A 60,948-nucleotide genomic window follows, 5' to 3' on the forward strand; every position below is an offset into this window, starting at 1 on the left:
GTGTAAAACTTAATCAAAATAAGTCGAAAAAATATCAACATAACCAGAACATTGAGATAATAGAGTTGGTTTTAGCGAGTTTCGACTGTATACGTGTTTTGTGTTATTCTTACGATCTGTGTGTCTTCTATGCAGTTCAACAACTGTCGAACATTTTTCTTTTTAAATTAAACCATAATATCCGATTCAATGCATGCATATAATTGGAGAAACGAAACGAAATTAAAGACAGCATCAGGTGTATCATCCGGAACAACTCGGCCATTTTCCATCGAAAACAACCTCAAATGTATGCCGGTACATCAGTAGAAGTAGCTCGTAAAAATAGTATTAATTAATTGTAGTGTTTTAGCGTTTATTTTGTATAACTAAGTTCAAAATGAATGCCAGTGACGTGTATTGTTGCATTAATATGTATGATTTTTAAGAGTAAAGTCCTTTGGATTAACTGTTATATTAAAATCACTACGCGATCTATTTTCAGCGTAGTTAAATGTTAAGAATTTTGACTTTGTAAACGGTGCATACACATCCGAGGTTGTTTACGATGGAAATTGGCCGAGGAATTCCGATTGCACGTTAATGAATGTCAAGTTTATGATTCAGTGTTAAATTCATCTCGCAAATGAACTCCTGAACACCAAACAGTTATACAGAAAAAATGTTTTGACATCAAATTGTATTTATGTGCCGTGTCTTTTCTTCCTTCTAGAAGTTATTTCACTATGATGAATCCTGGCGTTCTGAAAGTGTGGAATAATTTCTTCTTTTGTAAAATGTTTCTTCATAACATCTCTTTCATATCTGTCAGTGTAATCCAGATTGGGAAAGAAAGAAAAGTAAAGTATTTAAATTATCATCGATATAGAAAATTTTAGTATTCTTCACTCAATTAACCAAGTTTTGTCTTTTAATATCGATTTTATTTGGCACATTTTGCAGACATTCAAACTCAAAACGTCGTTGCTACAGTTCCTCGTGAATACATAATAACAATCATAACCATGCAATTAAAAGATGAATAAATTACCAATTTGGACAGAATGTTGGTTATTATTCATTTGCCCATAAAACATAATTAAAATATTGAGTGGAAATATTACAAACTAGTATATTGAAATTAAAAATGTGAAATTGGACAGGTGCTTGAGTGTAAACTGGTTTGATAAGCTCAGGCAAAGTGGGCGTTCGTGTACTAAGCAAGGCTGTGATTGGAAGCCTAATTTATGTCAGTAAAAGCACATACGTACACTTCTATGAGTGGCTACACCCAGGGACGGTATTCAGGAAGTTAGAGGAGCGTTACTTAGGGGCGTTACCTTATGACTTGCGCCCATCCCTCAGAACCGAAATTCATATGGTTTAAAGTATTGGCAGGGGTGCAGGGGTGTTGGAGGTGTTCCCCAAGAAAATTTAAAAAGATTTTTTATCCGAAATGATGCATTTTAAGCGTATATTTTAACTTTCACTAATGTACACCTACAGGTACGTGTAATTTCGCAACCTTTCACGACATGGGTTTCAGAGTTCGAAAAATCAAATGTACTAACTGTCCTGTAAATTACAGAGATTTTTGAGTAGACCAAATCATCGTTCAATAGTGTTATAAATATTTTCATTTCATGCAATAATAGTAATTCTCAATTAATTAATGCAAAACATAACAGTTGTAATAAACAAGATACACACTCTTGTCATGATATATAGCCACTCTAAGATGGGTAGTATTTACCTACATAGAAACGATTTGGGGTTGTAAATGGTCGATAAAAGAATAAAAAAAATAAGTCTAAGACTTTAGTGATGATCAAGATATTTTTTAACTCATTTTCTTTGTTGCTTTAAACAGGAAAGCACAAGGTGCTATTTATTTAGTTTATGACATTTGTCGAATGATTTGAACATATTTATTCGTTCCATATCTTGCCGTCTGTCTATGCCAGTAGGTTATTGCAAGTGGCGTGCTGCCACTATTGTTCCATGTCACCGAAATTCACTACCAAACTTGTCTTAATATTGCACTTCGAACAGTCCTTAGTCTAACAAAAAAGAAACAAAAAAGGGAAAAGAAAAACGAACAAGATGTTAATGTTTGTCGCTTGGACACGTATTTGGTCTTAAGCGAAAGTCCTATTTTGATCGGACTGCACGTTTCACTGGCGAAAGAATCAGTTAAAAATTGGCTTTGCATGTTCAATTTTGTCACGGTATTGACTTTTCAAAATTCTAAATTTTTAGACCGCTATATGGGTTGTTTACATCCGGATCTTAGAGGGATAGAAACTAACGTATGAGTGTAAAATGTATTCAAAAAGTTAGTATGCGTATACGACATTCATTTTCTTCAGCAATGTTCAAATTGGAACGTTTTGACGAACGACATATGACATTACCAAAATATCATGAGAGGTTGACGGTGAATGGACCGTCTCATGACCTCTCAAAAAGGACACACTACTTTCTGCCAAAGAAACGGGCTTGCTAGTGAACTTACAAGCTATCAGCTTTTGTCACAATCGAGCTAAAATAAATCAATATAAACCAATAAATCATGTCAAGCAGGATTAAATGACAAAAGGCATTAAATTATAACGAAGTAGATTATTGTGCAACAAGATTGTATATAATGATTCGCTCACGCTTAATATGCAGCAGGCATACAACGTTGAACTATGGATAGATAATGGTCGGGACGTCGAACAACGATATTTCAAAGTTGAAACAACTTCAAAGTTACAATTTTAAAACACAGTTCTTCCGACGTAGTTTTAATGTTAAAACTGCAAAGTTGTTTCAGCGTTGAAACGTTGACAGCGTCGTACCGAAATATTTTGAAACACGGTTCCAGCAGATCGTTTGACTGTAGCTCGGCATTGAAAAGATAGTACACGGAAAATGGTGTACACAAAAGATTCATTACATCTTTATACCCTTTAAAGTCGTATCCTTTGTAATAGAGCTTTACCCCTAGAATGTCAAAGTACCAAGAGGGCTATTCGCAAAAAGCTAGAGTATTACACCTTAATCGCATTTCACTTATGACATTTAAACACAATGTAAGAAGTGATGCAGCCTATGGGCGTTGGAAGACATATGTTTAAATAATTCACTTAATAAGAGCCCGGTAACAGTTGTCACGTTGTTAAAACTGCAACGTAGTTGAAATCGCAAGGTCTATTTAACTCTAAAATCCAACCATTATTCAACCCTTTTTAACGTTGTTGTACCGGCTTTCTATTTGTTTAAAAATATAAAAAAAAACACCACCGACCCTATTCGCTTATATACTCGTCCCAGTGTCTTATCTAGTAAATAATTACATGTCACCGCTAATCTGAAATTCAGAATGTTGCCATTTGAAAAAAAAAATCTGGTTCTGTTAAAGTGACACTCTTATCAAAACATACACATGTATAACAAACATAATTTTGAGTGATAAACCTTTAACTACTTACTAAATAATGCATTTATGAAAATATATATCTGATAACATGATTGTTACCGGCATATATTTAATAGCTGAAAACGCAAAAGTATTAAATGATTGGTGAGTGATAAAATATTTACTGTGATCTTCTATCGTCTCATAAGGTAGAAATACCGTGTTTTCTGCACCTTTCTTTTAACTCGGTATCCTTCATAAGAATCATTGCTTTCGAAATTTGTTCATCCTTTATGGTATATTTAAACAAGTGTATTAATTAAAATATGGTATATCTTCTTTGGGAATAAGAGTGCATCTTTAATATTCAACGAAATATCTTCCTCAATGTCAGTTTCAACAAGATCTTGCGGCACTCAGTACCCCAAGTGCTTTGATTAATGTTGCAAGCTCCCTTCATTAAATTTGTTTTATTTTCAAGTTATAAATAATACATTAAGTAAATTAAGTTTTTAGGATATATGTTTTGAAACGAGACAATAGTCGTATAATTTAAAATACGTTCAAAACAAACATAATTATCTAAATAATGATTCTCACATTTGCATGAAGATGGTGACCTTATTGGCGAATATACACTACCAGTAAGTGCATAGAAAACTAATAGTATATAATATCAACATGATTATAAATTCTCAATTTCATTAAATGTTAAAAGAATTTATACTTTAAAGATGTAAACACAAAAGGACACTCACGGATTTAGTAATCAACTATACAAATAATTTCCATCAATAGTACCATAAATAAAAGGTACATCTGAGTCCTATTTGATTAACCTCGTAAAGCTGCATTTTCACAGATTTAACGTTTTGACAACTTTTTTTTGGAACAAGCCATTTTTGCGAACAACCATGGAAACCAGTTATATAAGACTGCTGACAAAAAATGGATCACAGATTTTTATATTTAAGTTCAAAAATTGATGTTTTTAATTTTCGAACGGAAATATGAAAATCTACGATCTGATTTTTTGTCAGCAATCTTATATCATTGGTTTGCAGATATTTACGGAATAATTTGCTATTTCCAAGACCAAAAATAAAAAAAGTTGTAAAAATGGTATATCTGTGAGAGTGCAGCTTTAAATCTGTTACAGAAAAACTAATTGCGCTGAACAGTAAACACTAACACAATGATTGTTATAAGTAACTTATATATCTTCCAAAAATGTGATTTAATGGAACAATTGGTGCAATAAATGATGCTATAAGTGTGCACTCGAAAAGTATCTAAGAAACGCTTCTTCGTTCAGCTTTATAAATGCATCGCTCTCCAACATTGCATTACAGTCCGTAGTCATGTTGAATATGTTTGCAACACATTTTGCGAGTGTTTGTGGGACATTATTGATGTCGAGTAAGATATCTGTATAGTTTTCTTTTGTATGATAACTTTTCTAGGAGGCATATTATTGCCTTAAGCTAACATGATAACGTTCGCTAATTGTTTCGTGTAAACCACTTGATTTTCGCGATAATAATCTTGTTCATATTCGCGAAACCTTTTCGGTAAGATTAATGACTTAAGACTAAACACAGACTTGAATTAAAAAGCTAAGTTATGTCACCTGTTCATGCTGTACAACACAAACAAGTTATCTAGTTATGGATTGTGAATTCCACTTAATAAAGAACAAGATAAATGGTTAACTAGATAAAATTCGTGTTACCACTTAACTATAAATGCATTTCTGGCTTCTAGCAGTTACTGGTTATCTAGTTATGGTTTGGGAATTCCATTCAGTGAGTAACATAACAACTGGTTAACTAGAAACGGTTCGAATTACCAGTTATCTTTAAATAGATAAGTGGTTACACGAATCTTATCTAGTTAAACAAGTTACAATGTTACTGATTAAGTGGAATTTGCAGACCATACCTAGATGTATTCTGAAAAAAAAAAACAGTTGTGGTGGCACATATTTGTAACACTATTAACATGAATACCTCAAAGTAGATTCCGAACAATACAAGTTGTCTACAGCCAAGTTATAAGCAAACTGCCATTTGTTCAAAGTGCATTATTGTTGTTTCGCAATAGAAAGTACATAATTATCCTGATGATTTCTTTTCAGCATATGTTGGCTGCGCAATTACCGGTTGGAGTGGAACGGGCGTCACACTAGATACTGCAGTAAACGCACCTCATGCGACTGGTACAGTTTCTGTAGGGGAAGATCATGCTCCATCCACGCCATTGTTTACTGTCGTCGCAACATCGGACGTAGAGGGCAATCCAACTATCACATATGCATTTACTAGTACTGGGAATCCTGATTCAATAGCAGCCATTGCGGCGGGAGGTGTAGTCAGCCTTACAGATGTTAATCTTGACTTCGAGACGCAAGCATCGTACATTTTTTTAATTGAGTAAGTTAGAAATAAACAAACGTTTTCGTTTCATGTTCATCGGAATTATTTTGATTCTAGCTTATTTGAGAAGTGTTTTTTCTTTGCAATATCATCAAGTTTACTTTGTATTTTTGTTTTGCTGGAGGTGTTAGGATTTGACACAAGTGCAGTTACTTAACTTTATGCAGTATATTTTCTTTTTACATATCAAACATTAAATGTTTACTATTTCAGGGCTTCCGATGGCAGTGCAGCAGGTACTGCAACAGGTACTGCAACAGTCACGATGTCGGTCACAGATGTCAATGAGGCTCCCGTGTTTGCCGAAACTAATGTTGCCGTTACGGTTGCTGGCAACGCTGCACTTGGTACTTTTATTGATTATTTCCCAAATAAAATCTTCCCATTCGGAACTCCTCCTCAATTTTTATCGAAAACAACCTCAGATGTATTTGGACGGTTTACATTCCTAAAAGTGGTACGTTTAAGTACGCTGCAAGTAGATCGCGAAGTAATTTTATTTAGCCGGTAAACTTTATGACTTAACTCTTGGGAATATTAATTATGTTTGCAATCATACACTTCACGATAATCAATTTAAACTTAGATCAATAAATACAACTTTAAAACACGACATTTAATTATTGATATAATTAAACAAAAATACGAACTACTTCAACTGATGAACCGGCATACATTCGATGTAGTTTTCGATAAAAATGGCCGATTAAAAATGACCGAGGGGCTCCGAATGCTATCTTCCTAGAGTTATTTTTGTTGTTGTAAACCTCGGAATCGAACGTTAAGTTTCCATAGAAACAAACAAGATATTATTGTACCACATATGAGTACGTATGACTGCACATGTAAGTCATATTATAAGATAATGTTAATTTATTTCGATGATAGGATCGCACAACACTACAGAAGATCATTATTACAATCGTATACATTTATATAGGTACAACAGTCACGACACTAACCGCTACTGACGAGGATAAAGACGATGTTATTGTATACACAATCCACAGTATGTCTTTTTAAACTAATAAAAAATAAATGTAATCAATATTTTTCTTAAATACATATATGATTATAAAATAATAAATATTATATCAAAAACACCGTAAAAGACACATTTCAAGTTGTAAACTTCTCAATGAAATCCAAAATGATTCATTGTCCGTTCCTAGGCGGTATCCCACTAGTTACGAATATCCACGTGTTTGTTTTGATAGCCTTAGTTCGTTTGACCTTGATCTCTGTGCCGTTAAGCAGTATCATTGTTAAATTTTACATGGACAAGTGGGTTTGTCCCTGAAGTTTCAAATGTATGGTTGGTCTTACTGTAAAACTGTATTTTGAATTTCAATTTCATGCAAAAATATGCTTTAAATTAAAAGGATGTGCATATTGCAGGTGGAAACACGGGAAATGCATTTGAAATGGCTGCATCAACTGGAGTTATAAAAGTTGCGGCTGCAGGAGGTTTGGATAAGGAGACCACATCGCAATACGCGTTGGTAATTCATGCAACTGATGATGACACTCCACGATTTACAGGGACTGCAACATTGACAATTACAGTAGGTGAGTATGACTTTATTCTATATATGCTATCACAATCGCAGCTCCAAACAGCCCTAGAAGACCCTTTAGCTGATTGTCTTTTTAAACTCTTAAGTATTCACCAACCCCTGATCAGGGTCCCTCTGGGTTCAGAGAAAAAATCTTCACTTTTCCGCCGGAGGTTAAGTGGTCCGCGATTTGCACCTTCAGTTTAACATTGATAAATTGCGATACTATCAGTGAGTTAGGCGCGTCACCATACATGAACCACTCCCCAAACTCAATTTCAAAATGTGTAAATTGAATGTGTCCGGGAAATACTGCTCATATGACCGCTAATGTCGACAGACATTGCATGTTTACGTATTTATTTGTAGGGAAAGAAATTGGTCAATCATGCCAAAACTCCGAGGAATGTTTGATCAACGGAGAGTGCAGCGGCGAGCCGAAAACATGCGTTTGCCAACTTGGGTTCCTGGCTAGCGAGGACAACAAAGCGTGTTCGAGCGGGAATTCAGGTATTGTGTTGCTTAGAACATTTTCGTATACATGTAGTTTTACATCTACACATCATAAAAACAATCAACTTGCATCATGAAAACGAAGCTTTAAGAACATACTCCTGCGTTCAGTACAAGGCAATATGAAAAGGACGAGCTAAATGCACATATAGCGAACGTTGACATCACTGCAGATCTATACATAAATGCCATCATACTATTTGTAATACCGGCACACGTGTCCATGTTCGGCAAATAGCGGCGGAGGTACTTTGTGTATTTTAATTCATTTTATGTTCAAGGACAATCTCTTTATTTTCATCTAGGTGAAAGACTGACTGCAGCACTCTGCACCACGCTAACGATCTCCGTCGCCATGGTCCTCATCTAACTGTAAGGAGTTGCCCGTTGGTCGCCAATGGATACGATGTACAGTCAAAACTCGCTCTGTTGAAGTTGTTGGGACCTCGGGAAATACTTCGAGATAACGAACATTCGATACAACCAAAATACATAACGTTTAAATTTCACCAAAACCCCCCAGCAAAACCAACATAACCAGAACATCGAGATAACAGAGTTCGTCATAGCAAGTTTTCACTGTATACATGTTTTGTGTTTTTCTTATGATCTGTGTGTCTTCTATGCAGTACAACAACTGTCGAACATTTTTCTGTTAAAATTTAACAATAATATTCGATTCAATGGATGCATATAACTGGACAAACGAAACAAAATTAAAGGTCGTATCAGTTTTATCATTTGGAAAAACTCGGCCATTTTCCATCGAAAACAACTTCGGATGTAGTAGTAGTTCGTAAAAAATAAAATAATAGTTATAATTAAATGTAGTGTTTTAGCGTTTATCTTGAATTACTAAGTTCAAATTGATTGCCAGTGAAATGTATTATTGCATTAATAAATAAGATTCCTAAGTGTAAAGTCCTAATGTTTGAACTAATATATCAAAATCACTACGCGATCTACTTGCAGCGTAGTTAAATGTTCAGAATTCTGAAATTGTAAACCGTTCATATTTTATAAAAACCGAGGTTGTTTTCGATGAAAAATGGCCGAGGAGTTCCGATTGCAGGTTAATGTATGTAAAGTTTCTGATTCAGTGTTGAAATCACCTCGCAAATGAAATCCTAAACACCAAACAGTTATACAGAAAAACATGTTTTGACATCAAATTGTATCTATGTGCCGTGTCTTTTCTTTCTTCTAGAAGTAATTTCACTATGATGAATCCTGGCGTTCTGAAAGTGTGGAATTATTTCTTCTTTTGTAAATGTTTTCTTACTAACATCTCGTTCATATCTGTCAATTTAATCCAGATTGCAAAAAAAGAAAAGTGTTATTATCATTGATAAAGATACAGTATTCTTCACTCAATAAACCAAGCAATGTATTTTGATATCGATTTTTTTGGTTGAATTTGCAGACAGTAAAACTCAATAAAAACGTCGTTGCTTAAGTTCCTCTTGTATACATAATAACAATCATAACCATGCAATTAAAAGATGAATAAATAACCAAATGGGACAGTATGTTTGTTATTAATTTGCCGATTAAACATAATTAAAGTATTGAGTGGAAATATTACATATATTGAAATTAAAAATGCGAAAATGGACAGATGCTTGAATGTTTACTGGTCAAATTTGTCTCAAACTATAAACGTTACACAGTTTAATCCAACTACCTGACAAACAGAACTGAACAGATAATTTATGTAGATGATAATAAATTTACAAAGATTTCTTTAAGGTAAACCCCAACTCCGCTTCACTACATGTATCTTCTATTGAAGTGACTCCACTTCCTTAAAAGAGGTAGAGTTTCTGGTCCTGACCTAATTAATGGTGTTGTCTTAATGGAAGTCGAAAAATAATTTCGACCCCGCTTGCAAATCTATTGAATTACTCATTACGTATAGGGAAGGTCCCTCGCCAATGGAAACTCGCTCATGTCAGTGCAAATTTTAAAAAGAACGGTCCCCAAGACGTCAGCAACTACAGACCCATTTCCCTTATGAGCGTTCTTAGTAAGATCCTTGAACGCATTATTCACAAACATGTTTTCAACTCTTCACTCAAACCAATGTAATAACGACTTTCCAGTCTTGGTTTGTCCCAAAAGATTCGACTGTCAACTAGCTAGTATCCGTGTTTCATTCTTTCTGTCAAGCCCTCGATGAAGGAAAAGTAATCAGGGCAGTTTTATGTGATATATCCAAAGCTTTTGATAGAGCCCGTCTTAGTGATCTTTTATTTAAGTTACAAAGAAGTGGTATAACAGGGTGTCTTCTTTCATGGTTTATGAAGTACTTATCAAAACGAAAACATTGTGTTGTCCTTACAGGAACATTTTCAGATATAGTTTTCATCTCGGTTTAAGTTATCCAAGGTTCAGTTTTAGGCCCATTGGTATTCCTAATAATTATAAACGAAATTGTCGATGAATTACATCAAAGATAATACTTTTTGCTGACGATATGACACTTTGTATTGTCGTTGTTAAATCTATTATTGCTCCTAATTTTACATATTTGTAGAATGTATGTGCTTTATATAGTATTTACTTGGCTCAAAGGTATGGAATGACAGAAGAATAAGTCAGCTACTTTTGTACATGCAAACCATCAACTTGGATATTATGTTATCCATCAACAACTGGTAGCATTTACGTGTATTTTATAAGATATTAAGTATAATATCGTTCAATGATAATCGATTATGAATGGGCACACACTGATAATTATTTGATTATACATGACTTCTATTATTCGATTATCGCGCCTCACTACAATTAAGTGACATATGACCTACGGGTATGGAACTTTCTTCAGATTTACATAAAACTTCACGCATAACTGCTATCCACCATCACATAGCTACATTGTATGAATTATACCAGTTTAATAATGATTAAAAGGTCAGTCATATGAAACTAAAGAGAAATTGCAGTAGTGCCTTCCACTCATGCTTGCTTGATGTACTTGTATTAACTCGGCAAGATAGAAGACTATAGGTATAAAATATGTTTAATTTATTTGTATAATGAATCCTATCACAGACATGTTAATAAAGCGCATTAAAATACATATAATCAACAAATGAAAAGTTCAACATGTGTTTAGCACCCAGGTTCAGTAAAATGTTACTCCAAATCAAGTACATGTAACATACATTATAAGTAACAGGGTAACAAGGTGACCATAATGTGATATAGGTGTGCAAAAAACCAAATTCGGGTTCAAACTTTGCTATATCCCCTATCTGGTCATCTACAAATCGCATATTCCAGAATCTATATTTATGGATAAAATTCATAAATATGTCATAACAAAACAAGTCACAATGCTCAAAGATGCTAAAGATTCCATAACAATTTTTCATAGGCAACTCATTTTTATCAAAGCAATATCCCTGAGTATAGCCCTGCAGCACTCTGCCTAGTAAATGAACGGTAAAAAAGCCTTTCTTTGACTTGGATAGTCTTCAAACTGCCGCTTGTACCTGGAAAATTCCAAAAAAAAATTCAAATTAGATGCGGTTGTTCCAATTATACAGCATAAATAGTCAGTATAAATAATACTCAATATCCATACTTTTTATAAAAAAAAAATGAAAAAATGTCTGTGGTGGTTCATGAAAATCATAAATAAACTAGAAATGTGTCCATCGGACACGAATGCCCCCACATGCCACAAAGGCAAGGGCCATTATTTTGTCCATTTACCACAAATGTGCATCAAAATATGAGAAGCACAACTTAATAACATGAAAAATCTTCCTGAAAGTTCTCATGAGTGTATGACTAATAGTTTTTAAGTTATGAGCAACACATGTTCAACAAGTCCAAAAAATACAACTTTAACCAATTCAAGGGCCAAAATTGTTTTTGTCCAGTGGGGAAAAAAACAACTTCAACGCCTGGACAACATAATCCAAAGGTTATATGACTCTTGGTGAAATAATTTGTAGTTTTGAGCTGCACAACACCAAAAATGCCAAGTTTTGCTTATTCCAGGGCCATAACTTTGGATAAACTATGTGCAGTAGCAAACAAAAACTACTTTTAGGTTCACATCTTCCTCACCTGAACAACATGCCACCAAGTTTCGTGACTCAAGATGACATATTTTTGGAGTCTTGATTGACAAAAGTCTAGAAATGCCAAATTTAGCTAATTCAAGGGCCATCACTCTGGTTTTACTTAGTGCAGCAGAAAAAGAAACACCAGGAGCACAACCTAAGTTTTCATGACTCAAGGTGAACTAGTTTTGGAGTATTGAGCGACACAAGTATGCATAATACTTATGGACAGAATCACAGACCCACGAGGGCAAATATATATGCCCCCCATAATTTCTATTATTTATGTACAGTGTATATAATCCTATATATAGATAATAAGCACTGAGACTGTGACAATATCACTAATAAACAATGACAAAATGTAATCTATTCAAAGAAGTTTAAAAGCAAACTTTAATGTTTCACATACCAGTTATGATTATGCCATGATCGGGGTAAAAATGTCGCTGCACCAAAGAGAGCCCAAACCAGCCCTGCGAGAGACCACGTGGCCAGTGACCAGCCTAGCCACTCCACCAATTCCCCGAAATAGTTTGGACATGAGATCACTTCATACAGGCCTCCCCTTGGAATGAAATAGCCGCTGTCTCCTGGAAATAGTGATTACATGTTCCTTTTTATTCAGTTAGACCACCCAAATTTGATATAATTTTGAGAAAAGTTTCGATATTAGTCAGATATAAGTGGTGTCCATAAGTTTGAATGGTAATCTGTTGTTTTAAGGTACATTGTACATGCAAAACGGTCAAAAACAGTGACTGGGAGCAAAGGTATTGATGAATAGGCAAAGCTCAGGTGGTAGCCAAAGCAACTTAATTCTGAGTGAGTAAATGCCATTTTCAAATAATGGGCAAATTGAAACTTTCGAAGGACTGGAGAAATAACAACGCCAGCAATGCATAATACCCTGTCAGTTTCTAGGGGAAAAAAATTGTTTGCAATCACAATGCATCTTGTCAGAACAGATGCAAATGCCATAGCCTTGGTGTCTTTGTCAACATTGTTGTTGCTGTTGATTCTGTTCAAAAACTTGAGAATAACTTGGAAACCGTTAAGATATATGTCAACATAAAACTTGATTGTAAATAACTATGGTGAACATTTAAGTCCTATCACTCTGGAATATGCAATTTTGTCAGGACAACCGTGAATCAAGCGGTGCACAGGGCAATCATTATATTTCATGAACAGTTGTGAATACAAATGTCAATGTATTTGATGTCAAAATACTTTTTTAAGTTACAGAGGGTCGTTTCGAAGACTGGCATATTTACCGTCTATGTTAGTTTGAAGGGAGGTCATAACTTTACCGTCTTCAGACTTGGGTCGACGGAGAGATCTCAGCTTGTAGTCAGCCCATCTGTTTATCACATACCCCAGAACAAAAATCACAATGCCGCATATAAACCGAGGGTCACTGAAATATATACAACGTCTGTTTCTAGCATCTGACATTTTGCTCGAGCGAGGAATGGGGGAAGTCCTTCTTATAAAAAAAATCTATAACTAATTATTTTAAATTGCTTGTTTTCTTATAATATAAACGCTTTCATCTGTTTTGAATAAAAACTGTATTTGTCATGGGGGAGCATTTGCAATTGTACTGTTCGTCTATCCTTTCCTTTCATTTATAGAGTTGTAATGTTCCTGTGACAGCTCTTGTTGTTCCAGAATTAACTCCATTTTATTATTTAACACTAACTTCTTATAATTTCTTGGAATTTCATCATGTATCATCGATTAATGTTTACAAATCAGTTACATCAGTTTTGTTATAAAGATCAGAAGCTCTAAGAACTTACTAGTAATAATTTGATGCATAAACGGCACTGCCAATGAAATCTGCATTCAGAAAATGGAACAAACAGTTTGGAAAGAAGCCTCCCAATGTAATCCTGAAAGGCAACAAAGAGAATATGATAAATAATATTAAAATGTCATACATAAACAACATCAATTCACAATGTGAATTTAAATTTGAATCGATCTAGCAGGTCAAATTTATTGAATAATTCTGAATTATTTACAGTCGAAACTCATTGGCAAAAGTCATGAAAACGAGGAAATCAAGCAAAATGTATATTAGCCAAGAGAAAAAAATCATCTTTACTCAGAGCACTAGATAAATGTATGACAATGTTGTCAATGAACAAAGACAAGGTTATGTATCTGTCTATCCTGACATGATAGTCAGAATACAGGTAATGTTCGGAACACATCAACAATTTTGCCTAAATTATTCATAATGAATAACAAATATCTTATTTTTGGAAATAAGCGGTTTTAATGGGTAATTGTCAAGCAGCTTAGCATAAAAAGTAGTGGGATGTCTGTTTGAAAACGAGAAATTAATGCCCAAAGCAGGGTAGAGGATCTGAGACCCCTTTTAAAATTGTTTCATCTATATTCATTTTAAGGTACCATACTTTATACTGTTTTTGCAAATGTCTGAGCAAAAATCAATCTTTCTGTACAAAAGTCAGAAGTTAAAAGCTCTCCATCCTGATTTCAGATTTCTGATTGATCCTGAACGTTATAGCCCTTTAAAATAGTTGATTTTATTCAGAATTTTAAAGTGATATTAATATGTATTTCAGATAACACAAACTATTGTTAAACATGAGATATAAGTGGTCGCAGTCATAAATAGTATGAAAAAAGCACAAAATGGTCTAAAATAGTACATCAATTTGATATTGTTAATAAATGGTGCAGCCTACAGGGGATTTAACATATCCTTTTTCAAAATAAAAGAAAAAAAGTTGCTTTATGAATATGGGCAAACTAGTCTAAAATGATAAAACTTAAATATGGGATTTTTCTAATCACCAGCTATCTGTCAACATACAAATATTTATAGCCAGACCTACCCCAGTGCAACTTGTCCACTTCTGTACCGCATAGTTAACGGATGGATAAGGCCTCTGAAAGAAAGAAACAATTACAAAAGCACTTATGTGTTCAACTCAATGTTCGTCTTCTACTCACATTTGACTATACCTGGCTACAGGTTGTAGAACGATGTACAGTTGAATTAACTGTTTCGTCGAAACTAAAAGCAAATTCATACCTAGATATTTCTAACAATAGTGCACAATATTTAAAATATACTTTATATCCTAGGTACAAGGCCACTCCCAAGACTCTTAATGAAACAGCCTCCTACACTGTTTTTACAATACATTTATATTTCAATGGCATAAAAAAATCAGTTTATTCAAAAGCTTGTATTTCATGTGATGAAATGAGAAAGTAATACTTAGAAATACATGCTTGAGAAAAATATTTGTATAAAAAAGTGCTTCAATTGAATAAAGCATTTAAGTAACCTGTACCTATGTATGTAATGGCATAACCAGAGTGCTAAGAATACGTAGTTTACAGTTCCTCTACTGTCACCATAGAGATAAAACACCTGAAATGGAAGAAACAAAAAGACGAAATTAAAGGCTGATTGTAAAAAATAAAAGTGTTAACATCATCGTTAATTTTCAAACTGTATTGCTATGGAAGTTTGTCAGATACACTAATGATCTGCTGTATTCCGAACAAGATTTTAGACAAATCAGGATTCTCAGTAAGTTTCGGTTGAACCGTCTCAAATAGTAAAGTAACCGACCAGCTTCTTCTTATTCTAATGAAAATTCATTTAGTTTTCCAAATATGAACCGGCCCAATTGCCATTTGAACCGTCCATTTTAGCAGGCAGCCGGTTCTTATTGAGAATACTGAAAATGTTTTAGCTTTATTTAAATAAATAAGCATATCATGAACTATTTCACAATTAAAAATTAACAACGGTGTTGTAAATCACATTGTTCTTTAAGAAAGATCTGAACAATTGGCCTCAAATGTGTTTTTCTAGTATTAAGACTAACATAACATTTTTGGAAGTGTTTCTTTTGTTTTCGTTTATATACTACGGATGGTTTGTAATGGGTTCAAGTAATCAGAGCTAAAACATTCAATAACTAGCATGCAGATAAATTACAAAACTGTTCGCTTTAACCTTATGCTTTTATATATAAAACATTTACATCAACCGCAACCTTGACATTACTGAAATTGCACCCTTAGGCTAAAGCTCAGCACTCTTGTGAATTTTAATAACTGACGGGTTGTGGGAGCTGTTTTATAATTCATACCGGCAAGTACTCGTATATATAAATAACAAGTTTGTTGTTTGGATTTGTGATTTTCCAGTGAAAATTTGCTACAAAGCTTTCCGATTTTTTTCAAATATAATATTTTGAATTTAACTGTAGACTAGAACTGTAAGCCAAAGGCTAACGAATACCCCCCAACCCTTCCCTGTCTAGGTTGTTTGCCCTGGCCTTAGTTATGGTATCATTAGAAAGCACAAGGCAATACATTTATTTAGTTTAAGGGACAAGAAAAACAATGCAGTATTCAGATTATATCTAAGGGAGATAACAAACCTGTTTCTCTCATTTTCACCATAAAGGGGTCATGACTCCTGGCAGGATATTCCAAAATGAAGTTGGACGGGTGAATTTGGCAGTCTGCCAACCCAATTTCTGTTTACCCACCCCCACCCCCCCACACATGAGTACCAAGGAAATAATACAGGTGTAAAAAATCACATATACAAAGGTTCACATAATGGTCATGGATATCCATGGATATCTGAAAGTTTGTTGTTTCTCTCATTTTCACCATAAAGGGGTCATGACTCCTGGCAGGATATTCCAAAATGAAGGTGGACGGGTGAATTTGGCAGTCTGCCAACCCAATTTCTGTTTACCCACCCCCACCCCCCCACACATGAGTACCAAGGAAATAATACAGGTGTAAAAAATCACATATACAAAGGTTCACATAATGGTCATGGATATCTGAAAGTTTGAGAAAAATATATTGAAAAATGACAAAGGAGTAGGCCACCAAAGCGAATATTACCCCACTCCCACCCACCTCAGGGGAGATAACAAACCTGTTTCTCTCATTTTCACCATAAAGGGGTCATGATGAAAAATGACAAAGGAGTAGGCCACCAAAGCGAATATTACCCCACTCCCACCCACCTCAGGGGAGATAACAAACCTGTTTCTCTCATTTTCACCATAAAGGGGTCATGACTCCTGACAGGATATTCCAAAATGAAGGTGGACGGGTGAATTTGACAGTCTGCCAACCCAATTTCTGTTTACCCACCCCCACCACCTCCCCCCCACACATGAGTACCAAGAAAATAATACAGGTGCACAAAATCACATATACAAAGGTTCACATCATGGTCATGGATAGCTGAAAGTTTGAGAAAAATATATTGAAAAATGACAAAGGAGTAGGCCACCAAAGCGAATATTGTAACAAATTTAAGGCCTGTATGCACCTAACTTCAGGACTTTTGATGGTCTTTTTAAGGACAAAATCAATTAAAGGTCTTTTTAAGGCCATGCAAACATTCTGATTAATACAGGTGCACCAAATCACATATTCAACAGTTCATATCATGGTCATTGACATCTGAAAGTTTGAAAAAGATTTATAGAAAAAATGAGAAAAAATGACCAAGGATTAGGCTAGACAAAGCTGTATAATTTTTGCCTATTTTAACTTATTCAGGGGCCATAATTGGAGACATGATCATGTGATTCCAACCACAATCACAGGGGCAAATGTTCTCACCATGGCTAAAAGTTTGAAAAAGATTCATTCAAAAATGACGAAGGAGTAGGACGAACAAAACTAATTTTACCCAATTTAACTCATTAAGGGGCCACAACTCCACTCAGGATCATGTGACTCCCACCAAATTCATGGAGGCAAAGGTTTACATCATGGCCATTAATATTTGAAAGTTTGAAAAAGATTTGCTCAATAGCTTCAAAGAAGAATCCTGGACAAAGCTAATTTTGCCCAATTTAACTCATTAAGGGGCCACAACTCCACTCAGGATCATGCGACTCTGACCAAATCCACGGAGGCACAGGTTTACATCATGGTCATTAATATTTGAAAGTTTGAAAAAGATTTGTTCAATAACGACAAAGATGAATCCCGGACAAAAAAAAAACGGACGGACAGACGGACAGACGGACAGACAGACAGACAGACGGACAGACGGACAACCCGATTCCAGTATACCCCCCCAAACTTTGTTTTGGGGGGTATAATAATGCGCTAGGATAAATAATATGCATGGGGAAAATAGTGAGAAAAAAATCTTCAAATTCTACGTTTTGTACACAAATATGTTTTTAACGGTAATTATTTATTCCAAGTCCCTTAATAAAATCTATAATACACCATCAATAGTTTTAATCATACTCTGGGGACACTAACTGCGTATTTCTTTTGTATTTTAAAAATTCAGTAAATGTGACTGTTCCATAATAAACTCTTAAAAATATTTCAATAATTAACAGACGGCAAATAAGCAATCAATCTATATCCATTAAGAAAATGTCAACGTACCAAAATAAACATTAAAACCCCTGGAATGGCATCAGAAAAAATGTGTCCAAGACGCTGTGGGATCATTGGTCCCCAGTTGCCCGCCTGTAGAAATACCAAGAAGAAAATACAGTGTCACACCAAATACAAAGGTAAAATATTGATATCATTGGTTTGAATTGAACTAAATCCTCTGAATGTGAGGCAAAGCCTTCACTAGCTACAATGAGCGTTCAGGGATATTTCTTTATCATTTTGACATTTCTTATGTTTACCTGTACATTATTTGCCTTGTTTCGCATGCTAAGAAGTTTTTATAAAGCAGTCTATCACTTCTTCATGATCTTCATATTGATTTTATAGATAACATTTACCGATACTGTCAAAATTTCAAACATATACGCTTACCTCTGAACCTTCATGTTTTCCATAGGGTGCAGGTTTGGCCCACTGTGCAATAAGTGTGATCACTGACAGGAGAAACCCCAGTATGACAAGGCCAAAATGTACCCAAAACCTGGTTTCATCATCTTTGTAGAGTGACCAAGGTATGGCCTGAAATCAGATAATATATGCAGAAAATCTAAGAGCAATGTAAACAGATGCCAACCTTGGTCTCAATGTTGTTACTCAATAATATTAAGCGTAAGTGATTGGATCTTTTTTACACACAAATGCACGCACGGAAATATATGTATATATCTGGGGCCGTATTCATAACGCTTCTGATTTTTTTAACAAAGAGTTCTTTAAATACTCTCTATTTTTTATCAAAAATTCATTCTCATACATTTTTTACTTTTTTCTTGCACTTATTCATTTTATATATATTGATTTACTTAAATTCAACTTATTTTTTTTGCTTAGTCGTGACGGCATTTTAGAATGACATTTCAGTTAGAAATGATAATATTTATGGACATGATTAAGGGTAGTCTAAAATAATAGACGTGTTATACGGGATTCTTCCAATCCCTAACGTCTAAACGGGAATGTGCAAAAAACGGGGGTGTTTTAAAAATATTGATATTGTTTTAAGTGAAGTATTTTATGGTTGAAATTGATCATAAAGAGTTATATTCATATTTTACCATGTAAGTGAAATGTTATTTTGCAATGAACAAGCATTTAATGCATTAAAACAAGTTGTTTACCTTTCCAATAAAACGAAAGTTGACTGACACAGACAACAATTATGCGAAGGGGAACAACTCGATACAATCGTAATAACTCGGCCTCCTCCGACAAAGCTTCGAGATAGACCTCGTTATACAATCGTAACAACTCGGCCAATGGCCGAAATGTTCCGAGCGATTTAAAACTGTGCCCTAAAGCCTTGCAGGTGCCCTTCATGTATATATCGTTATGTTTTGACAGAATGAAATGAAGAAAAGCCGTCAAACTCATTATTATAAGTTGGATATTTAATTTTTGTGTACGGAACTAATATAAAATAACATTATCTGGTAATATTTCTTGTTTTTATTTATTTTAAAGACACTATATGCTTTAACCGGGAATCCTGATCGAAACAACTACCCACTTTTGATACAAAACAATTTGTACGTGAAGGATTTGCCATATCAAAAATCTAAAAAAAAATCCGTCAATGTACAATTATTTGGACTAGATTAAGGGTTTTAAGTTGACAATATTAAGATATTTTATCTTCAAAATCAAACGACATAGATGTTAAGAAAATAGTAATCAGATGGGTTTCTCACGATTTTTTACTATATATTCATTATTATATAATCCATAGACTATATATACATGTATGATAAAAAAAAAAAAACATTCGTGAGAAACCCTTGTGCATATGACTGGTTAGTGTCATTTGAAATTAAAGGTAAAATTGAAGTCTCTAAGCAGTGGAAAGTTTAATAAAATAGTTATGTACTAATGAAAGTGATTTAAAGGGGAGAATTTACCTGCAGACCCATTTTAAGTTCTTGTTGGGTAACAATTGTCAACTTGATTTTACAACGCAACAATATTTAATTTAACACCGTCAGATGTAAGAACGCTTATCATTGGTCGAGATTATGTCTTCTTGGCTGTCATTGGTGGTTAGATAACCCGGAAGTAAATGACAATGTAAACAAACTGAACATGTGATTGCATGACCTTTCATCTTGTACAAATTAACTGATCATGACATATCAATCTTGTAAGCGCTTTATTTTAATTATAACAAGAGCATAAGTTAATTTAATTAAAAACAGCATCACACAAATCTGCTGAATTGATGCTAGCAAGTATTAATTTCAAGTTACAAGTAGGTGAACAACTGAGGAAACACTCTTTTTTTGTCAAACAGCATGTAAACATCATACTGAACTAGAGCACAGTAAGCAAATACATATGTTTTTGTGTTGTTTTTAACAAGATGCATAGCTTTATAAGAGTTTAATGAATGATAGAATCTCTACCTAGGGTTTGACAATGTAATACATGCAAAAAGTAACATGTATGCATATTGTAAATCTGTGAACTTAGATTCATGTCAATGTTACAAAATGTTATGATATTAAGACAATTTATCTAATTGCACATGAACAATACAGATAAAAACATATGCTACCTCTAGTCTAAAATATTAGACATCCAAAATATGATACTTTTAATCCCTAAAGAAGATTTACCATGTAAGAAAAAAAATATGTCAACAAACAAGTATTTGGACTACTAGTACCTCAAGTTCCTATAAAATACAGACAATCAATAGTCATGTTCTGATAATATGGTGATGAAAGATTAGATATATTGCATGGGAATTTAATAGTTTTACATTATTACATTCCTCTGAAGAACAAGCTGCTAAAATGTGTAAATCAAATTAGCTGCTTGTTCTACAGGGCTGGACATCATCTTTATCTTTATGTTCAATATCTACCTTAATTTATATCTAGTTGTTTGCTCTGCTCTTTTGTATAGTTGCAAGCTACTTGATTTGATTAACTGCTCAATTTTGCTTACTAGTACTTACTATGTAGTAATTTGCTGATAAAAACTTCCTTTGTGCATGTATATGTTATTGTCATTGTCATACCATGCTTTATTATCTTTTGTGCTCTTGTATGTGCTGCTGTGAAGGAGTTGCTGCTCAGGTCATCTCAGATCTGATCTGAGGTGATATTCTCATTTAGACTACTTTTAATCTGCTTTTTGCAACTATTTTGACTATCAGTTTTTTTATTTGTCTTAAGTGTCTTTTAGGCCTCTGGTCTAGAGCAGCAGATCTTTCACAGGTTTAACCTCTTTTATTTGCTTTTGTAATGTGATATGTGCTCTATTTAACATTGCTGGAAATTATTTTACAGCTTTCATACCATATGTTTAAACATGTATACTATTGTTCTAGTCGGTTCAAAAGCGCTTGTCGCTTATGTTATATTGTTAATTCTGACTTGCCGACTTAAAATAAAATTTATCTTATCTTATCTGCTTCAAAATCACTGTCATCAACAACAATATACTAAAGAAAAACAAAGAAAAAAATCAATATATAAATCTTTTTTTTTCAGAAAACATACTTACCAGATTATGCAGTCAGATCCCGCCATAATGACAGCAGCTGTAGGGGACACAACCCTGACTCAGGATAACAAAGTGTCTAACCAGGACAGCACTTCAGACACCTTATTTGAGAAACTGTACCATTATGACTTCTATGAGAACAAGAAATTTATGGATGGTTGGAGAAAGGTCAAAGAAGCAATTCCTCCACAGAAAATGAAAGAGTCTTTCATCAAAGCTCAAGTTTTCTTTTTTTCAAGGTACTTTAGGTCCATGTAGCATGGGTTTTGTTTGGCAATGCAGCAACGCTTATAAAACTGAACTTAATCACAGTCTAAAAAGTTATATTTTGTCTTCATTATAATGTCAACATTTTTAAAATGTATACTTTTATTATATTAAGTTCTCAGAAAATAAACTGACATACAATCTACCCTGGGCCCTGTTATAAGCCACTATGAGCATAAACTAAAAGCTTGTAGTTTTAGTGCTTCTTAGAAGCTCTTTGTAGATCTTATTAGCTATTTATGGTTTTGCATAGCACTGTCCATTCTCCATTCTATTAGCTTTACAGGCTACAAGAATATTAAATCTATTTGAATGTACTTAAACATGTAATCACTTACCTTTATATTTGTTGTTTTTCTTTTCAGAGAATTGGAACCAGTCGATTATCAGAAGTATTGCAAATGGCTAGAGGATAATGAAAGAAATGTAGAAGAAACTGGTGAGAGAAAAAAATCTGCAGTTGGTCATGTCTCAACTGAAAGGGTGTGAGAGGTCTAGTGGTAAAGGTATCTACCTCTCACCCATGAGGTTGTGGGATCGATCTTTACCAGGATGAGAGTGGTCTAGTAGTCAAGGTGTCTGCCTTTTCACCAATAAAGCTGTGGGTTTTGTCCCCACCTTGGTGAGGTGTCTGCCCATCACCCAAGAGGTTGTGGGTTCAATCCCCACCAGGGTGAGAGTGATCTAGTGGTTAAGGTGTCTGCCTCTCACACAAGAGGTTGTGGTTTCTATCCCTACCATGGTGTGATAGGTCTAGTGGAAAGACGTATGCCCCTCATTCAAAAAGTTGTGGTTTCAATCCCCACCAGGGTGAGAGTGGTCTAGTAGTTAAGATGTATGCTCCTCACCCAAGAGCTTGTTGGTTCGATCCTCACCAGGGGAACCTTCTAAAAGAGTCTCAGAATGTACAGAAGTACTTTTTTACCCAGGAATCAGATTCAAGAACTCTATAAGCAATCAGCATTTGTGACCATCAAGCCTAAAGAAATTAACTTGTATAAACTAAACCAACTGAGAACATTATCTAAATCTTGTATAAAATGTATAAGGAAAGAAAATACATTCTGGTAGTCATCGTGTGAGTATACTGCTATAAATTGTTTAACAAATCTGAATCTAACAAAACATACATGTTAATGCAGTATACTTGAACATTATGTGCATAAGAAAACAGAAGCATACCACAGCATATTTTATGTTTTCAGCGTCCTACAAAACATGTATGGAAGAGAATACAAGTTTAGCAGAAGTTTGGAAACCAAATACTAGTGACACGTGCAGCAACAAGGAAGACAGTGAACATGAAGTTATGGAGCCAAAACATCCAGAAAACTTTCTTGAGTTAGTAGAAATGATTCAGAAGGGGATAAAACTGCCTGGTACTGAGGAATTAGACATACAGCCCCTGAATGTGGAGCCCACGCCCAGTGATAAATTGCCACCAGCGAAACCATGGGAGATGGATCTACAGACTTGACAAGATTGATAGAAGTTTTAATTACAAATGTCCATTATATAACAATGTGCTAACTTTGATATCTTGTCTGACATGAGACAATTACGTTACATACAAGAAAACAGGCTCTTGGTTTCAAGTGCAGTAGTTATCATTTATTTTAAATGGTGGATGTAACATGTAGCAGACATTTGAATGTGAATTTCGATACACGATTATGTAGTTGTGCAAATCTAATGATTAGGTACTATGTTATAGATAATTGTGTTAAATCTTGCCTCATGAATGCCGTCTTGTTTTATGTTTTTGACTTGTATTCACGAAACTTTACATCGGAATTGCTCAAAATTGTTTACATGAACTTATATGAACATTGACCATCCATTGTTCTTAAAGATGCACTCCAACTCCAACATAAGATTTACCTCAATTAATAATATTGTTTTATTATTCAAAAAAAGATGAATGAATGTCGAGAACAAAGGTTCTAATAAAGGATACACATTTTAATTTGAAAGAAATGTGCATAAAACACGGGATTTCTACCTTTTTAGATTATAGTAGATCACAGTAAATCTTGACGCATTCATCAATCATTTAATATTTTTGCATTTTCAGCTATTAACTACACGGCTACAATCTTGTTTTCAGTAATTAATTTTTTCCATAAATGCATTGTTTAGTAAGTAGTTAAAGGTTTATCAGTCAAAATATTTCTTTGTTATACATGTGTATGCATTGATATTGAATAAGAGTGTCACTTTAAAGTTTAAAGAAGAAAGATGAAATGGTCCTGGTTGGCGGAAATCAAGGTTAAGGTGAAGCTGGTACCATGCCCCATGTTTATGAAAGTCACAAACTCACAATTTTAGACCCATATCTACAACAAAGACGGTTTTACCTTATTTGGTAGACCCTTCTGCATTTAGAGAGACAAGCATGTGTACCTTCCTTTTTTCATAGAATTAAATGCTTAAGATGAGAGTTATTTCTCCGATTTGATCTTTGATTTTTTTTGACTGGACATTTCAACCAAAATTCTAATAAAAAGAGAATGACCAAGTTTAGCATGAAAATGTGGCTGCATTTTTTTTAACAAACATAGACCTGTTGACTTAATTTTGACCCTATATTTAACATATTCAAACCTGACCTAATTATTATCCCCCGCCTTAAAAAGGCGAGGGGATATAGTAATGGTAGGCGTGATTCCGTGCGTGTGTGTGTGTGTGCGTACCTGTATGTGTGCATGCGTCTGTCCCATATTCATTTCTTTGCATCTCCTCTTACATTTCTCATGCGATTTCTACCAAACTTTTACAGATTGATGATCATAAAGTGAAGCAGCGCATATTGACGGGCTTTTGCGATTCAACCATTTTTTAAAGAGTTATAGCCCTTTGTTTATTTTACATTTAAAATTGGTTTCTTTGCAACTCCTCTTACGTTTTTCATGTGATTTCTACCAAACTTTCACAGATTGATGACTATATAGTGACGCAGCGCATATTGTCGGGCTTTTGCAATTCGGCCATTTTTGAAAGAGTTATTGCCCTTTTTTTAAATTTAAAATTGGTTTCTTCACAACTCCTCTTACGTTTTTCATGCGATTTCTACCAAACTTTCACAGATTGACGACTATATAGTGACGCAGCGCATATTGTCAGGCTTTTGCAATTTGATCTTTTTTGAAAGTGTTATTGCCCTTTCTTAATTTTACGCATTTCTTATGTTCCTGAGACACTACCCTTACCATTGATTGGCTTTCGTTACAAAAAATGCCCCCATGAGGCAGGGGATATAGCTGTCTGTGACTGCTCTTGTTAATTAGACAAATATTCTGACATTTTGATGAATGCTCCGGGTAGAAAATGTGGCACTTAGTGTGAGAATGAAAACTTCTCATCTAAGACATAAAATAACATGCACAACATTGACTGGAACAAATCGTCCAATCATGTTTAAGCTAAATCCAAAAATGCATAATAAAATGTGATCATACTAAAAAACAATACATTTATTTCATACTTTTATTCTCTTTCGTTTTATGCATGTAATTACACAGGAAACAATTATTTCAAAACAGTAATCATTTCAAAATACTTCTGTCTTGTTTACGTCCATAAAAACACATAACACCATTTTCACAAATTGACATGATTTATCACTGAACACATTAAAAGTTCATAATCAAAATCCAGCATTGTCACTATACATGTTTCACAAACAGTGGTGCCTTTAGGAAAGGGACTTACTCACAGATTTTATGCCGTCAGCATTTTTTTTCAAACTTTGATCAAATGATTTCATTTTACTTTTATGAACAACACCAGACAGCAACTGACAAACCATTATTTAAACAGAAGTTTCTCAATCAATCCCTAATTTCATTCAATTTTCAACTCACAGTTTTCAGCAAAATTCAATGTTCAACTAATGCTCTTTGGCAAAAAACAATTTTCAACATACACTAACCGGCAATAATCATTTTTCAACTAACTCTTTTCAGCAAAAATCAATATTCCACTAAGTTGAAACACTTTTCGGCAACATATATTTTCAGCTTACACTTTCAGGCTAAAATGAGTATTTTTTGTCAAATTTAAAAAAAAAAATCAATAATACAGCTCTTATTTACATTTCTCATGATGTTTTGTTTCAAGAATTTTGTTCACCCTTCACACTAAATTTAACTTTCGATGTCTGACCCTATAAAACTTGAGTTGAGTCCCTTTAAATTAAAATATTCTTCAATCAATATTTTTTTAAATTCGCTGTCCTGTGACTTGAAAATAAACACAGACACTGTTCACATAATGACAAGGACCGGCCATAAGTCAGGTTCACTTTTTCTTTGCACTTTTCTGAGGATTCAGCTTTTCTTGTTCCTTCACAACGTCTTCCAGCGGTCTTCTCTTGAACATTATATGGTCTTTAGGCCTGAGTAAAGAAAGATATTACAATGTTATAGAATGATGAATCCATTAGCATATTGGACCTGTATATACAATTTAGATCTTGAATGTAAGATCTGTAATTACTAACTATGTACACTAACAGTCCTTAAAACATTAATTAGTGAACCTGCTACCCATTTACCTCTATAACTATATGAATGAAAGCAAAAAGTTTCTATCTGCTTCTATATTTGATATCATTTAAAACCTTTTTGCATTCACCCCTTTATTTACTAGTAGTGCAATTGACCAAACCTGGAATAGAAATTTCATTCAGGGGTGTTGGCAGTCCCATGAAGGCAATTTATTTTAAAGCTGCACTCTCACAGATTGAACGTTTTGACAACTTTTTTTTATTTTTTGTCTTGGAACGAGCCAATTTTTGCGAACATTTATGGAAACCAGTTATACAAGACTGTTGACAAAAAATCAGTTCGCAGATTTTTCTATTTAAGAACAAAAAACAATGTTTTATGCATTTTCCTTAAACCGTTAGTAACGGTTTAAGCCATAAAACATTAATTTTCGAACAGAAATATGAAAATCTGCGATCTGATATTCTGTCAGCAATCTTTTTTCATTGGTTTGCAGATATTTACGCAAAAAATTGCTCTTTCCAAGACAAAAATAAAAAAAAGTTGTAAAACGGTAAATCTGTGAGAGTGCAGTTTTAATGTTATTCTAATGCAAGTTTCACCTTTGAAAATGTTTTTTTTATAGAATATACATTGTGCCACAAAAGCTCTCAAAGATGTTGACCTTTTTGATTGAGTTTTTAATATAATCGATCATCAGAATGACACTAATCAATTGTAATTTAGCTTGTAATATAATTTTTATATCAGAAACTGAGGGTTGACTGTCCAGAACTTTCTTAAAGATAACAATGTTGTTTAACATCATTGTTGTTAATTTCAAATCTTTGCTTCTCTTGAAGGTTAATTGAGATACTTGTGCTCTGCTGTATATATAACAAGTGTTTCAGGTATACTTATTTTTCAATAATTGAGCACATCATGAAATATTTAATCTTTAAAAGTTAACAACATTGTTAATCACATTGTTAACTTTAAAAAAAAAATAAACAATGGGCCCATACTTGTTTTGTTTAAGTATATTAGCACATCATTAAATATTTCACTTTTAAAAATTAACAACAATGTTGTTAATCACATAAACTTTAACAAATTTCTGGCCCCTTTAAAATAAAACAAGACTCCAACTTTTACTTACCAGTCAAAGAGTTTGGGGAAGGATTTAACTTCTTCTTCGGAGAATGAGTCAAGGGTTTTAGGAACGACCTGAATCTGACGAATGACGTCCGACACGTTTTCCATGATTTCATCAGGAACATGCTATAAGGGAGTAGGAAAAAATGTCAGGTATGTGTGAGTTGCATCGGTTAATGGTTTTGCGGACATGTGAAATGATGTCAAGAAAATGATGTCATAGTCATGGTAACAAATTTCAGGATTAATCAAAATAAGGATTAAAAGTTTTTATATCAGACTATCATTCATTCATGATGCATGCTTTTTGCAAGAGCTTTGCTTTAAACATATTTGAGCCTTGAACTGAATATAAATGACATACAAGCTTCTGCAAGCTTTGACCACTGATTGACTTTACAAAACAGATCGACAAAAAAAATGTCTCACTTCATCTGGGAACAAATGCAGTCTCTTCATCATGTTTGGCCTCAGAAGGTTTTTCGGCCCGGCTTTGAATACTGTCTTGTACAACACCTGTAACAGTAACACGATAAGACAATTACATGGTAGGTTTAGGTCATGGGTATATAGCATTATCAGGGATGTGACCGACCTGGCAGCTGGAGGGCTGAAACACCTTTTAAAACTTTTTTTTTTGGGGGGGGGGGTCTCTGGGGCCATTAGATCCGCGGAATTCCGCGAATCCGTGGACAAATCGCATCCCTGCATTATCAAGGTTATATCTGGGTCTTTATTTAATGTTTCTTGAAACTTTGTCACTATTCCTCATTGAAGTTTGAGCTGCTAAATACTGCTGACTAGTGGACAAATTTAGCTGAGAGGGTCTTTTTCTAAGGAAATGTTCATACTTTTGAGGAGTTCTATAGTTTTTAAGAAACCATACCATCTATACCAGTAGAAAAAAATGTGAGTGGATCTCATTACCTACTTTTAGCCAACATTATGTTTGTGCAGATAGTGTGGAAATCTTCATTTCTAGAAGTAAGTTTTTGTCTTTCTTTTAATCTTACAGACATTTCTTTCCATTTAAAATCACTCTCATCCCACACCTGATTGGGCAATATTGACGCTTTCCATTATAAAGAAGTGGTAAAATCAGCCGCCCCTAAAGAACCCTCTTGTTATACAACTTATGCCTAAAAAGGTGTATCTATGCGGCTATGGATAGAGTAAAAATATGGTCCGTATCTTTGAATGTGAATTATAACCAATGTAGTATCCAAGATGATATTTTTTACAAAGGCAGAGTCAATGGAAAATTCTACCACAGCTTCTATTTTTACTTGGCAATGTAGAAATAGAAACTTTTATTTATTGGAAAGACAAGTCACCTAATTGGACCATAATTTGTGGCAATATCTTATTAAGGGGCCACAATAGAAAAAAAAAATGTGCTTGCCCAACTCACATATTGTTGGGTGGGTTATTAGGTGGGTCATTCTTTTTTAGTTACTAACTTTTTAATTCCGTATTAAAAAAAACATCAACAAAATATGACCAAAATGAGAGGGTAAAAACCCTCTCTGTTCATGGTTATTTTTGTGGAATAATTAGGATGGGTAATACCAAACAAACTGTTTATTTGTTATGGCCTGGTAATTCTCTTCTGATAATGAACAATAGTCCAGACAACTTAGACCTTTTCTGCCCATTTTTGGAAAAAATTCAATTTGGGAAGATTTGCGATGCAAAATATGCCATTTTGAGAAAAAATAATTTAATTTACATAAAAAAATATTTTGATATTATTTCGACCTTTCCCTTTCAATAGATCTGAAATGGTTGAAATATCAACCCTTGTGAGTGTAAATATCTATTGCAATAAATCATGACCGTTAATATAGCATATTGATCACTGAATGTGATGAAAAACAACGATTTCTGGATTCATTAATCCCCATCACTTTACATTAAACAATTCATCAGGAAGATGAATAAACAATACAAGTATTAAGACTAAATTATTTATTCTTTTTACTTTTGATTAGGTGTTTTTTCTCCAGATTTGGAAAAATATCATATATTTTGCTAGGGGAATGTGTCCGATAGTCAGACACTTTGGAACCATAGAAAAAGGCTTGCCTTTGTAGGGTCTGCTTCATGTAACAGCCAGGAGGTTGTTCTTGATTTTCCTCCAGCAAATCTGCAAATATTTACTTTTTATATTTATTTCATGCTTTTTGATAGTTCATGAAAAGAAAAGTATATTTAAACATGATAAACGCACTGTTTAAAAAAGTGAAATAAAAAATTCCTGAACTTTTGGTTCATTTCTCTATCAAATCCATACATTAACACACAGTGCTTGGTAAAACAATAACTGATGCCATTTATGTATGATGCCATTACTGCACATCATTTTATTTTTTAATTAACCATCAAACAGCATAAAATAGAAGTGTGAAGTATTCTTGTTTTGTGTTACTGCCTCCAATATCATGGTTACAAGTTGAGAAAATAATTATGATTTTTTTTTTCAATATGTACCGTAAATGACTGGGTATAAGACGATAGGGGGTATTAGACGCAGGGAAAAAAATCTGTGAAAAGTCCAAGAAAAAAACTTCAAGAAAAAAACTTCAAAGTACTTCAGGAGCAACAAATATTCAAAGAATTCTCACTTGGGAGTATTTGGCAATCCTAGTAAATCATACTTTTCATTTTTTTCAATTTTTTTCACTGTATTACTGACTGGACTTAATACATAATTGACACAGCAGGAATTTCCTATTCATTGCGTTTTGTAATTTTATTTTAGATAATACGGTCACATAGCAAGAAATTGATTACATGATAAAGTAATTGCTTATCAGCAAGCTTAAGCTTCAATGATCAATTTTTCGACAATACTTGATCATTGTCCCTTGTACCTGGTGTCAAGTTCAAAGTGGTGTTTACGCCACATATCATCCACCATCGCTATATGTTGCGTGTTGATCACAACAACATGGTCCCCGACATCCGCTGAAAAAACATTTAACTGTTTGATAATTTAATTTCAATAACACTGAGAATATGAAATACATTATAAAATATAACATTATGTATATACACTGTACTTAAATTTACATAAAAATACTATTAATTTCTAAATGAAAGGCACATGAAAGAACAACTTTTTGGGGAATCTATAAAGATAAAAGCAACCAAGACACATGTAAGTATTAAAAGGGACTCGCTCATGTTTTTGTAAAATGTACTTTTTTGTATGATGAAATAAAGTGTGCTAAATCATTAGAAGTGTTAAAACTTTGATACCGACAGCTAGAACCCTTCAACAAACAGTGATTTAGGCTCAAATATTGCCTTGAAGTCCATGATTTTGAAAAGCTTTAATAACTCCATTCCTTAAATGGCTTCAAGGTTAAGTTATCCATAAGATTGTGTATGAGTCCTTGTGGGCTGAGATTTGCAAATGTTTCTTGAGTTTATCGGCATGATTTTGCACCCCACTAAAAGCAGATTAATTATTTTACTTTAAATATATTTTTTTCTGCAATTTCGGTACCAAAGGGTAAAATAGTCATAAACAAAGTGTTTTCACAGACTAAAGTTACACACTTACACAAAGGATGATATAGTGGTTTGTGTCTTCCCTCCAAATACATGCACAGCTTTTCTGCTGATCTGAATGGACACTGATACTTTGCATCATACAGCCACCAGTTTCTACTCATGCAACCCCATTGCTGAAAAATAAAGCAATTTTTCAACTGTTACAACATGGTTGATTCTATATATATACATGTACCATTGAATTTGTGATTTCACTGCCTGGCCACAGTGTTTAACGCAGTCTGTGTCTACAAGAATGACACTATAATGTAAGACAGTGTTCCATTGCTTGTCAGTTGAAACCCATTTCTCCAGATAATTGACAAGCTAGAAAGGATCCATGATACAAGAGTCAAGAAAGCATGCAGATAATCGTTCCAAATACTTTCTTTGAAATTGAATTGGAACTGAAAGTGAAATTTGACTTCCATTATTTGGAGAACACCATTATAGGTGGCTGTAACAAAAATCTTTAGCACATGGACTATTCATTCCATCTATTTTTTGATGCTGCTATCTCGAGAGGAGCAGCTGTGAATATTTGGGTTATTTATGCAGATCCAGATCTCTGTGGCCTAGTGATTAAGGCATCCGCCTACAGACCCGAAGGTCATGGGTTCAATCCCTGGCTGCGTCATACCTAAGTCCAAATAATTGTATGTTGACGGATTTTTTTTAGATTTTTGATATGGCAAATCCTTCACGTACAAATTGTTTAGTATCAAAAGTGGGTAGTTGTTCCGATCAGGATTCCGGGTTAAAGCATATAGCGTCTATAAAATATCATAAAAACAAGAATTATTACCAGATAATGTTATTTTATATAAGTTCCGTATACAAAAAATAAAAATAAATATCCAACTTATAATTATGAGTTTGACGGCTTTTCTTCATTTCATTCTGTCAAAACATAACGATATATACATGAAGGGCACCTGCAAGGCTTTAGGGCACAGTTTTAAATCACTCGGTACATTTCGGCCGTGGCCGAGTTTTTACCATTGTATAACGAGGTCTATCTCGAAGCTTTGTCCGAGGAGGCCGAGTTATTACGATTGTATCGAGTTGCTCCCCTTCGCATAATTGTTGTCTGTGTCAGTCAACTTTCGTTTTATTGGAAAGGTAAACAACTTGTTTTAATGCATTAAATGCTTGTTTAGTGCAAAATAACATTTCACTTACATGGTAAAATATGAATATAACTCTTTATGATCAATATCAACCATAAAATACTTCACTTAAAACAATTTCAATATTTTTAAAACACCCCTGTTTTTTGCACATTCCCGTTTAGACGTTAGGGATTGGAAGAATCCTGTAAAACACGTCTATTATTTTAGACTACGTCATACCTAAGACGTTAAAAGTTGGTACAAGTAGCTCCCTTGCCTGGCGCTCGGCATTTAAAGGGTAGTGCTTTGAAAAGTGCTGTAATCAGTTCTGATTTAACACAGGAAAGTTGTCGAAAGTTGTACCCCGTGTATCGGAGCTTCACAATGAGCACATAAAAAAACCAAGGGGTCTTTTTGAAAAAGATCCGGATCTCCTTTTAAACCACTACTGTCACTTCCACATGCTGTCCCTACAGCATAAATCAAAGGGGCCCGTTGGAAATAAGTGCTTGCACTTCACGGGTTATCCTTTACCTCAGGTCTAAAGAATTACATACATACAACTTATTAATATTTGTCATATAATTTCGCGACAAAATTTACAAATAACTTTCTCTAAAAAATGAAAGTCATACCAGAACTCTGTTTCGGCTCATTCTATTCAGCACTATTAGTCCTATATCAGATATATTTTTACGTGGGTATCTCACTCTTCATTTCGACAAAAATACAAATCGAACGCAACATGTGAATTTGACATTCAACACGGTGCACATGTAAACAATGACCCGATTAAAAAATCCCACCTTACCACTCTTTCTATTGCATGTGCACTCTTCTGAAGTACTTGTTGTTAGTGTTTTATATTATATATGGATAGCAAAGTATATACCAAAATACCATATTAGAAAAACAAACTACCATATAAATATTTTTATTCAATCGTATTCGCGACCGGCATTTACTGCATTCCAGAAAAATGGCCGCACCATATCAACTTCGCTGTCAAATATTTGGTCATTCTAAAGATGTCAGAGCAGTGACTCCGGCTATTATTCCTGAAAATGCTGTTGTTTCTGGGTCAAGAGATGCCACTGCTCGAGTTTGGGTTGAAGAGGAGTATGTCTTTCTTGTGTTTTCCTGTTTCACTTCCTGTAAGCAATGACGCTTACAAAAAGTTCCCCACCCTACACTGGTTTTCATATTCCATTAAAGAGGGACGGTCAATTTTTGATATACAGTCGAGTTTTGACAATTCCACATACTTACTTATTAAGTGGCAGCCAAGATTTTTATTTCTTTTTTCGAAATGACTCATTAATATGTACAATGATTCATTAATTTTTATTCATTTGCATCACTTGTTTTGTAATAATGCTTAAATATGAACATGTGCCCACAGTACACCAGGGTGCTGTGTTTGCACAGCACCCTGAAGGGGAGAGGTTCGAAGCCCTTAGACAAGCTGGAGAAATAGCCCAATCATGCATAATTGCTAATTGCCCTATTTCAAACAAAAGAAATTACATTCAATAGTGTCAAGCCATGTTAACAAAAACACATGTTATTGAAGTCTTGCCTAAAATTGTGAGTTTTTCATCGCAATACATTTATAACAGTGTATGCAAAAACAAGTCAGACATTGCAGGTTGATTTAAACATGGTCCTCTGTAAATTTTAGAAAGTATTGAGGGCGTTGTTTAGGTCCAGAACATCCAAAAATACTCAATGTCTACTCCTCAATATCAGCATTTGCACAATAGGTGACTAAAATCTAGCATGGAATTGACTTACCGACAGCATGTGCAGTATATTACTGAAATAAACCTTTAGGTATTACTTTGTTAAATAAGTTGTTTTACAATCAAATGAATTTTATTTAATAGAAAAAGATTATGTAAATCAGTGATGAAAACTTATCATAACAGCCTTGTGCACTGTTCAGTAAATAAGCGAATCAACAACAGCATGCTTTTGCACTTTAGTTACTTCTGCTCAGAATGACTGGTCAAAGTTCAATAAGCATGCTGGGGTTACTGTTAATTTATTTACTCGAATATTTATCTTGAGAAAATCGAGAATGGAAGTAAATTTTAAATGTTGCCAAGCACCAAGGGATGACATTTTTGTGGAATTTCCTTATTTAAAAAAATGGATTCACAATACATGTTTAAGTTGCGAAAAATAAAAAAAATCCTAATTTTTATGTTTTTATAGGGATGGTAAAGGCTATCGTGAGGGTCACTTTATGAGTGGACACAAGAACTTCGTAAGCAGTGTCTGTTGTATGCCTCCTGATGATAAATATCCCCATGGCCTCATCTTTACGGGCAGCAATGATAACACCATCCTGGCCTTTACACTGGACTCGCCACAACATATCTTCCAGTTGGCAGGACATTCTGGCACTGGTGAGTCAACTGTACCTTGCAGTTGTTTAACAGTTGTTTTGTTTGAAAAGTACATTTTATTGCCATTTTGAAAATGGTCACCTAGTCAAAACATTGAATAGGTGGAAATGTTAAAACTCCAATGTCTGGCCACACTTGCATTGTAAGTGAAGACTTCTCATTTATTTTTGTTGCTGGCTTGATAGTGCATACATGTACTGGTAGTTAGCATACCAAAGCGGATATCTTATTCTTTAAAATTAGAATGAGGTGTGATTAATGTTACTCAGTTTTAATTCTCCCCTCGATTATGCATGATAAACCATACATATAAAATAATAAAAACTGCATTGTGATTTAGTTTTATAGATAGATAGATTTATTCGTGCATATATATATGTCATAGTAACAAACCAAATATCTCATAAAGTTATAACACAGACTGATTAACAAAGTATTAGTGATGATATCTGTACTAAAGCACAACATCATTAGAATGCTTTGGATACATACGTGCGTTAATAAAGATTTAATTCAATGTGACAAATATATAACACAGGATATTAAAGTTATTCAACTTATTTCCAATGGGGTCCTTATGACAAATATAATTATTTGCCAAGATCTCAGTTGTAAGCTGTTTAAATTAGGTTTTCTTATACAAAAATAACATGCATGTACTCTTGACCAGTTAAAGAATGATTAAATGTTTGAGATCAAACTTTTACAGTTATAATTGCAACCGACTGTTAAAACCATATGACACTTTAGCATAATATGACAAAAATCTTTGAACTGATATGCAAGATTAAATGAATAACAATTAATAAAAAAGGAAATCTTTCATTTCTGCACATTTCATACCAACAATGAGATGTGATTTCACTTCTTTTTTAAAAGTATTCTTATTTTTCAATTCTTTTAACTTTATTGGAAGACAGTGTTCCAGTCCTGGATTGCTTGATAAAAGAAAGTATTTAATATAAAACTGTCAGCCTGTGGCACTTTAAAATTTCCAGCACTATGTCTACTGTTGTAAGAATGTGTGGATGAGACTAAAGTAAAATGTTCATGTAAGTATGGTGGGCATTTGCTATTAAAGATTTTATGTACATGGTTTAGTCGTAGTTGCTTTATCCTATTTTCTATATTAAGCCATCCAATATCACTGAAAGCCGAGACTTTCAGGGAAGTTCTACAATCATAGCCATAAATAATCTGACAACTTTGTTCTGAGTGACCTGTAATCTGTTCTTGAATTGTTTAGATATACCACTGTACCAAGATGTCGATGCATAGTCAAAATGACATTATATTAAGGAGTTACATAACAATCTTTTTAGATTCATATCTAAAAAATGATTTTGTCTATATAAAATTTTTAGCCTAGAATTAACTTTACTGACAATATTGTTAACAATAGATGCAGCACTGAGATCATTGTCCAGTATATTTCCAAGATATTTAACAGATTGTTTAGGTTTTATGATATGGCCATTGCAGTTTACATTAAAGCTATCAACTTTTGTTAGTTTTCTTTTAGACCCAAATAAGATACATTCTGTTTTTCCAAGATGCAAAGACAGTTTGTTGTCAACTAACCACTTACCACAGTTTTCAAGTTCCTTGCCGAGTACATTACTAATAACAGCCGGTTCTTTGTGTGAGAAAAGGATAGCACTATCATCTGCATATAATATTAATTTACATTTTTCACTTATTCTTATACTCATATCATTGACATAGCATAAAAACAGCAACGGTCCAAGTATGCTTCCTTTAGGAACGCCACAAGAGATGTTCATGAATTCAGACGTTGTATTTTAGATAGCAAGCATCAATCATAATTATGATGGTTGTCATAAAATACAGAAAAAGAAACATCAGCTGACTTTTTCCACTCATGTGTTGTTTTCAGTGTGTTCCATGGCGGCTGGCAAGTTTGGTACCCTACTAAGTGGCTCCTGGGATAAAACCGCTAAGGTCTGGCTCCACCAAAAATGCGTCATGACACTGGAAGGTACTGTCTTGTTAGAGTTGCAATATTTTTGCAGCAGTTTTTTCCTGTTTTTATAGCTGTTATTTGGGTAACTCCCCAGTGCCAATAAGTATATTTCCAAATGTTAACTTTTTACCAATTTTTAGCTCTACTGGCCAAAGGCCAGAAGAGCTTATGCGATGGTAATGTGTACGTAGTATGTGCATCCGTGCGGTCGTGCGTTCGTGCGTGTGTAAACAATTGCTTGTGAACACGATACAGTCTTCAGTTTTGATTGTATCTTGATGAAACTTGTACAGTATCTAGATATCCATTACAGCTCGGTTTCTTTCGAAAACCAGCAAGATCCGCCCATGAATGCCTAGATTATGGGCCATGAAAGTTTTAAAGAAATGCTTTCTATTTTTAGCCAGGTCTGCATGAGCAAATTCTATTTTTAGCCAAGTTTACATGTACATGTAAATTCAAGTCTAGAGTTAAGGGAGACAATTTGCAAGTCTAGGATTTTGAGAGACAATTTGCTTTTTGCTTCTGCATTTGATTTTGTGAATTACTCTGCCTTGTTCTTGTAGAAAGCCCAAAGGCCATATTTTAGCTTTAAGTTCTGTAGTTTGCGCATTCATCTTAACAAAATTGGTTGTGAATGTTTAAGTTATGCACCTGGTGTCATTACTGGCCACACCCTGGGTTCACATGTTTGGTAAACATAAATCTAGAAAGGTTTGAAAATCTTTTTGTGTGTTTGTGCATCCATCTCAGCACAACTGATTGTGAATGTTTGGTCAAATTGATCAATGTTGTCCTAGGATGCCCTTGATTTTGACCTTTTGACCAACTTTTTTAAACTTTTAAAACTACAGAAAATTTTACTACGAGTACAGTTTTGAAAGCATTTTTTTTTTGTCAGATGACTTTTACTTGGCACATATTAAAATAGTTCATGCAACTAATCTACTTACAATACTTTCTGGGCTCAGATGTTGAACGTGCTACGTTTTCAGGTAACCCAAACACAAAACATAAACTATATGTCTGTTGCCTTTTACCCATACATACATGCTCTGGATTGATATGACCACAAAAGCCATGCCAGTAGAGCATAGGCCCTTTTGGGCCTCTTGTTTTTAGATATATTTCAGGGCCAGGATCCATAAAACATCATCATTATTGTATGTTAAGTATCACACTATGGTCATATGACATAATTACATAAAAATATCTTTAATACATTTATGTAAATGTCAAGTATATATGATTCAAACATCAAACATTTAATGGTTTCAGAAAACAATGTATTGTATCAAATTAATGCACACAGATACTACGAGGAAATTGTTCTCTTATGTGTAATCGAGTCTTCAACAATAATTTGTGTAATTAAAGATAAAAACTTGATAAGAATGATTTATTTCATCAAGGACTTTATTTCATTTCTTTTATTCTCATATTTTGCATTGATTTAATTACGAAACAATGGAGATAACCTTTATGTTACAGGCCACCAGTCTGCTGTGTGGGCGGTGGCTATAATGCCTGAGCAAGGCGTGATGTTGACGGGATCTGCGGACAAAACCATCAAAGTGTGGAAGGCCGGCAAGTGTGAGAATACCATTACAGGTAAATCGTGATTATATGTCTGATATCATCATAATGTTAAAGGTCTTTATTTTTCACAGAGGGTTACAGAGTGTATTGCTAACACTCATTGTGTTACATAGAAGGCACAGTTCCCAGGGATTGAATTGGCCTCTGCCTGTCAGATCATATCACTGCATAGCCAGTTATGGATCCCGTTTGCACCTCAGCTTTGATCAGACGGATGCTGTTATATGTTTGATTAATTATATCTATCATGTGTTTCCGGTCTGGACCAGAGAGTATGTGTGTAATCCAGTAACAAGGATTTTCGAGTTATAATATTTTTTCGTGCATATCTTAAATTATCAATTCATGGAAAAATTTATATATAGAACACATTTTTGTACTATTCACCAAAATGCACTTGCGATGAAGTGTTTACTGATGTCATGATGTGTAATAATTTTAGATCACTGTTGTCGTAAAATAGTGTGTGAAAAGTAGAAAGAAAGCTTTCTTTGGAGGTTTCTTTTTCCGAAAAAATGAAACAATGGTATAAAAGATATACATGTGTCCTTCAAAAAACTTAAGGATTGATGCTAAATTTACATTTAATCAGCAAATTTGCATATCCATCCAGGTCATGATGATTGTGTTCGAGGTTTGGCGGTTACACAGGGCTGCGAGTTCCTGTCTTGTTCCAACGATGCCACTGTCCGACGATGGCTTGTAACGGGAGAGTGCATCGCTGTGTATTACGGGCATGAGAACTTCGTGTACAGCCTAGCAGTGTTGCAGAATGGGCAGGATTTTGTAAGCAGTGGGGAGGACAGAACGGTGCGTGTGTGGAAGGACGGGGAATGCCGACAGACCATTAACCATCCTTGCCTGTCCATATGGAGCCTCTGTGTAATGGCTAACGGAGATATTGTGTCTGGTGCTAGGTAAGTTGTAAATCTGACCATTAAGATGAGGTTGTTGTTAAAAGTAGCTGACATGACACCAATTCATCCTTCATATAAACATTCATAACTGTTTAACCTTTTGAGAGATTTACTAGTCACATGATAACCCTGGACAAGTGGTCTTAGATTGAAGACTTATTCTTTTGTTAACTAAAGAAGGTACTTATCGAGTACTTATAGAGAGCCACTTATTAAAGTGTGACATTAATTGACTTCGTAACAATGCTTTCAATTACTTTAAATGAATAAGTCTTCACAAAATGAAATTCATATCAAAGTTGAAGATTTTGTGCATTTTTTTTTATTAAATTTAGCTTTAAAAAAAATTCACACTGTATTTATATAGCATGTATAAGTATATTGACAACACTCTATACATGTAACTGAGCTTTGTTTAATCTGACAAAATAGTTGCACTAAATTCCAAGATATTTCCTTTATTTAAAAGGAAATCAAAAGCTATTCCAGTAAAACATGTAAACCACGGGGGGAAGGCTTGCAATTAGTTGAAAAAGACATGTAGCAAATCTTTAATACATGCACAGTGATGGAATCCTGCGAGTGTTCACCTGCGATCCCGCCAGGTTTGCCTCAACAGAGGAGCTTAAGACGTACGATGAGCAGATAGCCCAGTCTCAGGTCCCCCAGGATATACGACCCGAGGAGCTACCAGGACTAGAGGCTCTCACCAAGCCTGGTGAGAAACACAGGGAACAATTTTTGACTCAGGCTTTTGTTAATCAGGTTTTCATTGATAACAGTTAATAGACTGAGGATGTTGTGAACGGATGGTCGGGCTCAAACATTGGTTTCTGTCCAATAACTTAAATTAGCATTAATGGATAGTGATGAAACTTGGCTCGTAGCTAATGAGAAGAGCAAGTTTTTTAGTTGTTTTTGGAAAAGCTGTTATTCAAAATCCCCTAAGATAGTTTGGTATTTACAGGGCTCTCAATAAGTTTTGAAGTAGGAGGGTGTTCTAGGAAAGTAGAAGGGGGGTTTGGGGGATCTCCCCCATCGGGGTATCAGGCGGGGGTGCAGGGGGCCGCAGGCCCTTGGCCGAAAACGATTTTAAGCATTTTGAATTCAGTTAAGATTTGCTCTCATTAGAGCAAAATTCCTGTTTTGAACATCATTTTACATATGTAAATACTATTGATACAAGTAAACAAAAATAATCCTTGGTTCAAAAACGTACATATTTTTATTCAAAAAAGGAAAATTGAATCAAAATAGTAATCTAAAATAGTCATCTTTTAATCAAAATAGTCATCCTCCAGCACTCATTGTAACAGAAAATTGGGTCTCTAAGAAAATCAACACAGTCGAAAATAATCGTATCCGAAATATGTGCAGTTCTTGCAATGACATTTCAGAGCCACAATTGGGCTGTCATTGAGTCGCCATAAATATAACTGGAATATCATTCATATACCTACCTAGAAACAAAGAACGATTCTATTTTCTTTGTTTAACATCGTCCTTCCCGTCTTTTTTTACTGTTTGACATTTTCGCATTTTAATGTTGTTGTTGTTTTATCGAATATTTAGCTTGTTATCGCCAATGTTCTCGGTTGTACTTTAATGAATTATTACGCCGATATCATCTCATGTTATTTTAAATAAGCGTCTGTCGGATTCAAAACACTCCAGGTCTTGTAGATGCATATTAGTTCAAATACAAGCGCTTTGAATACCACAATGCAAATCGGCAATCAGGCGCATTTAACAATAAAATTGATCGTAATACATTGTTTCAATTCATTTTTTTTATGATTAGACAAAGTATTATTTTTATTTAAGATAAAGGACATTTTAAGACTACTACTAAAGTATTCCCTATTATTACTTAGACCAAACCTAGCTTACCATTAACTTTAGGGAAAGAACACGTGAGGTCTTTATTAAGCAGTATATCAAAGTATGTCTTGCTTCTTCTACAGCTGATCTCGAACTCCCCGAGATGTGCTCACAGACCAGTGACGTCAGCACTTCCTGTGTCAACAGGTCAAAGAGTGCACTCGCACTACAATACAATCATGACATATTACTAATTAAGAAGGCAGCTGTTAACCTGAGAATAGCCTGGTCATACAGTCATAATTGCCGGGGGATATCCCCGGCCCCCGGCTCTTATTGAGAGCCCTGTATTTACAAACATTAATCAGGTTAGTCTGAAGAAAGAAAATAGGGGAATCAACAGATGACAACATCACAAACAAACTGCTGAGTTATGATTGGTCTCCCTGGCTATTATCAAGCATACCAAATATTCCTGTTTTTGCAGACTATAGTAGATACATCGACATGTTATGAATTTAATGAATTTTGAAATTGAGCTGGTCTGTTTTTCCGCAGATTAATTATGAGAGAAATGGGTAGAAGCTTTCATGAAAGCTTGTTTAAAGCTAGCAGTAAATAAAAGAAAAAGAAAAGCAAATCAATGATGGCTGAATGACTCTGGTAAACATTGACCAAAGAAATGAAAACAGATTCTTGGAAAGCTTTTATAATCATCTTAAATATTTTCCACACAACCAAGTCACTCAAAGATGGTCCTTCAAAAATCTGTAGACCAACACCACTGACTGGAATTTTACTGACTTGTGGACTTAATTTAAAAAAAAAAAGTAGAAATTAAAAAAAGTAGAAATTAAAAAAGAAAATCTGGACATTTTTTTCTTCTCATTCTTCTCAATGAGCAAATGACTTTGATAGACAAGTAATATTTTGCTTAATAGATGCATGAAGTCAAATTTCAATGATTAGATTGAGTATAGCAAAAGAGCCCTTCTATATCATTAAAATATTACTTCAGGTCGTCTTTACTGTCATAGAAAAGTTATCTCATTGGCTGTGTATTGGCAGTGGGCAGACCTTTAAACACTCCCTGAAGTTGAAAATCTTAATGATTAAGCCTAGTAATTAATGAGTGCCTATCTGCAATATCATCGGCTGAAAATGGAGGTATTCTAGATATTAATAAGCAGGGCTTCTAAAAACCGGCAATTTGCCGGTCTGGACCGATTTTGACCAAGCCAGACCGATTTCAGTTTCAAAAAGTTTTAAAAAAATCGGTCCGAAATTTTCTCATTTTTTTTTATAATTTCGTTCCAAAACGACTGGGCTAGTAAAAGTTGCAGAAATTGTAGTACACAAATATTCATGGGTCATTCACACATTAAAAACTACCCCCAATAGGTCATAAAAGTGTCTTAGTTACCATGTGACTAATGCGACCAGCTGCTTTTTCCGCTACACTGATCACTCTATAGTCTGTTAATTAGCAGGCGCTTGCAATTGGTCCAATCACATGTATTGGTAGGTCGCAGAAGACACAATTAAACTATGTGTTAATTGTGTGCTTGCAGCTATCCTGATTAAGTGTTAAAATCGGTCCATATTTTCACATGACAATTAATATGAATATGCTATGTCGTCGTCGATCATTACGTGATATATCCGTTTGTTGATTACCAAACTGTTAAATCTAAATTGTTCTTTTAAATTGCATATGTCATTGTTAATCCGAACCTAGTCATATATAGGATATAAACAGCGACACGCTTGATTAACAACATAGTCTGAAAGCTTACGTCATTTTAATTCGCAGTAATGAAAAAATCATTGTCGATATCACACGTATAGCTTGAAGCCCCGATTATAAATCTAGATATACATTATTATTATTATCCAAGAGTATCAGTTGAATGATGACCCACTGTAGATGCAATAAGCAAATAAATCATAATACTGTTTCACTTTTTGTCGTCTGACCGCTTCCCGACAGCCATAGTTATTGATACGATCGCAGTCGTTCTTATTAAAAACGCCGCAGAACTCGATGGGAATCTCATTTGAATTAAGCTTGTATCATTGACTATTTGAATCCGTTATGCGGCTCTAGAACCCTCTTAGGAATTGTGACATCGTGAAAAAATATTGACAGAAAAGACATCGCGAAAATGTGTGACATTTCTACGTAATCGGACTTTTGAACAGGTCTTTTTTTTTCGGTTGCCGGGTCCAGACCGATTGCCGCCAGGTCCGGACCGATTGAGGTTCCAAATTTTTAGAAGCCCTGTTAATAAGGGTCATATAAAAATAGATTCATCAATTGATTGGTTTTTAATGAATGAAAACAAGGAAACCAATGAAAGCTGGTTAATTTTATAAGCCACTGAAGGGGTTTTTTAATATGATATTCCAGTGGTCGAAATAAGCACATGCCCTTAAGCTGTAAACTTGTAAAATGTTTGCGGGGGCTTGTTCAAAATCTGAATTCTACATGTTGCAAATTGTTAAACAAGTAAACATATTATTATAAGAAATTGGGCATGTTTGTTAAAAAGTGTTAATTTTGCATCTCTGTGTTTCGCAGGTGCAAAGGAAGGTCAGACTAAGATGGTTCGCAATGCGGAGGGTAAGGTCGAGCTTTATGGATGGGAGAGTGGAATCCAGCAGTGGAAGAAGGTCGGAGATGTTGTGGGATCATCTGGTGGAACTACGGCTTCGTCCGGCAAGACGCTTTATGAGGGAAAGGTGAGGGAATGGTTTAAATCAGACCATCTCCGTGGCCTAGTGGTTAAGGCGTCCGCCTACAGAGCAGTTGTGGGTTCCATCCCAGGCCGCGTCATACTGAAAGAATTTAAAAGTTGGAACAAGTAGCTCCCTTGCATGGTGCTCGGCATTTAAAGGGTAGGGCTAGGAAAAGTGGTGTACTCAGTACTGGTTCAACCCAGGAAAGTAGTATCCTGTGTATCGGTGCTTTACACCGAGCATGTTACAGAACCAAGATGTCTCTTCGCAAAGAGCTAGGGTATAGCACCCGGATCTCTTGTATCTTACTCTGTTTCTTCAAGTCTTCCAATGTCTGGATTTGACTGCGAATTGCTGTCACTTTTATCTCATGTCACTTGTGGTCAAGCCATTATGCAGCCAATGGATGCGGGCTGACCTTGATAAACTCAAATAAACAAACAAAACATGGTTTAAGTCGATGGTTGAAAGTGAAACAGTTTTATCTGGTTCTTTATATTATGCCACTTTTAATAGAATGTTTTAGCTTTTACCTCTCAAAAAGTACATGTCACTATAATAATCATCTGCAGACCTCTTTCTTTGCAACTTGCAAGTTTTTAAACCTTAAATTATTGCTGAAATATTTGTATAGGGAATGTCAATCCCAATGAGTACATGTCAAAATTTGGAATGCTGAATGATTTAAGGACTTTTGCCATTTGAAATGACTCAATATATCTGACCAATTAAATGCCTAGAAAATGCCTGTATCATTCCTTATAAACCTGATATTTCAGGCAATATTTAGTCTGATATTCGATATAGTTTAATTTCCTAGCCACTGGAAATGTTAAATTAAATTTTTATCAATATCTAAAAAAACCATGAACTTTTAATGATTTGTGTATTTCATTAAAGAGATTCTTCAGAAGTACAAAATACATCGAGAGCATGAAAATAGCAATCTCGATTTGATCGAGACCGCATTGGTAATAATAAAATAATAAATGCAACAATCATGTTGCTGTTTCATCTGTGTTTCCTTTATAAATAGCGCATAATGATTTCATGGTTTAAATCATATCTGTTTATGAGTACATATAAATATACCGACGCTATTTTTAAATTTACTGGGATTTACGTGATAGACAACCCCTGTAAATCTCAAATTGGAAAAATGCAAGAAAACTGCAAAAGAACCATGTTGCATAACCTTTATGATACATCAGAAAGATTCAATGCGTTGTACACAACGATGTCAATTTTATGCAAGTTTTTTAAATTTTCTTTTTTTCTTGCAAATGAATCATATAAGTATCTTCAATGGCCGAGAGTGTAAGATAGGTTCATTCCGACCCGAGCATAAGGTGTTTTGCGGAAACGAGGTTTACCGAGTTTCCGCACATCATCCTGCGTGAGGGTTGGGATGAACCTATCTTACACGAGCGGCTATGGTAGATGCTCTTTCTCCCACCTAAGTTAAACAAAACTAAGTAAAAATGTTTTTTTGCTGAAACTATTGTGCTTAGTGAAAATAATTGCGTATGGATATGCGATAATTCGTGGTTGTCATGGATATGCGCGCAGTGATTTTGATTATGTGAATGGTCGAACCGGTATTCAAATAGTTCTAAGGAGAGTGAAGCATTATTTCTTGAAAGGTGCGTGAAAATTGTTTTATGGTGACATTTAATAATTATTTAGCGTTCTAAATATTGCCACAAGACAAGGTTTCCATGATGCTACAGACGACAGTCTTTAACAAGGGAGGTAATTACAATGTGATGACCATAAAAAAGGAGTTCCATACGGGCATTTTATCTTCGCCCGTGGGCAAGATAAGAATTTCTAGCACGGTTAAATTATTGGATCTACTTATCTGAGGTGGGAGAATATGGTGTCTAGTCTCAGACCATTCCCCTTAACACAGATATTTTTTTTAGGCCAATGACATTGCACAAACCTGTTTCATAAACTCATAACTCCGACTTTTATGTTACCTGTTGTTTGTAAGCTTATTATAATCGCACTCGGGCAAAACCTATTTGGCGAGTGCTCCAATATGATTGTTAGTCATTTTAGGTATTTGGAGCATAGTTTGCACAGACAGAATTTAACCCTTGTTAGAGCTACCCTAGTTCTTTAACATGCACCAGTGTATCGCACTGCCTCACAGGCCCCCCCCCCCCCCCCCCCCCCTTTTAACATGCAGCAGTGTTTTTCACTGTCACACAGGACCCCCATTTAATGTCTCTTCTGGAAGACAATTTGTATGTTTGTAGTGTTGCTGTTTGGAATCGAACCTGTGACCCCTGGGTTGACAGTCAAGTGGTTTGCCACTAGTCCACGGATCCCCCACTGTTATCAGGTAGCCAAGTTATGCCCCTTTATAGTCTGGGAAAACAAAAGACAAACAGTTGCATCGCTTGTGTTGCTCTTGTATATGTATTTGTTCACAGGAGTATGTGTTTAGTGTGGATATTGAGGATAGGGAAATTGCTGCTTTAAAGCAGTGCGCTTTCACAGAATGTCAGTTTTTGACACTTTTTAGATTATTTGTCTCAGAATTGGCTGATTTTGGCATCAATACATCAAATCAGTAATATTCGATTACTCACAATGAAACAGATTATAATTCCGTAAACTGTCGATAATTTAAAAAACAACAACTGTTTTAGCCATAAAACATCAATTTTTAAACATGAATATGAACACTGCAATCTGCTTTTTTGTCAGCAATTTCATATCGCTGGTTACCAGACATTTAAGCAAAATTGGCTCATTAAAACACAAAAATACAAAAAATTGTCAAAACGATTAATCTGTGAGAGTACAGCTTTAACTGCAGTAAAAGTTGTTTGTAACGCTTGGAACTATTTGTCTATCTACAGGAGTATGACTCTGTGTTTAGTGTGGATATTGAGGATGGGGAAATGGGTGCTTTTACTGCCGTAAAAGTTGTTTGTAACGCTTGGAACTATTTGTCTATCTACAGGAGTATGACTATGTGTTCAGCGTGGATATTGAGGAGGGGAAACCACCGCTAAAGCTGCCATACAACCTAACTGAGGATCCATGGTTCGCGGCCCAGATGTTCATAGAGAAAAACAACCTCAGCCAGGCCTTCCTTGACCAAGTGGCAAACTTCATCACTGAAAACACTAAAGGGGCTACTTTGACCCAGGGCTCTGGAGCTAGTTACGCAGATCCTTTCACTGGTTGGTACCCAACCCTTTTTCAAAACGTTTTTTTTTTTTTAAATGCGCTTGAAATGAAGAAAAAATAATGCTTTTAACAAAGAAAAAAGCACTTTAAATGCAGAAAAAAATACACTTTTAACACAGAAAAAATGCGCTTAAGTGCATTAATGCGCTTTTAGTTCAGAGTAAATGCGCTTCATCCACAAAATGTGCACTATTTTCTAGATTTTAATTCACTCTGTAAGAAAAAATATGCTTAAAATACAGTGCCAATACTGCTGCGTTTAATGCAGATTAAATGCGCATTTAATTTGCATTTCATACACTTTTTTGAGAAGGGAAGTATTTGTTAGTAAAAAGTATTATTTTAGTTTTAAGGGAGTGAAACCAGAATGGTTTATAGTGCTTCTTTATTTGATTTCACCTAGAACCATATTGCTTTCATGCATTATGTCTCCCTTTAATGAATTGGGGAGACATCTTGTTTTTGCTAAGACCCAGGCCCCTCTTTCTCGAAACTTCTAGAGTCCCTTATAACAGGATTAAGCTAAGCTCACTATTTTTGTGTATCTATAATGTGCATTATATTTATTTCTTTAAGAGTTTTTAGACGTAATATAGGAAATATCATTATGATAATCAAAATAAACAATTTTTCATTGATCAAAATCGCTTTTAAGTATGTATTTTAGCTAATTGAAATAAGCTTCTTAAACCTGTTAAGCTTAAGAAGTTTCGAGAAATTAGGGCCTGGAACTTAATACTCATGATACAGGTTGGTCATGACTAGTAGATGACTCCTATGTCTGTTTGTCACCAGTGCAAAAGTGTCCATTGTTGATTTTTTATCACCTATGACCACACAATGGGGGAGACGAGTGTTTTTCTAGTAATGATAAGATCAGTGCTGCATTTTAGGAGCAACTGAAGTTAAAATGGTACCGTTCTGTAACTGTTTGATCAAACTGGTAAAAAAGGGATTTGTTAGTAAATGTATTATCGACAATAAAATAAAAGGAAACTTTTTTAAAATGAAACACCATTTGAAATCTCCATTTGTAATGATTTTTATTGAGAATTATATTTTTTTATTATTTAATTCTTTTGGTCTTAACATTAACCTATTTTTTTCTCTATTCACAGACTGCTTTCAAATGGTGCTTATCATTATATAGGGCTACCAAACATGACATTTATAATGACTGTAATAATTTTAACTGTAATATTTTCTATTTCTTCTAGGTGGGAACCGATATGTTCCTGGCTCCAGTAGCTCCACGTCAACTGAAGGGGCCGATCCATTCACAGGAGGCGGGAGGTATATCCCTGGGGGTAGTTCTGCCCCAAGTGCTGGAGGTGGGGGAGGCGGGGCAGACCCATTCACAGGCGGGGGGAGATATGTTCCATCCTACAATGGCGAACAGACTGGAACTGGAGGTGGAGGAGGTGGTGATGTATTTGTTGGTTAGTATGAGGTTTCTGAGTTTTAGCATGTGGGTTGTTGTGTTTTTTTAAACGGGCTTGACACCTGATGATACACTTGCAAGAAAAAAAAATGTCAAAAACTAACATAAAATTGAAATCATTTTGTTCAACACATTGAATCTTACTTACTGGTGTATCACATCGCTTACTACACATGAAACTTTCTCAGTTTTTGCTTATTTTTCCAATTTGAATTTAACTGCGTTTGTTTACCACATAAATACAAGTAAAATAGAAAATAGTTTTGGTTTTGTATCTCTACAAATTATGTGCCTTTCATATGCTAAATATACACACTATAAACGAAGAAGTCATAAAGTGCTAATTTTAAGCAGGTAAACTCAGCTGAGACAGTGACATTCTTTTAATCATGTTAAGTGGTGTATTATCGGCCTCATACTAGCTGGTATTGACAATTCTTGGCTTGTTTTGAGGAAATACGGTATTTGCTGATTTTGGGGTCATCTGGTGTCTAGTCCCTTTAAGGTATTTTTTTACACATAGTGCTTTAAAAACGTTCCAAAAACCGAATAAGTAACAGAATTTACGAAAAAAACTCAATTTCAAAGTGCTTAATTTGCTAATTTTTTGAAGAAATATAAAAAATTAATCTTTTTAAACAACTTGAATAAATGCATTTACATATTTAAAGGGATGGAGAGTTTCAATTTCTTTAAAACGCACACTAAGTCGAATAAGGAATAAGGAACTAGTTCCCTATTCCTTATTCAAACTCGAATAAGGAACAGAAACAGTGAATTTTCAACTTTTTAATTAATTGTCCTTGACAACATTGTACAAATCAATAACTTCAACTACACCCCTCCTGATTGACACTATACAACTTGCACTTGTATAATAAGTTCTTGGCTTGTTTTGAGGAAATACGGTATTTGCTGATTTCGGGACCATCTGGTGTCTAGCTCTGTAAGCTATTTGACGATGTGCTAATATATTTAAATAAAACAAGTACGACTTAAACAGTCTATAATCTTGTTAGAAATGCTGCAGATCACAAGTGTATCCAATAAACTTTGAGAGCAAATAAATATTTAAACGACGATGAAATTAACAACTTCCTTAACTTTAACAAAGTTCTAAAATGTTAAGTAAATTGAATCACACTGGCAAAAATGTCTGTTTCTTTTATTCCCCTAGGCTTACTTAACAAAAATCAAGAGACAAGTGTTGCTATAGGGTTGCAGTGGTATTGTCTATTTGTGGATATGCTGAGTTGCATGAATTTTACTACTAGTTCACTTTCAAGAGTTGAATGCCTTTGGTTAAATATCATTTATTTTGAATTAAAGCTGCACCCTCACAGATTTACTGTTAACTTTTAATTTTTCTCTTGGAATGAGCAAATTTTCGCGTAAAAATCTGCAAACCACTGATATAAGATTGCTGACAAAAGATCAGATCGCAGATTTTCATATTTCTGATCGGAAATTAATGTTTTATGCCTTTAACCGTTACTAACTGTTTAAGAAAAATGCATAAAACATCATTTTTAAAAAAGTTGTCAAAACGTTCAATCTGTGAGAGTGCAGCTTTAACATATACAATTAATTTAGTTCGACAAATTTTGAGCATAATCAAAATTGACAAAGACCAAATATGTTATGCATTGAAAGAAAACATGTAAATTTTGCGCAATAACTATAGTGGAGACCAAATTAAGAAGAAAGCCTTGAAGCTAAAGAGATGTCTGGCTTCTAAAATGTTAGATGCCTTTCTTGCTATATTGAAGATGCACTCTTACTCCCGAATAAGATTTACAACCATTCATACAATTGTTTTGATATAGCCAAAAGGATGAATAAATGTCTTAATCAATGGTTTATATGAAGGACTCAAAAAAGTTTAATTTGAAAGAAAGGTGCTGAAAACAGGGTATTTCTACCTTATTAAACGAAAGTGAATCGCAGTAAATCTTTTAGCACTCACCAATCATTTAATGTTTTTGCGTATTCAGCTATTAAATACAGTTTCAATATAAGAATAGTTAAAGGTTAATCACACAATTTAAAATTATGTTTGTTATACATGTGTATGTATTGATTTTGAATAAGAGTGTCACTTTGAAATTCACATGACTAAAATTCTAGTGATTAAAAAGCCAGTCAACACTGCCATATATATTTCTTTCAACTTTAAAAAAAAACACGAGGTCTTGTAATGGCATTGTTGTTGTTGTATTCATCATCGTACAACCTCGCTACAAAAATAACCTTGAAGATATTCACATAAAACCTGATTGTACACAGTTACCGGTAACAGGAGGCAGGAGTTAAGCTGGACCAATATTCATAAAACATCTTTAGTTATTTCTTAACTTAAGTCGATATCTTAAAATGTTCATAGTCAAGTTAAAAGGAAAATAAGTGATTTAAAAAAAATAAATATATTATATATATTCAATAACATCAATAACAATGATAATTCCTATCTAAAGTATTAAAGCTCTTAAAGAATTAAATATTTTGCATTTTATTGAACACCAAATATAGTGAGCTAAGCTTAATCCTGTTATAAGGGACTTAAGAAGTTTAAAGAAATCGGGGCCTGGAGTCTAATCAGTCTGGCAAAATAGTCGAAATGTTATGCCCCTTAATAAACTGGTACATGAAATTAAACAGACAGTAAAGTGCACATTTTAAAAGCTGCACTCCCACAAATTGATTGGTTTGACTAATTATTTTTTTTTATTGTTTTTAATGAGCCAATATTTGTGTTAATGCCTAGAAACCAGTGATATAAGACTGCTGACAAAAGATCAGATCGCTGCTTTATATTTATATTAAAAAATTAATGTTTTATGGTTAAAAGCGTAACTTAAACTTTAAGAAAAGTGAAATTTTCAGCAGTTTACCAAACAATTGAGATCTGATATTTTGTGAATTATCTAATATGGCTGAATTGAAGGCACTCAGATACCCAAATAAGCCGATTCTGAGACAAGTAATTATGCCCCCCTTCGAAGAAGAGGGGTATATTGCTTTGCACAGGCATGTCGGTCGGTCGGTCGGTGGGTCCGTCTGTAGACCAAAGCTTGTCCGAGTGATAACTCAACAATTCCTGGACGTATGGTCATCAAACTTGACATGAAGGTTGGGCCTGACCAGTAGATGACCCCTATTGATTTTAGGGCTCATCGGGTCAAAGGTCGAGGTCACAGTGACCTTTAATGGTAAAATAATTTTAAAGCTTGTCTGAGTGATAACTCAACAATGCCTAGACCTATGGTCATCAAACTTGATATGAAAGTTGGGCCTGACCATTAGATGACCCCTATTGTTTTTGGGGGTCATCGGGCCAAAGGTCAAGGTCACAGTGACCTTGAATGGTAAAAGGATGTCCGAGTGATAGCTCGACAATGCCTGCACCCTTGGCCCTCATTCTTGACTTGGAGGTTGGGCCTGACCAGTAGCTGACCCCTATTGTTTTTGGGGCTCATCGGGTCAAAGATCAAGGTCATAGTGACATTGAATGGTAAAAGGTTGTCCGAGTGATAACTCAACAATGCCTGCACCCATGGCCCTCATAATTGACTTGGAGGTTGGGCCTGACCAGAAGATGAACCCTAATGTTTTTGGGGTTCATCAGGCCAAAGGTCAAGGTCACAGTGACCTTGAATGGTAAAAGGTTGTCCATGTGATAACTCGACAATGCCTACACCCATGGCCCTCAAACTTGACTTGGAGGTTGGGCCTGACCAGTAGATGACCCCTATTGTTTTTGGGTGTCATCAGGCCAAAGGTCAAGGTCACATTGACCTTGAATGGTAAAAGGTTGTCCGTGTCATTACTCGACAATGCCTGCACCTATGGCCCTCAAACTTGACTTGGAGGTTGGGCCTGACCAGTAGATGACCCCTATTGTTTTTGGGGGTCATCGGGCCAAAGGTCAAGGTCACAGTGACCTTGAATGGTAAAAGGTTGTCTGAGTGATAACTCGACAATGCCTGCACCCACGGCCATCAAACTTGAATTGGAGGTTGGGGCTGACCAGTAGATGGCCCCTATTGATTTTAGGGGTCATTGGGCCAAAGGTCAAGGTAACAGTGACTTTGAACGATAAAAGGTTGCCCGGGTGATAACTCAACAATGCCTGCGCCCATGGCCCTCAAACTTGACTTGGAGGTTGGGCCTGACCAGTAGATGACCCCTATTGATTTAAGGGGTCAGAGGTCAAGGTCACAGTGACCTTGAAAGCAAACTCAACAATTCCTGGACCTATGGTCATCAAACTTGACATGAAGGTTGGGCCTGACCAGTAGATGACCCCTCTTGACTTTGGGAAGCATCAGGCCAAGGTCAAGGTCACAGTAACCTTTAACGCAAAAAAGTTAACAAATCTTCTCCCAGTGATATCTCAACAATGCCTGAATCTATGATCATCAAACTTGACATGTAAGTTGGGCCTGACCAGGAGATGACCCTTATTGATTTTAGGAGTCATTGGGTCAAAGGTCAGGTTCACAGTGACCTTGAATGCGAAAATGTTTCAAGTAATAATTGGACAATGCCTGTACCCATGGCCCTCAAACTTGACTTGGAGTTGTGTCTGACCTGTAGATGACCCCTTATGATTTAAGGGGTCATTGGATCAAAGGTCAAGGTTACAGTGACCTTGAACGAAAAATGCTTGTCTGTGTGATAACTTGTCAATGCCTGCACCCATGGCCCTCAAACTTAACATTTAGTTTTTTGGTGACCAGCTGATGACTACTATGGATTTTGAGGTCATAGAGTCAAAGGTCATGGTCATAACACACTATCCTCAAACTTTGAATGGTCATAATCTTAAAACTGCCTCAACGGCATACAATGTTAGCGACAAATCAGCTGTCATTTCGGTCCATGCATATTTCATTCAATTGTCCATATAATCCTGACAACATGGCGCTCAGGGGGGGGCATAATGTTTGACAAACATCTCTTGTTCAAAAAGTGTCAAACTGACAATCTGTGAGAGTGCAGCTTTAGTGTTTTCGAGGAAAATTATTGCTTTTATAAATCAAAGAGTAACAAATCAGAAAAATAAAATGCTTATTTTTATGTGTCCATGTGCTGTTTAATATTTAAAAAAAACTCAGAAGTCTTTGATCAAAATTTGTCCAAGTTCTGTTTCAAGTTGAAAAGTTTTGAGGTCTCAGATCAAACTGAACTTGTCCATTGATTCTGCTAAATCATTGCTGGAGGTTAAAATCAAACAACTGACTTGTCTTGTTTCCATGGCAATGTTTCATTAAACACATTTTTCGGCATTGTGCATCGTTATTTACTTTTACTCGTCAAAGAGCAATTGATAGGAAAATGACAATAGGAAGTAATCATAAACGAGGTTCATGAGGGTTTTGCTTTTAAACTGCTTTTATTATGGAAACGAGGATGTTTGAATTCAAGATTTATCTTGAAATCACGATTGAAAGCTCTTGAAATCAGACGATTGTGCATTTGTGAAGTTTTTTGTGGGAAATTTGCATAAAAAATTGTCAGAAGTACCTTGAAATGGACATACATGGCTTTGGAAACCATTTAAACAAGGGATTTAGCCTCTTGGCCGAGCTTTGGGCTTGATTCTCTCCATGGTTTGCACAGATTGAAAAGTACTTGAATTTTAGGCTCCTGGCTCAATTTGCAAGCAAGTCTTTAAAATAAATTTTGTTTTGCCTTGAAATCTGCTTGAATAGTGCTTGTATTTATATAAATCAATCTTTAAATGTCCTTGTTCTGCCTTAAATGAAGTGTCTGTAGAAATAAAGGACCATCTTTACAAAAGCACAAAGTTGGAAAAACACAAGAGAAATCTGCCTACCAGTATCACCACGGCACCAGTTATACCCAATATATGTTTACAATTCCATTCAAACTGAAATAGAAAGAGGTCGTAAGAGAATAAAAGCTTTGCTAGATAATCTCTCAGAAAATTAGACAAATAATTGAAAACCTTAAAGGTGCTATACACCGTATGATGAAATAGCGGAAAAAAAAAGAAAATTGTCGAAAACTGACAAAAACTTAGTATGTGTACAATGCATTGAAAAATTTATTTTTTGCAGTTTTCTTCGTATTTTTCCATTAAAAAAGATTACTTTGTATGTCTACCTAGTAGAATTCATTCTTATGCGTGATTCGCTAGTCGATGTTATCACGTAATATTACCAAGTTAGATATATAGCTTAAATATTTCAAAGACTTAGCGTAAGCCTTCGTAGCACAGTGGGTACAACACTGGACTGCAATTTTGGCGACACTGGTTCAAACCTGGTTTCCGACTATATTTTTTTTTTGCATTTTGGTATTTTTAGCACGACTATTCGAAGAAAAGGTGGGCTATACTACTCGCCCCGGTGTCGGCGTCCGGTTAAAGTTTTAGGGCAAGTTGGGATTATCACTTATAAGTCCAATACCCTACATTCAATTCACTTAATACTTCACACAGTTGTTCAAGGCCATCACATAATGAGGTTAGATAACTCCATATTATCTTTTATACAAATTATGGCCCCTGATTGACTATGGAACTTAGGTTAAAGTTTTAGGGCAGGTTGGGATATTGTTTAATAACTTCTATACCCTTCATTCAATTTACTTCACACAATTGTTCAGGACCATCACCCAATAAGGTTACATAACTCCATATCCTTAGTACAAGTTATGGCCCCTGATTGACTTAGGTTAAAGTTTTAGGCAAGTAAAAGTTAAGGGCAAGTTGGGATTTTAATAAAAAAAAACTTCTATACCGTTCATTAAATGCACTTAATAAAATTCAAAATTATTTACGACCATCTTACAATAAGAAACATAACTCCGTTTTAAGCCTAAATACAAGTTATGGCCCTTGATTTTTTTTTTTTTTTTAAATTCCCTTTGAAAGGCATATTTGTATATTCTTAACCACATTTTCATAATGGGAAATCAAGTTATTTGAGTGACTTGCGTCATTGTTTGGGCGGGCTGGTGGGAGGGCAGCATCAAAGTCACCTTAATATGTATCAAACAATTTTAGTTAGGTTTGACATAAAGAGACCAAACTTGGTATTATTACATCGTTATTGTATTCTAAGTCAAAGCGGCGTAGTCGAGCGCGCTGTCTTACGACGGCTCTTGTTTTTAAAATTATGATATCAAAGAGTAAAAATTGTTATTAAATAATTGTTCTGAGATTCTTTACAGAAAAAAACTATTTTTGGTGCCAATCTGGTGTATAGTCCCTTTAAAGGACAATTAAATAACAGGTTACTGTGTCACAAATATGTATTATTTAGGTAGTTTGCTAATAATTACAGTCTTTGAAAATATGTATTATTCTCATAGTTTTATAATATTGTCTTTGAAAGTCAATTATAGGTCCTTGAAATCTTTTGAAAACTCCTTGATTTTTTTGCCAGTCTGATTGTATGAACCTTGCCCTCACACTAAAAGTTAAGAAGATTCTCAGAATAGTGATTTTTGATCTGTCATCATATCTGTGGCCAAGAGAAATTGAAGAATCAAGAATACTCATGAACTGGCCCCAATTTCTCAAAACTTTTTAAGCTTAAGTCGCTTATTTCAGTTAGCAAAAATACATACTGAAAATGGATTTTGATAAATGAAAAATGGTTTATTCTGATAATCATACAGATTATTCCTACATCATTTCTAAAAATTCCATAAGAAGTAAAGATAACACATTTTATTTTATAGAACACCAAAAATAGTGAGGTTAGCTTAAGCCTCTTATAAGGGACTTAAGAAGTTTCGAGAAATTGGGGCCTGCTGTTTAATTATTTTAGTGCACATGAGAATATGTTGGACAACAGGACATTGGTGGCGATTTTTTATTTGTCTTGACTTAATGCAAAATATGCTAGATTATACAGTGTAATTGTGTGAAGCTAAACATAATTGTCTTATGCCAGACATAATTGTCTCGCATATCAATAATCAAATTTTTCCACCAGAACAATGAATTAATTGGATAGTCACTGTGTCTTGTTTAACATCCTTTTCATGCAATTTTCACTGCTCTTTCTATAATCATAATAACACCTAAAATGTAAAAAAAATAGAAATTATTTTCGAATACAAGCAATTTGATTTATTATGATTGAATAAATTATGACTCCATATTCATCAAACAAGCATGTTTACCTAGACGTTACTGTGATTTTTTTGGTGCAATTTACTGCCTTCTAAAGGCTGTTTCCCCTTGTGAAAAAATGTCCATTTTTTCCAAATAAAAATGTGAAATGCCAATTACTTGAAGGAATAAGAAAGCAATGAAAAATTCTTGAAAAATAAACCAACTCTTGACAAGACTTACTCTTTTACAACATAATGTATGCATAAAAAAGTGAAAACATGTACTGGTATATTTGCCATTGTTTAAGCTGTTTTGGCCTGATTTTGTATTTTTACCAAAGTGGATTATTTTTCCAAATTTGCAAGGTACAGGCAGTAAAAATAATTCCAAAACAAATTACTGCTTGAATACTTGAAGCACTTATCCTTGTTCTTTCCTAATCAGCCATAGCCAACGTCACACGTGTTTAACATTATAAAAGAAACAAAATATAAATAAATGGTTATCACTTTTTTATGCCTGATATGACATAATCTGTACCTATGTTATTTATCACATAAGACATCAGACAAAATGTCCTTTAAGCTCAAGAATTTTTTGTGTACAATGTTATTGAAATATGTTATAAAACACCAACAAAAACACCAACAATGACTCTGAGGCATTTACGATACTTTTTTTTTTTAAACACTAGATTAAAAAAAGACATTTAAGAAAAGAAAGGAAAAATCACTATTCTGTATTAAGAAGCAAAACAATCAAATATTGACATAAATAAAAGTGGATATGTACAAGATAATTCTTTCCAACTATATCTGAATTGCTTTTTTAAGTTTAATTGAAATAAAAAAAAAATACATGAAAATATTCAAACTTTGAAATGACATGTTATATCTCTTATTATATATTTCAGGAGCTTATACAACAGGCACTGTCAACCCCAACCTGTCTAAGAGAAACGAGTTTTTCCCTAAAGAAACAACGCTCACATTTGATGCTGCCAACCCTGCTCAGATTATGGGTGAGAAATCTGGGGATGGTTATCCCAAAACACTCTTGATATGTATCCAGTAAAGTTTTCAACTTTTAAGGGTAGACAGAATGTAATCTGTTCACTGTGGTCATTCCTATGAGGTAATTGAGGGTTTTAGGCAAACCACCCAAAGAGAAGACTTGATTGATAATAGCAAGGAGAATTTACAAAATCTCGACACCATAGCCAATCTCACCTTGTCTGCATCACTGTCACCTGACCTATCAGCGCTTAATACAAATACTACCTATATATATTTGCATATCTCATATGATCTCAACCCTGATATGACAGGGAAACTGCGGGAGTTCAACGGGACAGTTGAGGCTGGGTTGAAGGTAGATGACAAACTCATTGAAGGTCTTGAGGGGCTGCTTCACCGTGACCTTCCCTCAGAGGACAACCTCAATACTCTACGGGCTCTTCTACTCTGGCCTAACAGTAAGACTATACCCTTTAAGCCCATGTTGGTGTTTTCGATGTGATAAAGTTGTTTGTTGATATTACTTCACCGTAATGATATGATGTGATAAAGTTGTTTGTTGACATTACTACGGCAGGATCAGCTGACCTGAAAAACCTTGACTTTGGCATTACTCATTAACCATTTAAGATATTCAAATGTTTTACTCTGCCTATTTTGCAGAAAATGCAAAAAAAAATGGAATATTTTAATATTCTTTAATATTTTTACTCAAGAAATAAATAACAAATGCCTATCAATGCTATCTATTGAAGCAATGTTACATATAGCAATGCAAAAAAACATAACGTTATGTCAGTGACAACTTTGGAAAACTTAAAAGGGTATACATATCAAATGAATATTTTAGGGGGTATTTTCTTTAACCTAGACATATAGAGTAGTGAATTCTGTTATTATTTTTCAGAATTATCACTTTAAATCACTTATAAAGGATAAAGTTGTTTGGTCTTTGCCTTCTCCGTTTTTTTTTTTTCACTTGCTCACTTCCATTTCTCTTGGCCAAAAGCTGTAGGACGAAAATGTTAATGGTGTTGCCCAAGTTCATTTTGACATGCCTGTAATAGATATGTGTAAATAATACATATATTTAAATGAGTTGATATATCTTCAGACTGTGTATTTCCGGCCCTGGATGTTCTGCGAATCACCATCAAGACGCAGGAGGTGAACGTGGCCTTTTGCGTGAAAGATGACATTCTCGCTGCCATGATGAAGTTCTGGACACCCGAAAACAGCGTGCCCAACCAGGTCCTCAGTCTCAAGGTCGTCTGTAACATGTTTGCGCAGCCCCAGGGGTTTAAACTGTGCATGGACAACCGCGAGAAGATAGTCAACTCCGCGATCGTTATTAAAGATTCTAAGAACAAGAATGTTCATATCGGCCTTGGGACATTAATTCTGAATTTCTCTGTTGCTTTGTTTGGCTCGCTGGATTTGGAAGGAAAAAAGAAGACTTTACAAGCAGCATCAGAGTGTTTGAAATCCAAGCCAGATCCTGAAGCAGCATTTAGATTATTCATCGCCATGGGAACACTAATTCATAAGGATGAAAATATACAAAAGCTGGCTAAAAGCCTCGGAATCGCAAATATGCTCGGAGATTATCTTAGAGTATCTGAGCCTGCAAAGATCTCATCTTGTGCAAATTTTATGCAGGATCTCTTACGATGAATTGAAAACTCATCAAATATGACTTGAAGGTGGATTGTATGTATGCAATTAAACTGCTAAGACATTGGTACATGCATATTGGCATGTCAAGTTCACTTTTCATCTAGCTAACGTTATTTGAATTCTTTGTTCAGCATTTGTTTTCATCGTTATTGAGTTCAATATGTGTTAAAGCTACACTCTCACAGATGGACTGTTTAGACAACCTTTTTATGTTTTGTTTTGAAATGAGCAAACTTTTGTGTAAATGTCTGGAAACCAGTGATTTAAAGTAAATGTCAAAAGGTCGCAGTTTTTAATATTTATGTTCAAAAATGGGTGTTTTATGGCTAAAAGCGTTACTAACAAATGCTTTCAAAAAAAATGGAATTTTGGGCAGTTTTCCAAGCAATTGAGATCTGTTGTATTGTGAGCTATCTCATTTGACCAAATTGAAGGCATTGATGACAAATTGAGCTGATTCTGAGACCAAAAAATAAAAAAAGTTGTCTAAAGTTGTCTAATTGGTCAATCTGTGCGAGTGCAGATTCAAATGGAAGAAAATGTGATTGATGTGATTTAAAATTGAAGTTGAATCATTTGAGAATACACTCGTTCACCATTTCTTATAAAAAAAACTAATCTGCGTTCTCTAAGTTGTCTGCATCGAGCAATGCATATCTTGATTTCCTTAAGTATTATCTGTCGTGCTCTGCTTCATGAAAAATTTCTAATTTACATGTATAAAAGATTTATAGTTTACTTACCAGTTCTTCACTTATTTATATGTTCACAAAGCTTACTTACTTAAAGCTCTCGTATGAATCAGAAATAACAGAAAACCTCTCAGACGACATGGAAATAACAGAGAAAGCTTTTAGACAACAAGCTTCCAGACAATATAGAAGGAACAGAAATAGTTTACCTCAAAGACAAAAATAACAGAAAAATTTGCAGACAGCTGATATTTGGTTCTGTGAAGTTTTTTAGCATGTAGTAACTTAGTTTTGTATGAAATAAAATTGAAACTAACATTAAACCAGTAAATTATTTATTTTCCTGAGAAAGTGTTTCTTCTTTTTCCTTTATTGTCAAATGCCTAGTTGTGGTATTTTGATGAATTGGCCTCTATTTCTTAAAAGTTCATTAGTATAACGAGCTTAGGTAGTTTATTTCAGTAAGCCAAATTTCCAACATAGTCTTTATTTTACCAAATAAAAATTAGTTTATTGTGATTATCATATACATGAATCATCCCCATTTTAATAGGTCCTATAGGTACCATAACTCTGGTTGCAAATCTATTTTAGTTATTGCACTTTGTTAATGTTCATACTTATTTCTGGTCAAGAGCAGCATAGCTTGAAAAGTCTTTGAGGTTTTGACTTCAAACTTTATATACAGATGTATCTCATTTAGAAGTGCAATGCTTAGATACCATAACTGCAGGTGCAGTTTTTTCAGTAATTGCCCTTTGTTAATTTTTAATGTTATCCTTTGTCGTAAGGTTAAGTTGCTACTGTTTATAATTCAGGGGTGGATATGGCTGTCTGTGACTGCT

At 34.7% G+C, this 60,948-nt stretch overlaps 4 protein-coding genes across 7 annotated transcripts; 2 read left to right on the forward strand and 2 right to left on the reverse strand.

Moving 5' to 3' along the window:
* Positions 1-10,899: 10,899 nt before the first annotated feature.
* On the reverse strand, positions 10,900-20,367 carry LOC128214455 (3-oxo-5-alpha-steroid 4-dehydrogenase 1-like). 2 transcript variants are annotated; one of them, XM_052920933.1, is made up of 9 exons: positions 20,320-20,367; positions 18,797-18,943; positions 18,410-18,493; positions 15,304-15,383; positions 14,839-14,892; positions 13,771-13,863; positions 13,279-13,385; positions 12,378-12,558; positions 10,900-11,386 (listed from the first exon to the last, which is right to left on the reverse strand). In XM_052920933.1, exons 1-9 carry the CDS (start codon positions 20,329-20,331, stop codon positions 11,323-11,325), a joined length of 822 nt encoding a protein of 273 aa, XP_052776893.1. In that variant the 5' UTR covers positions 20,332-20,367; the 3' UTR covers positions 10,900-11,322. The 2 variants fall into 2 exon arrangements, with proteins under 2 accessions (XP_052776893.1, XP_052776892.1); XM_052920932.1 differs by having other exon boundaries at positions 13,243-13,385.
* A 121-nt stretch (positions 20,368-20,488) lies between these two features.
* Positions 20,489-25,400, forward strand: LOC128213307 (uncharacterized). 3 transcript variants are annotated; one of them, XM_052918914.1, is made up of 4 exons: positions 20,489-20,558; positions 21,916-22,167; positions 22,561-22,634; positions 23,401-25,400. In XM_052918914.1, exons 2-4 carry the CDS (start codon positions 21,935-21,937, stop codon positions 23,670-23,672), a joined length of 579 nt encoding a protein of 192 aa, XP_052774874.1. In that variant the 5' UTR covers positions 20,489-20,558; positions 21,916-21,934; the 3' UTR covers positions 23,673-25,400. The 3 variants fall into 3 exon arrangements, with proteins under 3 accessions (XP_052774874.1, XP_052774872.1, XP_052774873.1); XM_052918912.1 differs by having other exon boundaries at positions 20,522-20,738; XM_052918913.1 differs by having other exon boundaries at positions 20,534-20,666.
* A 180-nt stretch (positions 25,401-25,580) lies between these two features.
* LOC128213306 (39S ribosomal protein L13, mitochondrial-like) lies at positions 25,581-33,282 on the reverse strand. Its single transcript, XM_052918911.1, has 7 exons — positions 33,143-33,282; positions 31,406-31,529; positions 30,711-30,804; positions 29,923-29,983; positions 28,267-28,353; positions 27,842-27,963; positions 25,581-26,591 (listed from the first exon to the last, which is right to left on the reverse strand). Exons 1-7 carry the CDS (start codon positions 33,161-33,163, stop codon positions 26,495-26,497), a joined length of 606 nt encoding a protein of 201 aa, XP_052774871.1. The 5' UTR covers positions 33,164-33,282; the 3' UTR covers positions 25,581-26,494.
* Positions 33,283-33,450: 168 nt separating this feature from the next.
* On the forward strand, positions 33,451-60,439 carry LOC128213304 (phospholipase A-2-activating protein-like). Its single transcript, XM_052918909.1, has 12 exons — positions 33,451-33,626; positions 34,725-34,918; positions 36,816-36,917; positions 38,394-38,513; positions 39,115-39,418; positions 39,985-40,136; positions 43,821-43,981; positions 46,956-47,178; positions 48,403-48,624; positions 57,632-57,739; positions 58,046-58,192; positions 58,849-60,439. The coding sequence occupies exons 1-12, from the start codon at positions 33,487-33,489 to the stop codon at positions 59,406-59,408; spliced, it is 2,433 nt and encodes an 810-aa protein (XP_052774869.1). The 5' UTR covers positions 33,451-33,486; the 3' UTR covers positions 59,409-60,439.
* The last annotated feature ends 509 nt before the right edge of the window (positions 60,440-60,948 follow it).

This window comes from Mya arenaria, chromosome 13 (assembly GCF_026914265.1).
Source record: "Mya arenaria isolate MELC-2E11 chromosome 13, ASM2691426v1".
Classification (NCBI taxonomy): domain Eukaryota; kingdom Metazoa; phylum Mollusca; class Bivalvia; order Myida; family Myidae; genus Mya; species Mya arenaria.

What these genes read in the sequence shown, in the direction of transcription:
- LOC128213306 (XM_052918911.1), bottom strand. Translation starts at nt 33,163, where the DNA reads ATGAGCCGAAACAGAGTTCTG. An exon ending in ACCACTATATCATCCTTTGT is followed by an intron (nt 30,805 to 31,405) that starts GTAAGTGTGTAA and finishes ATGTTTTTTCAG; the next exon opens with CGGATGTCGGGGACCATGTT. An exon ending in TGCATTTGTTCCCAGATGAA is followed by an intron (nt 27,964 to 28,266) that starts GTGAGACATTTT and finishes ACTCCCTTATAG; the next exon opens with CATGTTCCTGATGAAATCAT.
- LOC128213304 (XM_052918909.1), top strand. Translation starts at nt 33,487, where the DNA reads ATGGCCGCACCATATCAACTTCGCTGTCAAATATTTGGTCATTCTAAA. An exon ending in CGAGTTTGGGTTGAAGAGGA is followed by an intron (nt 33,627 to 34,724) that starts GTATGTCTTTCT and finishes ATGTTTTTATAG; the next exon opens with GGATGGTAAAGGCTATCGTG. An exon ending in AGACGCTTTATGAGGGAAAG is followed by an intron (nt 43,982 to 46,955) that starts GTGAGGGAATGG and finishes GTCTATCTACAG; the next exon opens with GAGTATGACTATGTGTTCAG.
- LOC128214455 (XM_052920932.1), bottom strand. An exon ending in AGTGGACAAGTTGCACTGGG is followed by an intron (nt 13,864 to 14,838) that starts GTAGGTCTGGCT and finishes GTTGCCTTTCAG; the next exon opens with GATTACATTGGGAGGCTTCT. An exon ending in CCTTCAAACTAACATAGACG is followed by an intron (nt 12,559 to 13,242) that starts GTAAATATGCCA and finishes CACTATTTCCAG; the next exon opens with GAGACAGCGGCTATTTCATT.
- LOC128213307 (XM_052918914.1), top strand. Translation starts at nt 21,935, where the DNA reads ATGCAGTCAGATCCCGCCATAATGACAGCAGCTGTAGGGGACACAACC. An exon ending in CAAGTTTTCTTTTTTTCAAG is followed by an intron (nt 22,168 to 22,560) that starts GTACTTTAGGTC and finishes TTTTCTTTTCAG; the next exon opens with AGAATTGGAACCAGTCGATT. An exon ending in AAGAAATGTAGAAGAAACTG is followed by an intron (nt 22,635 to 23,400) that starts GTGAGAGAAAAA and finishes TTATGTTTTCAG; the next exon opens with CGTCCTACAAAACATGTATG.